Here is a 72089-nt window from a genome sequence, read left to right as displayed (position 1 = left end):
CTACCTTAGAGAGTTGAATGATTCCTCCATATTTAAAACTCTGTTCAACTTAGTGAGAAGAGATTATTAAGATATGTAATGAAGTCCTATTTTGTATGGAGATTTGATTCCAACATCAGTATTTAAGGCAAAAAATGTACGTAGTCCAATCATCCTTGACAAACCCTTATAATGCATATAAAGTATAGTCATATGTATGTATAAAAGTTTAATTTTATAGTAAAATACAATATGTAGTAAAGATTGCATATGCAATTAATAATTTGTAATATTTTTAAATGCGCAAAAGCCAAGTAGACTCTGTCTGATTTTACGCGGCTGAGCTGTTTTAAGTTAAATGTATGCATATACGGCCTCTTCTCGCAGACATGTGTCTGTGTGGGCCACACAGGCGCTGGGGCCAAGGCTAAATAATTCCTCTGTATTCACATGCCTTCACTCCCAGAGTTTGTTTATCTGTCATCCAGTTCTGTTTTTATGGTCCCATTTCTTTGCAGTATCCTGTAGTTTCTTGGCCTCTGATTTACTTTCCTTGAGATGATACATAACAGGATTGACATGTTAAAATTTAGATGAGTTGTCATCTATTTAATACACTCTTCTGGTATGAAGAACTAGTTTTATAATGAGTCAGAAATCAGCCTTGTAAAATAAAGGTGAACACACTGGGCCAAATCCAAATAGGCTAATACCAATTTCTAATTGTTTCCTTCTCAACATTTTGGTTGAAGATGGGGTGAGGTGTGTCTTCTCTTCCACACTTACTGGATTTAGATGTGATTAAAATCATAGTGCTAAAAGATAACTAGCAACTGTTACACTAATATTTCAGTTAAGAAGAATTACAGTAGAACTCCTTTATCCGAGGTTTTGCTTTCCAAGGCCTCAGTTACCTCTGGTCAACCAGTCTAAAAAAAATAAATGAAATATTCCATAAATAAACAATTCATAAGTTTTTAATTGTTTTCTAGGGGTGTAGTGACAAAAGGAATTCTGTGGGGGTTGTTCATCTCTCAGTACCCGTGATGGAAAACAGGCCCATTTCTCTATATCTGATTACTAGCCCCCTTCCTGGGCAAGGCATCAACCCCCATCTCAGGGCCACCCATGGCTGTCTCAGCAATCTCTTCCCCTTCCCAGCTCTAAGGATCACTATTGTGGGTGGAGGTGAGAAATGGAACTCCAGCGAGACTGATTCAGTTTGATTCTCACCACTTCTTCTGTCATACTCCAGGATAAGGGGCTTTTGGATTTAAAAACGCATAATGTGTCCCTTTGTTCACCCATCCCCTCAGAAATTGGCCTTCAGTGGAGGCCATATGTCTAACAGTCCTAATGGGAGATGCTCACAGAGTCATAAGGCTTAAAAAACTGCAAAAGAAAAAACCCCACATAACTAATATATCAAATTATTATCCCACCACACTAAGAAGTATGTAGAGATTTGATACATGACTATTAAATAGAAAACATATACGATCATATAACTGTAGCTCCCTTCTCTAAAAGCCAAAGACAAATGGTCCATCAAAAAGTCTATAAAGTTACAGCTGAAACAGTCTTGCAAATCATATGTGCCCAAGGAACCATTAAAACATGCATCATTTTAAAGAGAAGTAGAAACGGAACCCTCCAAAGTGAAATTCACATTTGGTGAAACCTCAATGTTGTAAGTTGAAAAGCGGATAACTCCATATGTTTAAACTTCAGTGGTAATCATTTTTGCAATAGCCTGGTTTAGAAATTGTTAGTATCTTGTTAACCATTACAGTGGACTTTTAATGTTGTTTTTCCCAACACTTAGAGGTGAAATTTATAATATATAGATCACTAAATAAAAATGCAGAATGTCATCTTTGAAGCATACTGATTGATGCAAAAATTGACTCAAATAAATGCAGTTTGTGGCTATTTTCCAGCAAGTGCTTTTGATGCTAAAGACTTCCATACAATAGATTTCCATTTTCAAAATCACATCAATTTTTACTTAGAGCATTTCTGAAAACAGGTGCCACCACTTCCAATCAGCTGCCTGGCTATAATTTAAGATTCTCTTTCCATTGAGTTTCCATTACGTTGTAGAAACTTGACCAATGTATGGCAAGATCTCATTGCTTTGGTGTCTTGATCTGGAAATCTGTTTCCAGTGCTGCCAAGGATTGTGCCATCAGTTGCTGTGGGATGAAGAAAAAAAAATCACCCAGAACTTTTCTTGGAGTTTGGAGTCACATCATTTGGAAGAGGGAGACGGGTTTTGGGCCAAGCTCTCTTCCATGACTACATGTTTGGAACAGGAAGCTTCTCTGTGACTGGAAAATTGATTGATTGCTTGATATTTATTGAGCACCCATGGTGGGTTTGGTTCTCAATATATACAAACACATCAATAGTTTTCTTTCCCAACCAGAGATATGACGCCTCAAGATGCTGCCTTAAGTACTTTCCAAAACAGTTCTACCTGGAGTCATTCCTATATCCTTTCAGAATGGTTATAAACAACAACAACAACAAAAAATAAGTAAATGTGGTTTGATCAGAAGTTTCTTGTCTTTTCCCAATGGTCCTCAACTACTTCTCAGTATTGAGCCCAATCTATAAGTAGAATTAGAATTAGGGATGTCTGTGGGAGCCAAGCCCTCTCTGACCTCCACGGCAACAATTGTTGTATTTCAGAGCAAAAGTCATCTGGAATTGGGAGGAGTCATGTAATTTCTATCACTAACAGGAATAAAAGCCCCAGGCTTGGCAAACCTAATGGACAGCCTGTGCTTCCAAAGTGACTGCCCAGGAGGATTGCTCTCCTCTGGGCTAGATGATTTCATTAATTGGTGTCTAACTCATAAGTCTGAGTTATTTATTGTAAAACCAAATAAGGACCATATGACTTTGAAGATCTGATCAGACCAGGCTGTGTGGGCCAGATACTGAACAGATCAAGCCTCCCAGCATTAATCTGTCACAGTCCATTTTTCACTAGCTACATCAGCTTTATGCAAATCTTCCCCTAGAGGGGCTCACCTACTCAAGAACCCCTCACCTCCACCTCCCACAGCTGTGGATGTTTTTGAGCTATAGGCACATAAACTTAAGTCTTTAGATGTGCACTTAGAATTTTAGAGCAGGAAGAGATATTAGCGGTCATCTTGTATAAGCCCTGATTTAACATAAGGCAAAAGTGAGATGAAATGACTTGTCCAAGATCACAGAGCCAAAATGATGACAAGAAGAGAAAATTGTTATCATATAAGTTGTGTATAAGCAGGTCTAGAAAGAGCCCACTGGCTTATTCAGCCATTGGAAAGCATTCCTCATTACTAGAAGCTTGCCATATTTCCCCTTCTACCTCACCTTATTTAATAGGTTATAAAAGCAAAACATAATGTAAACAAGCATATCAGCAAGCAAAAGCAATATATATTTTGGAAGCTCTCAACTATTCTACTCATAAATAACTGCTGTTAATTTTTGATGCATACACTTTCACTCTTTTTAACTTAGGCATAAAGGACATATGATTTCTGGTTGTTGTTGTGTGTGTGTGTGCGTTTGTTTTTTTTTTTTTTTTAGACAGAGTCTCATTCTGTTGCCCAGGCTGGAGTACAGTGGCTGCAGGCTCGACCTGCCTAGGATCAGATGATGCTTCCACCTCAGCCTTCTAAGTAGCTGGGACTATAGGCACGTGCCACCACGCCTGGCTAGTTTTCGCACTTTTTGTAGAGGCAGAGTTTTGCCTTATTGTCCAGGCTGGTCTCAAACTCCTGGGCCTAAGCAATCTGCCCACCTCAGCCTCCCAAAGTGCAAGGATTATAGGCATGAGCCACTGCGCACGACAAGCATATGACGTTTTATAAAACTTCCGATTGCATTAAAATCAGTAAGAGTAGAATTAGTTGCAAGGCTCTTTTACTTCATTCTACGAACAGACTAAAATGTTGTACTGGTTATAGGGAACTGCAGAGCTGTTTAAGACATAGCCTTTCTCTGATATATGTAAACATAGAGCTCTTATTTGGATTCTGATTTGTTTATGGGAAGCCCAGGTCTCTGGATTCAGGAATGATACCTTTCTGACACAAATTTTGTCCTGTAGATGTCTACTATCCTGCTGCAATGACTTCTGACACCAACAATCTAGAATTAGGCTTCACAGGTTGAGAGCACAGTCCTCCACAAGACTGCCCTCACGTTAGACACAAGCTGCAAGTTCAGGGTCACCAGACCACCTGCACTTATGACCAGCTGCCTACAAATCTGAGAGTTCCCATTACCTTCTCAGATTAGAAAATTTCCTAGAATGACTTGAAGAACACAGCAAAGTGCTATACTTAGGATTACAGTTTTATATAGCATAGGATACAAATCAGAACCAGCCAAAAGCCAAAAGAAGACCTGTGCAAGGAGAGGTTTGAGAGGGTCCCAAATGCAAAGTTTTGTGTCCTCAAGGATATGTCATTCTCCCAGCATATCAATGTGTGACAATAGGCAGGATAATGCCATCGGGGAAGCATGCCCAAGCTTTAATGTCCAGAGTTTTGTTCGTTTGTTAGTTTCATTGTGTAGGCATGATTGCTTGAGTCATTGTCCACACGGCTAGTGTTTGGATAACCAAGCTCCCAATTCCCAAGATTGCCTGGAATGTCTAAAGCTTTGGTGTTGATCTCATCTAAGATCTGTAGTTTTCTGTCCTTCACTGATGACCCTGATCATTTAATTTCCTAAATTGACCGCTAGGCAAACCCTTAGTCTGCACATATAGTGGGGAGAAAATTCCCTTAGCTTCATTTGTGAACTGCTGATATTTTTCTTACTCTTGTTCAGCTGAGTATCTCTCCTCCTTCCAAAATACTAAGAGGGAAAAAGTGTGTGTTTTCAGGGAAGTGGTGCAGAATGGGTCATGGTGTGGGGTGGAAGCATTGGAAGCACCAAGAAATACAAACATCTATCTTTGGAGTCAGACTTTCTATTTGTTTGTTTGTTTGTTTAGCACTCCCTCTAGTGACACCAGAATTCCCTCAGTTTACAATTGGAACGTAAAGTAGAACATGATAAGCATCTTTAAAGAAGTTTAAGGCACTACGTGGTTAGAAAGAGGAGGCATTGTTTCCATTTGGAAGTAGCAGATGACCTAAGACTTGGAAGATGATTGCAGCCTGGAAATGTGAAAATAGAAAGAGAAACAAACACACTAGCTAAGACCTGGAAGGAAAGAGAATCAGGCAAACAAAGAGTTGACCAATGTGTCTGAGATTTGAGCTCATAAGGAGGAATCATGGGGGATATGTAGGAAAAGGTTCTAAATTTCAGGGTACATGAAGGGCCAGGCCAGGCATGATGGAGCCAGCGATCTAGGTTCTATTGATTCCGAAACATTTTGCTTTTCTTTTACATCTGAGGCTCATGGGCCCAATCCTATTCCTTCCCCATCTACTGAGCAGGCACATATGCAAACTGTCACAGGCAGGTGGGGTGTTTACCCAGTGATCTCAAAGCTCCTTAGGGAAGAAAGTACCATCTGATCATGTGCTGCCTGTGAGTCCATGCTTTGGGTCTGTATCTGGGCCTTCTTCATTTGTGAGAAAAAGTTGTAAAAATAGGGCACTGATAACATTTGGCCATTCCCAAATACTGACTTAAATATGAAAAACAAGGTTTCACAGACTTCACTCGAAATGCTTCTCATGTCTCTGCAGAGAAAAAGTGGCCAACTTAATTCTGTTTTGATTTTCCCTGATGTGTGAGCTGATCTGTGGGCTAGATTTCCAGAGTCACAGTTGTGCCAAACCCCATTAGTGTTTAAGGCATACTCATGCCCAAATATGGATTGCTCATGTTTGGTGTTGACCATGTGCCTGAGTCCAACTGTCCAATCCAGGGCAGACTCCTCGCCAGGGCTCTAACAGACACAACATAGACTAGCATTATGTGATGTATAAACAATTTTGCCTAAAATGACAGCATGTGAATAACTCAGCTGGTAGATTTGTGAGCAGGAAATATGATGTAGCATGAATGGCTGCTCCTAAAATCACAATCTAATTGTTTCCTGCCAGCTCTAATCCCAGCCTCTAAAGCAAGGACAAGGAGGTGCTTAACTCTTCTTTGGAGCTTCTAAGTTCCACTGTCTTCTAGAGAGAGACCTATAAAGAATGATGAGATAGAGAAGAGAATAGAGACTAAAGAAGAATAAGGAAGGAAGGAAGGAAGAAAGGAAGGAAGGAAGGAAGAAAGGAAGGAAGGAAGGAAGGAAGGAAGGAAGGAAGGAAGGAAGGAAGGAAGGAAGAAAGGAAGGAAGGAAGGAGAGGGAGGGAGAAAGGGAGGAGGGAGGGAGGGGTGGAAAGAAGGAAGGCAGGAAGGAAAGAATGGACAGATGGAGGGATGGAAACAGTTAACAGGAGATAGAGACTCAGAAGGAAATAGAATGGTAGAAAGAGGCAGGAGGAAGAGACTGGAAGGTGAACGGGAAAGGACATAGGTGGGAGCAACAATGGGGAAAGCTCCTAAGCATAAGGGCCACCACTCAAGAAGGTCAAATGAGGCTCACCATCTGGTTTACATGGCATCCATGATCTAATGTCTGTTTCAGAGGAAACTTTGGGGAGCCTACATTTTCTGTGGCATTGAGAAAGTCTGGGTGGATTGTCTGCCTACTGTATCACCTAGTGTGGTTATGCTGAAATCATTCCAATCCCGTGAGCTATCTGCTAATGTTGATTTAAGAGGGTCAACACCTTTCACTGTGCTAAAGTCTGGGTGTTTGTATTGGGCTTAAATGCAGAGATTCTACAACTGTAATCTGCATATCTACTCCATGATTCTGCTGGCCTGGATATAGTTCAGCTCCACAACACTCAAGAAACTCGGTTAGGGAATGTCAATATCTATGTCTTGTTAGTGTGTGTGTGTGTGTGTGTGTGTGTGTGTGTGTGTGTGTGTGTGTGTGTGTATGTGCACATGCGCATGTGTTTTATTTGTGTTATTTCTCCTTGCCCTTTGTGTTCCTCCTTCTGCAAGAAGCCACAGTCCCCAAAACGTGTGTCCTATGTATTAGCTGCCTGATAAATCCTTGTTATATGAATGAAGTTTTATCTCATGTAGAGTTTTTTGTCTACTCACTGAGGTCTACATACATTTATTTATTCATTTTAACAAAGACTATCGAGCACTTTCTTTGTGCCAGACAGTGTTCATAGAGGGTGGAAAAGATCTGTCTTCATAGACTCACAGTCTAGTGAGTTTGGGCTCAAGGTGTCTCATTGGTTGCTTCTCTCTGCTTTCATTATTTATTTATATAGACTCATTTACTATATAGAGACACTCTCAAAATAATTCTGTTTCCATGTTTAAAATCTTTAAAAATTATCTCTCTCAGTGTCCTTGTAAGGATAGATGATTGTGAGGATTAAGTGTGGTAGAGTGAGTAAAGCACCTTACATACCATGTGTGCTCAGCAAATGCTAGTTCTCTTCCACTTTAAGAGGAAAAAATAGTACTATTGTATTAGGACAAAAATCCCTGTCCTCCAGCAGTTAGGGCTGAGGATGGGCTCCACTTACAAGTCGTGCGATCTTAACCTTTGTAGTTTCCTCATCTGTAAAGGTGGGATGAGGTAAGCACGTAAAGTTCTTACCACAGTCACAGGTGGTAGCAAGAATTCAGATACTACTCTTCATACTGGGATAATTCAGTCCCAGTGTGGGATAGTCCCAGACTTGGATTGTCATCTGGATGATCTAAGCAAAGATATTGACAGGCTAGAATGCTAGGCTGAAATTATTAAGAAGAAATTAAACAAGATTACTTGTAAAAATCTACACTCAGATTTAAAATAATTACTCATTCTAATGGGGAGTGGGGGCTTGGAAGTGGTGAGAAAGTCTAGGAGTTGTTGATTCATTAAAGTCAATAGTTGATTGATTAGAGATTTGGCCTCTAATATAATGAGATCTCCTGGACTGCATTCACAGACGATGATTCTAGAAAAGAGAAATAATTTAGGTCACAGATTCGCTAAATTACAACATAAGTTATTGTGTTCAGTTCTGAAAAAAAAAAAAATGTGGACAGACTAAGAACATCCAGAAGAGGGAGACCCAAGGGCTACAACATCTGGACGCCTGCTCTTCTGTGAAAGAGTATCACACGTTTTAAAAGCATGGCTTCAGAGCCAGATAGACTTGGGTTCTAGCATCGGATGCCCCTCTAACTAAGTCATCCTGAACAAATTATCTAACTTCTCTAATTCTTTCATATATTAAATGGATATTAAATAAGATAATGCATTGTATTTATTAAAGTAGAAGTAACTGCTGTAACAGATAAAACTTCTCACTGACCCAATACAATTAAAGTTTATTTCTTGCCCATATCACAGTCCAGTGTGGGTGTTCCTGTTAGATGGCCTTCCGTGAGGTCATTCAGGGGCCCAGGATCCTTCTATCTTATGAACTGCAGATGAGGAGAGTTCACATTCTTTTTAATCTCTTCAGCAAGAAAGTGACATAGCCCATTTCCACTTACATTCTATTGACAGGAATTCAGCCCTGTGGGAACACTGAAATGTGGGGATTCTGGAGACTATACTCTGTGTGCCTAGGAGGAAAGAAAACGAATTTTAGTGAGCACGTAGAAATCTGTACCACAGTCCAGCGTTCTGGTTACCAGCTACCCGTTTCCTTCTTCCTCCATACTCACTTCTTTCCCAAAGGAGATAATCCCAAGTTCCATTCAGTAACTGCATGTGGCTTGAAGTCCAGGATCTCTAGGTGAACCCGAATTCTTTCCATCAGGTATAGAAGATGGAAACAATGGCCTTGCTTGTGATGAGAAACTCTGCCTATGGTTCTCCATGGCTACTGGCACCACCCTCTGGGGAACTGTCCTGGTCTATTCGTTAGCCTCCATGAATACACCTGAAATGGGAGTTGAGTATGCCTCCTTTGCAAGTTGTTCAGCTTCTTAATGGTGTAAGTCCGGGGGCCTGAAAGTTGTTTTAAGGTTTAAATGGTCAAAGGGGTTTTGGGTTTTGTTTCTTGGTCCAGATTCAGAGTTTCTTTGACAATAGAATGTTATCTTAAACTTAGAAGGCTTCTGATTTGTTTGCTTCAGTCAGTTCCTTGTGCTCACAACCACACACAAGGCTTTTCTTAGATATTATCCTCGAGCCTTCATATTCCTTTGCCTGATTGTCTCCATACCTCCCTCTTAATTAAATGGCAGCTTTGTTGGGGTCACAGAATGTGGGGAGGTACACCTTTAATCTGGCTTTTACTCTAGAGCAGCATCGCTTTGTTTAACTGACAAGTCTTACTGGGCCATTATCACCAAAGCATTCTTTGGAATTTCATTCATTCATTACTCTTGGATTACAAAGCATCTCTTACTCTTTGGAGGCCCAGAAGCAATTGACCCTTTCAAGTTTGTAAGATTCTCTGTTTCTGCCCAACATTGCTTGAAAATTGGCCAATTCTTTTCTGAGCTCATCTCTTTCTTGTAATACTGTGCTAAAGCCAGCCAGTAGCTAATATGCAACATCACTCTGAGCCTTTCTACTAATTCCAGGGCTTCTGGGACTAGCTGCCAAGACATTGCCACACATTTCAGGTTTTTGTAATGGCAGCATCTGACTTCCACTACCAATTTCTGTATTAGTTAAGGCAACACCAGTTGGTGTAACAGAAACTTTAAATTGTCAGTGGTTTAACCTGGAAATTTTATTTCTTATTCATATGAGAGTCTAATTCAGATGTCTAAGTGGGGTGGCCTTCTATACAAGGGGGCCCAGGCTCCCCCTATCTTTTTTGTCTCCATCCACCTCTTGATCCTCAGCTGGCAGGTGGCAAAGCCACGCTACTACAGTGAGGAAGACAATTCTACTTCCTCACTGCTTCCGCTTGCTTTCTATTGGTGAGAACTCAGTCATGAGGTATAGTCTAATTGTGTGCCCAGGTAGGAAAGGAAATGGGTTTTGATGAACTCATAGCAGCCCCAGCCACATGTGTAATACACTTTGCTCACAACACTCAATAAATACACTTGGTGTTCTTGTTACTGTACGTCCATTGAAAATAATAGATGAAGGAAGTGATGTACAGTTCTAGGCTGCAATAAAGAGGACTTAGCAAAAACATGACAGAAACTTCTAAATGTAATGTAAAAGAGGAATTGGACTTATTCTGTGTAGCTCCAGAGCACAAGACTGGGAGCAGCCAGTGAATGAGGCAGTTTTCCATTGGAGGTGAGCACTTTTTTATAATTAGAAATGAATCCCACATACAGTGTTGCTTTAAAGATAGCAAGTGCTGGGTCACTGGGAGCACAAAGGCAGAGGCTGCCATCACATATCTTAGAAGGAAGATTCCTGCCTGAGAGAACACCATAGGATTCCTTAGGTCTCTTTGAATATTAATATTTAATTTTCCGTATGAAATGGTGGAGAGAAATGACCCTTTGACTGGTGATATCTCCAGCAATGTGTTGACCTCTGAGATTATCTCCCCTCAGGTAATAACTATAGTTTTTGCCTTTGGGAGTATTTACTAACTCTATGTTCATATGCTACCCCAGTAAAATCTCCAAGTGAGCTTCCTTAAACCCCACTGTGAAGTTAGTTACTGCAGGAAATGGACTCATCTGTTATACTACTTCCCACCCAATTGTTCAGTCTTGAAACCTGGGAGGTATCCTTGAATCCTCTGACTTATTCACTGTCACATCTGACCGATCACAAAGTACTTGCCCTTCTATTTTCTAAATATTCTCCAAATCCATCCACTTCTTTTCATTCTCACTTCTATCACCCTGGTAGAGGCCACTATGATTTTTCGTCGGCATCATCTCATGCCTCTCTCCCATCCATTTTTCACACGGGAGCCAGAATAAGCCTTTCAATCTGCATACATGATATGAATTATAGTCCACAATGTCCGCAGTGCAGGAAATATCCCAGCTCTTTATTTTTCATGTATCACTTTTCTCTCGATTTTGAAGCCCCATTTCTCCAGGCTGGTGGAAACTTGATCGTCAGATATTCTTAGGGTTTTCCTGGCTCCCTGGAATTGTGGCTTCCAAGGTCTCGTGTGGTCAGGCTTGGGGGTCAGCTGGGGAGGCCTCTGGGCATCCATTGCGCTATGTGCATTTCTATTTTAGGAGTGATGCAGAGTCTCGGGGTGCTCCCTTCTCAGGCTGCTGCTGAGAGGTATTTCCGTAGACCCCCATTCTAGGACCCGCAGACCACTCCCCCATCTTCTGTCACTCCAGAAGAACTTATTTTTCTAATCTGGAGGGTAGCCCCTGTCTCTGCCCTTCTTCCCACAATTCTTTCTAATTCCTTTGCAAATCTCCAAGTTCACTCTAAGTGCTTAGGCTTTTGAAAATAAAAACCAGAAACTCTTACATGGTATATCTTACTGCTCTCCCACATACCTCCCCTAAAGTAATGGAAAGTGCAGTCAAATATCTATTTGGAAGGGAAAAAGATAAAGAAAATGCAGGAAAGAAAAAAAAAAAAAACCACTTAAACTGTTTCAAAAGCCTCTCAGGCCCCAGGTGTAAATCTGCCATCACCACTTCCTTGCTTCCTATTGCCCTTGGCATCTCTCATGGTCTTTGGGCCACCTCATGATGTTATCCCTGCCCACCTCTGCAGCTCCTCTGCCCACCCCGCTCTGCTCCTTGCACACTGGACCGCATTGGGTTCTTCAACTACCTTGTTTCTGGGCTTGGATTGCTCTTCCCCACCCGCTCCTTGCCCAGTTGCTATCCAAGTTCCAGGAATGATTTCAATATGGCCCCAACAAGGTCTGATCTCCTGTTTAGTGACCTCACACAGCACCTGTACTTCTCCCTCCCTGGACTTCAGGCTCCAAACTACTTGCTGTGAGCTGTTCAGTGTCTGCAGGTTCTGTACGGTGGTGATGACGTCTGTCTTATTACTGCTCTATTCCAGCCATTAGTGTGGGGTCTAGGCTGCTGCAGGAGCACTGTCTCGGTGCATCTTACTACTGGGCAATTTGGTGCACAGAAGGGCTGGAGTGGGCACGTGTGTGTGTGTGTGTGTGTGTGTGTGTGCGTGTTTCTATTCTAGCTTATCTGTGCCCTTATTTTCCTCGTATGGAGCTTGGTTTAAATTTGCATTTAAACCAAGCTCATCTATGAAACATTCTATAGATACCATTATCGTCATCCTTACTACATATTTGCTTTTCATTCAGAATATTCTTATATTTATTCTTGGACTTCTTCCTGCAAATGTCTGCACATCCTAGTTTCTATGGGTGCCAAAGGGAAGAGGGACAGGGGTGAGAAACCACATTTTTGAGAAACCTGATTCACAGCAGAAATGGGCCCTGGCAGCGCAGGGCTCTGGGAGCAAGGACATAGCAGCTATACTACTTTTAGGGGATGTATATTTGTTTTTAGCACATTGGAAGATTGCTTTAGAACCCCACCTCCCCAACATATGAAAAAAAGAAATGAAAGAAAAGAAACAGGAAATGAAAAATCAGCAGAAAGAAGGTCAGACGAAGTTTCAAAGAGTCCAACATCAATATTTTCTTTAAAGGAGGAAAAAAAGCCAACTTTTTTTAAATGAAAAGAAAACCCTATTTTATTAACTGACGATAGCTTTATGACAGTTGTATGATCTGGTCTATAATTTCTAAGTCATTCTTGAACTTGTCCCGCTGGAATCTCCCTTACAGTTGCTCAGGAACTAAAGCTGAACATCATGATTTCCATGCTAAAAACTAACGTCCAGGGCTCCTGGCACAGTTATGTTCACATGGACAAGCAGATGTGAAATGTGTGCACAAGGACATTCCCATACCCTGGTGTCACACTCTTCCCGGGAAATATATAACATAATGGTGCAAAAACAAAATAAAATTGCTCTGGTCCCACCGCATAAATAATGCTTTAGTACTGCCAAGAGACGTTGTCTCTTTCTCTTTTTTTCCCCTTTAGATCTTTAATGAGTTCCTTTTCTACACTAAACACTGGGTCAAGCCCTAGATATTTTCAAAACTGAACATGGAAATGCTGAATTTGAAAAAGAACAGTGCAATCATATTATGATGTGATTTCCCTAAAAACAGGGACATTGGAAGAGGGAATCCTCTGAAAATTATAAAATCATACATTGCAGCCTTGAGATCATTTCTTCTCATATGGCAGATTCATGAGTGCTCACTATGGTGGGGACAAAAATTCTACTTAAATAAAATAACTACGGACTTTAAATAGTCTTGTAAATAAATATGAAAAATGCCCCAGCATTTTACTCTCACTTCTGAGAATTTATATAATAAAAATTAATCCTAAAGAAGGAAAAAGCTCCCTATAATCCCAGAATTGTGGAGGCCGAGGCGAGTGGATCACTTGAGGTCACGAGTTTGAGACTAGCCTGGCCAACATGGTGAATCCTCGTCTCTACTAAAAATACAAAAATTAGCCATGCATGGTGGTGCACCCCTGTAATTCCAGCTACTCCAGAGGCTGAGGCAGGAGAGTGTTTTGAACCTGGGAGGCGGAGGTTGCAGTAAGCCAAGATCGTGTCACTGCACTCCAGCTGGGGCAATAGAGTGAGACTCTGTCTCAGAAAAAATAAAAAAAGAAGGAAATAGCTTTATGCACAGAGTCCAATATAATTATATTTAAAAGACCAATCTGATGCCTTTAAGTAAATCATTTGCTTAATGCAATATTATGCAGCCATTTAAAATAAGGTTTACAAAGAATTAATAAAGGCTTGGAGAGTTGTCATGTTGTAATGCTAAATTAAAATGTAAAGTTTTAAATACAGTGTGATCAGAAACATTCATAAACCCATAACCATGAATACAGAAAAGAGCAGAGACAAATTGGCCAACATTGAAACTGTGTTGCTGTGGGGATGTTTGAATTATGCATAATTTTTGCCTCTACTTTCCTATACATTATAATGTATAGTAAATATTTCAAATGTATACGTTTTTAATGTTTACAGTGAAGGGGGAAATCTTTATTTTTTAACAGAGAATGATCCTTAACCTAATCTTTTCTTCACTCATCTATTGGAGATACTTGACTGTTAGATTAATGATTTTGACTACTCATCTGCCAAAAATTGTTATTTAAAAAGTTAAAGAGCAAGAAATTAACAATATAAAAATAATAAAATATTTATTTCTTCTATTCATGCTACCCTGGTTAAATAATAACCATTTGTTTTTCAAAAGAAAAGAAATCTAGTGGTAGCTTAAATCTGGGGTGCTGGACCTGAATTGTACATTTACTGATGGAGAACTTTCTTTTTGTTTTACTTTACTTTGATCTGTCTTACAGATAAAAGAAACAAGTTCAGCCAGCATAATTATAATAAAGACTTAAAGATCACAACAATAACATCAACAAAACCCCAAATTCTACTTGTTATTTGCCAGATAATTTTCAAATAATTTCTATACAACTGCTCACTTAATACCACCAAGTCTATAGGGTTGTTTCCATTTTATAGGTGGAAAGATGGCATCACAGTGTACAAGTTGTCAGGCTTCCAGAGGAACTCCGTTTATCATAACGCTATCCAATTTTTTCTAAATAGCCTGCAAACATGTGTTGTTACTACATTATAGAAGCAGAACATACTTGCTTTTAGTAAGTGACCACATTAAAAAAAAGTTGTGAGTTGGACTGATTAAGACGTAGAGACACATGGAAAGGCTGCAAGCTTCCAGCAAAGTCAGGAAGAATTTCAAGAATTTCCACACAAAGAAGGAGTCCTTTCCAAACTTGGCTGTACACGTTAGAGGTCTCATTTTATGTAGCTGAAATGTTTTCGTTAAAACTTGGCTGGTTTTGCATGTGAAGATGTGAAATCCTTTGGACTAAGGCATCATTTGACTTTGGCTTTAGAAAAAAAAAAAAAAAGAGCGGTAAGAATAGCTTACTTTTGATAGAAAGACTTATGTATGATTGTGTGCTGTCATTTGAGATCACCATGTACAAAGGAAGTTGTAGGATGAAACTACATTGGAATTGGGGCAAAGCAGAGGATTCTTGTCCCAAGAGGGTGACACTTAGTGAAGACCCCCCTTTTCCATGATAACTATGGCACTGTGGAGTGGAAGAACAGGCAGGTGCCTCTTGAATGTGTGGCCTCAAATCGACATGAAAAGTAAAGGGGTTGCGTGGGGTATAGGGAGGCTCAAGAGAGAGTAGCATCAAGTATCAGGCTAGACACCCCAATTTCTAAACTGCATCTTCTTGAGACACTCTGTAAGTAAGGCACAGCTATCCTAGCTTCATGGCTTGTGTGCTTTCCAGACTAAAGGCAAGGGCTGGACTAAAGGACTCACTGAGGTCCGCTTGACCTCTAAACATTACGAGTCTTCTTTTCCTGTCAATGCCACTGCCAAACACCTGGCAGACAAAACGTCCCTAGAGGTCTCTTTGTTAACTCCCAGGATGTGGAGAAAATGATCACATCTGTTTAACAGCGTATGAGAATGCCTTGTTTTCAGTCATCTGGCTGTGACCTAGAATGGCAGGGAGGGCTGGATTATTTTATATTTCTGAATGATCCCAAAAGTTGTTGTTCATCTGGCACAGCTGAAGTCTGGGCTACAGCCATTCCGTTACCTTTCATTCTGTGCTGCCGGGTGGAGCATTCTCCTGGATGAGACAGAGGGAGTGAGCAGTAGCAGCAGGGAAAGGAGTTGGCTCCTAGCCCCAAGTGGAATACGTCCCAATTCTGCTTCCAACCTATAGATCCAAGAATTTTGGAAATAGATGAAATAGGCCCCATGTGAGAGGAACTATTTGAAAGCCTGTTAGATAAATTCATCATTTCCCGCAACTCTTCCAGGACCCATGCAAAAGTTTGGAATGCTTGGCCGTGGTGTTTGCCCACTGAAGTCTCACCTAACTTCAAGAGCTAATTCAGATGCTCTCTTCTCCTTGCAGCCTTTTCTGATCCCCACAAGTCAGAATGAGCAGTTTTCTCTTTCATGTGCGCATTCACATGTTCTGCACTGTGTAGGACATGTGTTATGGAGGCTGTGTTATACCTACTGGCCTCTCCCATAATCCAGGGTAACTGAGCATTCCCCACTCCCACTGGGTCCCCCGTCAGCTTCTGGATAGAAGAAATAATGTGACATTCACCTCTGTAACCTGCACGTGGGGCTCAATGGATCTCATGGAAAGGAAATGCTAGGATTGTGGAGGTTCTGGTATAAGGGCTATTTTAGCACAGAGATTTTCAGTGAATTCTCCCAATAATGGACCTTTTAAGTGAACTGAGCTACAGCCTAGAGCCTGGGAAGGCAGACGGAGTGAACCGCAGGCTGAGAGAAAAGCCTAGCCCTCTGGTGTGAATGAACTCTTTCAGTGCCGTGCCTCACCAGGGTATCTTCAGGCTCTAAAAAATGTCGTGTTTGATATTGTAAGCTCCCAAAGGGTGCGGACTGCGACTGCTCTCCTTACTTAAATAGCCCAGTGCCACATGCATAGGGCTATTTAATAAATATTGTTTAATGATGATTGCTCTCCCAGCACGGGAGTGTGGGGCTCTCAGCGTGCCCCTGGGAGCCATGTGCGGGGCCTGGCCCGCCAGACGCAGCACACAGACTGCTCACAGTAAATAATATTTGCTGAACTCTCCTTTGAGCACTGTGATCCTGCATCAACTTTTGTGGGAAGTAATAAGAACATAGAACTCACGATTATTCACCCTCAAACCTGCTTACGGTCTAATATAAATCTTAGACCCAGAGTTTGCAGAAAATGAGGGCAGAGCTGAACAAACAGATCTAGGCGGAAATAACTTTAATAAAAATTATGAAAATCCACACAATCGTTCGCTGCCTTCAAAGTACTCATATTTTGCTGCTTCATTCTGATGCAGGAAAGGATTTGAAGAACTGACAATGGAAAGTGAGTGTGTGGTGAAGATTCTTTGTAGAAAGAAAAGCATCACTTTCTAATGTGTGTGTGATTAAGCTTCTCTGTAGGAAGAAAAGCATCTGGAAGGAAGCATCTTTTTCTGTGAATTCAATTCTTTCACCTAAAAAGCAATTATAAGACCTTCTATGTTTCTGCTAAAAGTATCTCCATAAAACTCTTCAAAGTCCTGTTTTAAAAAGAAAACTCACAAGAATAAAGGAAGGTTTACTTGTTTATTTCTTGTGCTCAGAAAAGCCACACGCAGTAAAGCTGATGATCTGGGAGCAGTGGAAGCGAGACTGATCGCTGTTGGCTCAGTCACAGGTGAGTCCACTCCAAAAACAAGTCACGCACAGTTTTTTTTTTTTTTTTACATCTTCCCTAACCTTCAACATTGTTCAAGGTCCTTCATGTTTCCCATGTGAATTAAGGAGTCAGAATCTCTGGCAACATTGGTTAGGTTGGCTGATAAGAACATGAGAAGAGCTTTTTAACATATCCACCCCAGTTCCTGGTCAGAACATGCTCTGTTGTTCATCCAAAACTGCTCTTCTGTCCTCTGTATTGAAAGAGTCTCCCCGCTGAGCCCTGAAACCCTACAATGTGTTATGTGCTTCACGTTCACCAGCTCATTTTATCCTCCCAGGAATCCTTGAGACAGACGTGGTGGGTATTCTCTGTGGCCAACCAGCATCTGAACTCCCTTTCTCTTAGAGAGCTAATCAGGCTGAGGTCTCAGTGGAGGTAGGGAGTCTCTGCAGGAGGAGGCTTATTCCCACAGAGAAGTGGGAAACTCACTTTCTCAGCCTCCCCTACAGCTAGGATTTGGACAAGTGACTTAGGCTCCGTCAGTCAGACCTGGACAAGAGAGCCAATGACACAAAAAGCAGAGACGGCCTGGAGCCTGCTCTGGCCCACAGAGACACAGCCAGTTTCCAATAGCGAAATGATTCTAGTGTTAGCAGCCAGTGAACACTGGAGTCAACATGGCATCTTCATGGGGCCAATCTGAGGCATGACTTTGGACCTAGTACCCAGCTGTGCAGTCTGGGGAACCCATGACTACTCAATATTCTTAACACAGCCTCTTTCTGCTGCTGAAGGAGAGCCAAAGTTGGTGTCTGTTGCTGCAACTAAGAATCTTGATCAAGACAGAGGAAATATTTTTTAAATTTTTTATTTTAAGTTCTGGTGTGCATGTGCAGCATGTTGCTACATAGGTAAACATGTGCCATGGTGGTTTGCTGCACCTGTCAACCCATCACCTGGGTATTAAGCTCCACATGCATTAGCTATTTTTACTGATGCTCTCCCCCCCCACCCCCCTCAACAGGCTCCAGTGTGTGTTGTTCCCCTCCCTGTGTCCTTGTGTTCTCATTGTTCAGCTCTCACTTAGAAGTGAGAACATGTTGTGTTTGGTTTTCTGTTCCTGCGTTAGTTTGCTGAGGATAATGGCTTCCAGATCTATCCATGTCCCTGAAAAGGACATGATCTTGTTCCTTTTTATGGCTGCATCGTATTCCATGGTGTATATGTGCCACATTTTCTTTATCCAGTCTATCGCTGATGAGCATTTGGGTTGATTCCATGTCTTTGCTATTGTTAATAGTGCTGCAATAAACATGTGTGCATGTGTCTTTGTAATAAAATGATTTATATTCCTTTGGGTATATACCCAGTAGTGGGCTTGCTGGGTCAAATGGTATTTCTGGTTCTAGTCTTTGAGGAATCGCCACACTGTCTTCCACAGTGGTTGAACTAACTTACATTCCCACCATCAGCACAGGAACTATTTTTAACTCTGCTTACAGATGTAAATACTGAGGCGAGAGATGTTAAGTAACTTGCCTAAGGTCTAAGAGCTGGCGAAAGATAGACCTTGGATTCAAAGCCAAGTCTGCCTAATTTCAGAGCCCTTGCCCTTCATGTCCACCTCAGAGCACCCCTGCGATATTCCATATCACTACAGAACCTCTCAGGCCTTACAGTGTTGCAAGAGGATGCAGGGCACTAGGACAAATGCCCCCAATACACTCTGGACCTTCCAGTTTAGGGAAAGTGAATTAATATTTTCTAAGCCCTTGATGCATTTAATCTATTTAAATTCCTATGAGTGCCTTGAAAGGTGGTCATCAGTATCACTGTTTTACAGCTGAGAAAATCAAGACTAAACAAATGAGGTTATTTCTTGCCCAAGGTCACACCCAATTCCAGATAATTCCAAGCCTAAGCACTTTTGTCTCCTGTTGCCTGTCCACAGATCTTAGGTCCCTATGAGGAGCTATAAGTTGTGGCCACATTTCCTACATTACTGTCTGCTGATGTCACACAATAATATGGGAAAGAATAATGTAATCATTGAAGGTTTGGGGCTAGAGCGAGTATCTTTTGTCTGGTCTAATATTCTTGACTCATGATTTAAGCAGGTTCATAGGACTGTTCCATTTTCCACGTAGAAAGATTTTCTACCATTCAACAAAAAATTCACTTTCTGGCTGGGCATGGTGGCTCACGCCTGTAATCTCAGCACTTTGGGAGGCTGAGGCAGGCAGATCGCTTGAGGCCAGCTCAAGGCCAGCCTGGCCAACATGGCAAAACCCCATCTCTACTAAAAATAGAAAAATTAGCCGGCATGGTGGCACGCACCTGTGATCCCAGCTACTTGGGAGGCTGAGGCAGGAGAATCGCTTGAACCCAGCAGGCAGAAGCTGCAGTAAGTTGAGACTGAGCCACTGCACTCCAGGCTGGGCAACAGACCAAGACTCTGTCTCGAAAAAAAAAAATCATTTTCTGTGTATGGTGTGAGACAAGATTCCAATCACATATGTTTTTCCCATGTGAAAAGCACCATTTAATGAATAACCCATTCTTTCCCTACTAACTTTAAATGCCGCCTCAGTCATATACCAAGTTCCCATATGAGTCATACACCTGTCTCTAGATATTTACATTTTGTCCCCCACATTTTGTCTTCTAGGTTTTTATTGTTGTTCAGTTATAAATATTTCATAATTTTCATTTGATTTCCTCTTTGTCCATGAATTATTTTGAAGGAAGTTTTTAAATTTTCCAAATGTCTAGATTCACAATTTGTTTAAATTTATTATTGAAATTTCCAAGCATCCTAATTCATTATTGTTTAAACTATCATTTGATTTCCAGGTATTAAACTGAGGTGGGAGAGTGTGATCTGTAAGACACAGTGCTGCTCTGTCCGTTATAATAGTCATTAGCAACATGTGGCTAGTGAGCACTTCGCATGGGGCTATCCAAACTGAGATGTGCTGTATCTCTAAGACTTAATATGAAAAAGCAATAATATCTGGATATATTGGTAAAACAAAGTAAAATATATTATTAATTAAAATAATGTCCAGTAATATAATCACCATATTATTAAAATAATCAATACAATAATTTATAATAATATTAATTTTACCTGCTTTCTAAAATATTTTTAATGTGGACACTAGAAACTCTAAAATTATCTATATGACTCATATTTATGTCCATTGGACAGCAATGATATCAATTATTTGGTATTTTTAACCCTTGCTTTTGGCTCACTGTGTAGTCAATGTTTGTAAATGTCCTTGTGTACTTGAAAAGAAATGCAGAGTGCATTGGTGGGTAAAGAGCTGTAGACATGTTCATTAGATTAAGCCCGTTAATTGGATTACTCATCTATCCTATGGCCTTACTAATTTTTTTGCCTCCTTTGTCTATCAGATTCTAAGAGAGGTATGTTAAAAAAAACTTCCTATTAGAAGTGTGATACATGCACACTTCCTACTAGAAGTGTACATTTATTAATTTCTTCTTGCAATTCTGTATATTTTTGCTTTCTATATTTTGAGGCTATGTTGTTAGGTGCATGTGCTATGTTTTGAGTCCGAGGGTTGCTGTGCTTTTTAAGTGCTATCTTTTCTTTTGGAGGTTATTCAGATGTTAACACTGATCTCTGCAGTTAATCAACCTTGCTCTCTTCCCTCTACGCCGCATAAGAACCGCAGGGTGCCGTGACTCCTATCACTACCGTGCCTCCTCCTCATCTTCCATATTATTGCCTTCCAGTATTTTTACACCAGTTTGTTTTAATATAATGCATATATTTATTTTATTTTATTTTTGCCCTCTTCCTTCTCAATCCTTCCTTCTGCATTCAATTTTCTTCTTACTGCAGAAAAGCCCTTAGTGATTCTTTCAGCAATGGTCTGTAACTGTCAAACTGTCTTTGTCCAAAATATTGGTTTACCTTCACTCTTTGAATGGTTTACTTTAGCTGGATACAGAGTTTTAGGATGACTGTTATTCAAAAGTGACAGTGAAACAACTACTCTAAAAGACAAAATAGTGCCCCTCCCACCCACCAAAAGATGTCTACATCCACATCCTAATCCCTGGAACCTGTGAATATCACATTATATGGCAAAGGATCTTTGCAGATCTATCAAATTAAGGATATTGAGAGGGGGAGGGTAGCCTGGATTATCCAGGTGTGCTGAATGTAATCACAAGGGTCCTTATAAGAGGAAGGCGGGGGAAGTCAGAGGCCGGGGAGTAGATGTGATGGGGGAAGGAGAGTTATGCGCATGTGAGGGAGAGAAAAGGGAGGAAGAGAAGTACAGATGGAGAGAGAAAGGGGGGCAGGGAGAGAGAGAGAGAGATTGAAAGATTCTACACTGCTGGCTTTGAAGATGGAGGAAGGCGCCCTGAGCCAAGGAATACAGGAAGCCTTTAAATGCTGGAAAAGGCAAGAAAACAGATTTACCTCTAGAGCCTCTGTAGGAGACAGCCTACAAAAGTGACTCCTTGATTTTAGCTGAGTGAGACTGGTTTTGGACTTCTGACCTCCAGAACGGTAAGGTAATAATTTGTGTTGTATTAAGCCACTATTGTGTGATAATTTGTTACAGCAGCACTAGAAACTTATTACAACCAGTAAGGATTGTTTATTAGTAAAAAGGAAACTAGGCAGATTGAGTTCAATGTAACAAGATCACAGACGCTACAATTAGTAAGTTAATTGTCACAAGGTTATTTCAATTTAAAGATACTATTCTCTCAACTTCTGACCTTTTCCTTTTTTTCCCTTGTTTTTCCTTCCTTCTTCCCTCCCTCCCTCTTTTCTTCCTTCTTCCCTCCATCCCTCTTTCCTTCCTTCTTTCTCTTTATTTTTCTTTCTTTCTTTTCTATTTTTCTTCCTTCCTTTCCTCCCTTTCTGTCCTTTCCCCGTTTCTCTTCCCTTCCCCTTTCCTGTTTACAGATTTACCCAAGCTACCTAGAATAGTGTCTGGCATAAAGTAGGGGTTTGAGAAATATTTGGGGACCATGTAGAATGCATGAATAAATGCATAATAAGTTTTATGCCACTCTAATTGTTGCTCCTTGGTAGGTAATTGGATTTTTCATCCTATTCATTTTGAAGGCTTTCTTTGTATCCTGGGTGTTTTACTATGTCCTATGGTACATCTATGTGTGCGTTAATTCTTGTTTCTGCTGCTGGACTTATTTGCTTCCTAAAATAAGGATTCATGTCTTTGCTCAATTGTAGAATATTCTCCAGCTTTTCACTCATGTCAGTTGTGGAAGAATAAGGTATTTTTTCCTGTAACTAAAAAATGTCTTTAAAATAACTGAATCTTTTTTTATTTTAGTTGGAAAATGTGTTGTTTTCTTAATAAGAGAATGGGAAATATCAAAATCACAAGCCGTAGTCACAATTTGAAGTAAACAAATACGATTCTCGGCAATAACAAACAATCTACCACATGCAATTCCCTAAAACAAATATTCATGGTTTCAAGTTCATAAGTCAGCAGTCCTTGGAAACACGAAAAGAAGAAACTGTTGTGTATTACAGAAAAGTTTTTCACTCTTGTTAGTAAACTGAATTGAAAGAAACTCAGTTTCCTAACTTCTCCTTGATCTGAAAGATGAATGGCTAAGGTAGTACTCTGTATTCTTGAAAGCTCTTCTGGAGCTGTCTTCTCATTCTTCTGATGATTTTCATTAACTGTTCATGAAACACATGTCCTCTACTTTTCAATGACAATTGTAACAAATGCCCATTAAAATTATTCAGGGCTTATGATAATTTAGTTCCACACCACCATTCTTCCTATTCTCTATTTCTAGAAATTGTCTGCATGCTGGACTTTTGCTTTCTATTCTGTGTGCTGCTTAAACTCTTGTGTGTTCCATCTTTATTTTCTGAATCTCTCTCTATTACCTAGATAATTTCCCCAAATCCATCTTGTTAGGGCCGGGCACGGTGGTTCATGCCTATAGTCTCAGCATTTTGAGAGGCTGAGGCAGGTGAATTGCTCGGGCTCAGGAGTTCGAGACAAACCTGGCCAACATGGCAAAACCCCATGTCTACTAAAAATACAAAAAATAAATTATCTGGGTGTGGTGGTGCACACCTGTAGTCTCAGCTACTTGGGAGGCTGAGGCAGGATAATAGCTTGAACCTGGGAGGCAAAGGTTGCAGTGAGCCAAGATCATGCCACTGCACTCCAGCCTGGGTGACAGAATGAGACCCCATCTCAAAAAATCTTGTCAGAAGATCCCAGAAAAGTTCTAATTTTCATTAGCAATTTTAAAAGTTTTCATGTAGAAATGAATACAACAGAATACTGTTCTTCTTTATTTTATTTGTAATTTTTGGCCTGGGCTATGGGTTTTAAATGGACGTTGTCTGTACCTGCTTTATTAAACAATATTTGTAAAAATTGTAAAAAAGAAAAATAATCCATTTATCTTGTGGCTGGGTTAAAGAGTTTTCTTGGTGTCCTGAGGGTATATGACCTATAGCCTGTGACTGTGGAGAAATCTCAGTGTATGCAAAGATTTAACATTAAACTGTAATCTTCACCTAAGACTCAGAAAAGAACCACTTCATTCAAAGTCCCAAAGTTAGGTTGCTCCCATTCTCTTTTGGGAACTTGAAGACTCTTTCAAATTCCCATACCATTTTTTCTAGCTTACACATTGAGCAACGTTGTGAGTGGGTTACATGAGCTAAGTCTTTTTTAAATTTTTCTTTTCTTCTTTCTATTTTTGGTTTCTTATTAAAGGATCGTGACTTTCTGGATTCACCATTTATAAGATCTTTTTTTGTTTCTTTTTTTGTATTTCTTCTCCCTTCCTTTCTACCCTTGTTTTTTCCTTCTTTTCTGTTCCACTGAAGTCTTGAATCTAATGTCTGGGAAACTGGGAAAGAAGAAATGATTGGAAGTTCCTCCCAACAGCCATTGGACACACCTTTCCCTTGTATATATAGATTTAGTGTTATATAATGAGGTTTTTCTTACTGACCATTGTTAGGTTACCATCTATGTCCACATTACCTAGTCTCAGCAAATGAAAGGAAATAAGATTACTCCACTGAGCAGTGTCTCTGGGACTCTTGTTATTTGTTTCAAAGATTAACAGTTTAATAAAACAGCAATGCAAGAAACTAAGTCCATTAACTTTCACTTTTCTTAGCTGCATGTAAGTTACTAATTATAACAGAAGGGTCATTCCTAAGGAATTACTAACCTTCAAATGATATGAGATAATTATTCTCAAGAGAATCAAACAAATTTGTAAGACAAATACACTTGAAATTTCAGACATCAATCTCTTTTTTTTTTTAACCACAGCCTGGGAACAAGGGAACTATGAAATATAATTTTACCCCAAGGTCCAACAAATGACTACATGAAAATAATTTCTCTCCTGCCAAAAAGAAAAGAAAAAAAGAAACCCTTTATTTTGGTACTTTGCCTAATACTTGTGCAGGCTGTTGTTTTGTTTAAATAATAAAAATTCCCTGAAGGAGAAAAATTATTCTCTATCAAATGTTGAGTTTTAAAAATACATTCGCTATAAATTTTAGGAACCATTTGCTTTGTGTTAGTCAACAGTTCAGACTTAGTGTTAAGTTAGTTGAGTGTGTAACTGATGGAATATGAGACCAGGTTTCTCATTTAGGTCAGCATTTGACCAGTTTAGTGTCTCCCGATTTCCCACTGAAACACACACAAAGACATTGAAAGAAACGGAAATGCACATCATCATCAGAAAGGGGAAATTAGTCGACCCACAGACCAAATCTGAGAGGAATTTCATTTAGATTTAAGATCAATTATCCTAGATTTTAAAACCATTAGTCCACCTCCTTGAACAGTGCTTATACAAAGAGGAAAAAGAAGTCATCTTCGGTACCAAAATCTTGGAGGCAACCCCTTTTGGCAGAGTTTCCCAAACCAGTATATCCAGGAGCTTGATTACTAAGAGTTGTTTCTTCTAGAAAAGCTCACATAGCCACAAGTTTGGGCCCTTTTGCAAAATATATCTCCTTTTAGAGAATCAGAAAAAAAATTACCTATATTAAAGTTTCTGGATGTTCTTACAGAGTAAAAAATGTATTTAGTTTTGTTTAACTTAGAATTTCTAAATGTGTTTAATCACACAACGCCTTATTTTTTTTCTGCAAAATACAACCTGTTAACATCCTACAGCACCAGTTCCAAGGGGCATACTTGGGAATGCTACCTGGTGCATAGCTGCATAGATGCTGCTTTCTAAATGCCAGAATATCGTTTCTCTTTTTCTTCCTCTTTTTTAATGTCAAGTTTGAGAGAAAATTTTTAAGACATAACAAGGTATCTGAGTTGGGAGCCACTATGGTAGAAAAAAGCCCGTATAATAGAGTAGACTAAGATAAAAATAAAGGCGTATATAATGAAAATGAAGAGCAGTGAGTTATAAAAGCATTGTAAAGGCTCATATATTCAGATATTCCACAAATGCAATTTAAATGCAAATATTAAAAGTATTTTAATTAAGCAAGTTATTCTAAAGTTCATGTGGAAAATGGACCACAAAAATAGCCAGAAAAATCCTGAAAAAGAAGAGTAATCAAGAGAATTAGCCGCACCAGTTTGGCCTCTTTGTATAAACAACATGTAAAACAAGGTAGTTTGGCTACATAAATAGATTGCTGTCAATGGAAGAAAACAGAACATCTGGAAGTAGACCAAAATACATAAGGGGATTCAGTATATGACAAAAGTAGCTTCTCAAATCATTGAGAAGAAATTGCACTAACTCTTATCGAGGCCTTCACTCTGTGCCATGCTGTGTCTAAGCACTTCACATACATTAAATCGTTTCATTCTCAACTGTCTGCAGAAGGCAATATTATTAACTTCCATTTATAGATGAGGAGCCCAAGGCTAGTAAATGAGCTAAGTTTGGATTCAAATCCAAGCTATAGATCCTGTACTTTAAACTTTTACACTCATCAAACCATTAAATAAAAATGTGTACCAAATCATCAAATAATTACTAAGTTAAAAAAAAAAGCAGGATATGACCCTGAAAGATATAGAGATGACTTCAAATTGTATGTATGTATTTACATAATTATATATTTATATCTGTATCTGTGTATTACAATACTTAGAAGGAAAAGCACCAAGAATGGTTAGTAGTTTGGGAATTAAATTATAGAAAAGCTTAATTTAATTTTTGTTTGTTTGTCTGAGCCAGGGTCTCACTCTGTCGCCCAGGCTGGAGTGCAATGGCATGATCTCAGCTCACTGCAACCTCCACCTCCCGGGTTCAAGTGATTCTTCTGCCTCAGCATCCCAAGTACCTGCGATTACAGGCACATGCCACAACACCCAGCTAATTTTTGTATTTTTGGTAGAGACGGGGTTTCACCATGTTGGCTAGGGTGGTCTTGAACTCTTGACCTCAGGTGATATGCCCACCTCAGCCTCCCAAAGTGCTGAGATGACAGGCGTGAGCCACCACGCCCAGCCAGAAAAGCTTAATTTTAAATTTGTAATTTGATATAGTTTTCTAATTTCCTACAATGACATAGCTTTTATGACTGAAAAAAAAGTACTAAGAAATAAAACTAGATTTGGAGAGAAAATAATCTTATATTGTTAAATAGTATAAGATGTAAAATAATAGGATATTTACATAAGTATGTGTAGCTTATGGCTTAGGCTACAAAATCCACAGTAATCTTGAAACTTGAAAAAATACTGTGCTTGTGGATGGCCCCAAGCTCCGCCCAGGCCCTGTAAGGATACCTGGCTCCTATTGGCTGTCATTAGTGACACTTCCAAGAAAGAAATTGAGAAACACTGCGGTAAGTCTTGAAATGGTGGAATGAGATACCAGGCGTGTTAAAAATAATCATTCCATGACTCTTTCTGGCTAATTATCAAGTTCTTAAGATACCTAATGAAAGAACGGCCATAGACTCCGTCTTATGAAACCTGTTTGAGAGAATCTAGATTTTTCCCTGCCAAACAAATTGTGGTTGAAGGTTTACAGTGAGTTGCTTGATTCTTTATATCCTTTAAGCCCAACCTTAATAGAGTTACGACATGAAGAAATTATTCGAGAGGACCTTAGCCATTGTTCCTGTTGTATATAGCAAGCCATCATAAGACATTTCAGACAGATATAAATTCACGTTTTTTTAAAAAGACATATAGAGAAAGAAAAGAGAAAGAAAGGATGGCTATATCGACCACAAGGTTGTTTTGGGCCACAGTGATGTTGAAATGCTACCTCCTGTGGGGACTTTTGTGGTCTCTCTGTCCCCTGCACGCTGAGTCTTCTTCCTGAAGTCTCGTCATCCATAACATTTAGGATACTGTGTTGTTAACATTGGTTTCTTGTGTGTGTCTCCTCCAGGATTGCAAACTCTTTGAGAACACATACCGCATGTTTTTCTCTATGCCCCACCTTTTGGCCCAGAGCAACTGCTTAGTATTTATTTGGAGAATAAATCAAGGAATTAATGCCTTTTAATTCCACATGAAAATGGTCAGTAGAAAATTCAGGAGTATATCTTAGGAGACTGGTCAGGACTAGAGACAAACTCGAAGTCATAAAATGATACCAAATCACTCTAAAATTATATAATTAAAATACTATTTTCATTTTCATATATATTATACCTATTAAGCCTATGAGGTAAACAAGTATTAATATAAGTATTTTCTTAGGTAAGAACCTTGAGGTTCAGAGAGGTAAAGTGATGTGTCCAATGGCATCCAGCAAGAAGTAATAATAATGTTACTGACACTTAACGGGGCACTACTTATGTGCTAAGCACTGCTGCAAGCAGGTTATTTGTATAAACGCCTTCAGTCCACTCAAAACTCAGTGAGGCTTAATCCACATTTAAACAGATGAGGAAAGGGAAGGTAAGAATGACTGAGTAACTTGCCAAAGACCAGAGAACTGGGAGGTGAAGATGGGCTTCAAGGGCAAGCAGGCTGCCTCTAGGTTTCCTTTAGGTTACCTGTACGCCATACTACCTGTGCACCTGCACTTTTAATCAGACTCTGAGCCCAGAGCTGTTTCAGTTAAAGGACATAATTTGTCTTATCTATCACTTCTATGCCATCCCACGTATATCTCACAGGTGTTGAGAGGAATAAGTTAGATAAATGTATGTAAAGCACTAAGCAGAATAACTTGCACATAGTAAACACTCAAAAAACGTTAGCTGTTGTTATTGGAATGTTAGTCATAGGAGTAGATGAACTGTGCAGGGAATTTGTCTGTTGAGAAGAAAGTGAAGAATCTCTTTAGTGCCCTTACTGTAAACTTAATAGTCATAATAAGCCCCCTTCTTCCCATGATGGGTTTCTGGATGGATAAAACAAGATAATGATTTGAAAAACGGAGTCCTATATGTAAATGTAAGATATTTTCCAATTATATTAAACCCAAAGTTTCATACTGTGACTTTAGCTCGTTTCCTCTTGCTCACTCTTCAGCAGTAAACACTGACTGATGAATTGCTCTGCCCATTGTTGGAGGTCCTGCCCACCATGCTTACATGGTTTGCGATGAGCTAGAAGGCTGGGCCAAATCAAGGTTGCTTCCCTCTAGCTAGTCTGTGTTTTGGCTATTTTCAAAGCACAGAAAAGAAATTTCAGCAGATCAAGTGATATAGAGGAACTAGACAAAGGGTTTTACCTGCTTTATTCTACATTAAATGCAATGTCCAATTAACGGTTATTACCCATATTGCTTTTAGTCCCCTGACAAAAAAAAATGATACACTTCCCTAGGGCCTGATTCCATGTTTGGATGAAGACAGGAGAAGGGAGCTGCCAGATGAATCTATGCCCTGAAGTTCTCATCACAGGTCCAGCTACTGATGGAGGGGAGAGGGCCCTGGCCACTTTTTAAAACCACTCTGGAGCATTAGAGGGCAGAAGTTGCAGTTTTATGATGAAATTGATTTACTACCCCCAAGGACTCAATCCCATTAGACAGTTGATCAGGTCTTCCCCCTAGGAGATATTATTTGACCTTAAACTAAAGGACATTTCTCTCCACATATAGATAAAGAAAGAAACGTTCTCTCATGCAAGCCAGAAGAGCTCTAAAAACAGCCTGCAATTTCATGTTACTGGTCTTCCTAAGTGTAGACCTGCAGACGCCGTACATGCAGAAGTGATGTGCTTATGCCACATCTCACTTAAGAACGACTGCTGCAACATGATATTCTCTATTTCAATAAGAAAAAATGGCATTACATGCCTGGCACCAGGGGAACCTCAGGTCTCCAGGGGGGATTTTCCCGAAATTCTCCTATATCAGCCTTCCTTTTAAAATAACACTTCTCTGTGGGAATTGTAGGTTCAGCCCCATGTCAGTAAATGGTCTCCTAATAGCCCTCTATGGCAAAGTTATGACTTATCCCTAAAGAAAAATGCTGCCTCTTGAGCATGTTTTATTGAGGCTAAGAGTCAAGCCATAAAACATCAGCTCTCATATCTGAGTGCCTGTTCGCTAAACACTATTTACTTGTACATAAATATTTGTCTTTTCTTTGCAGGGATGTATTTGCTTGCATATTCAAGTAGACCGTATGTGTAAATTTTAAAAGTCCAAAGTGTTATAATGGGAATGTAGATTAGGAGCTGATTATTTTGGCTTCTAGTTTTAAAGAATACATTAAACTGCTTCTTGCTTTATCTAAAGAATGCATACAAATACAATTTTCATATTAAAGATTTAAAAATCATGTAAAGCTATATGTACAATCATGTGCTACGTAGAGGTATTTCAGCCAACAGTGGACCACATGTATGACGGTGGTCCCATAAGATTGTAATAGAACGTATACAGAAACCTTATATGTCGCAGTTGATATTGGCATTGCAGAACAAGTAGGGGAAATAATTGATACTCAGCAATGGTCCTGAGACATTTGGTTTTCCATATTAAAAATGTATAAATAAAAATAACTATTCCATCTAGGTCTGTGTAAGCACACTCTATGACAAGTGGCATGACTGAGTCATGTGCTACGTAACAATGTTTCGGTCCATGATGAACCACATCTATGATGGTGATCCTATCAGATTATAATGGAACTGCTATTGCCCCTGAAGACTTTCCACTGGGACAAGATGTAGAGGTGGATGACAGTGATATTGATGATCCTGACCCTGTGTAGGCCTAGGCTAATGGGTGTGTTTTAGTTTTAAACAAAAATTTTAAGAAGTAACACAAAAAAAATTAGAAGAAAAAGTTTATAGAATAAGGACATTAAGAAAAAAACTTTTTTTTACAGCTGTACAATGTATTTGTATGTTTTAAATAACTTTATAGTAAGTATTACAAGAGTCAAAAAGTTTTTCTGTATTATTTATTATACTTTAAGTTCTGGAATACATGTGCACAATGTGCAGGTTGGTTACATATGTATACGTGTGTCATGTTGGTGTGCTGCACCCATCAACTCGTCATTTACATTAGGTGTTTCTCCCAATGCTATCTCTCCTCCAGCCCCCTACCCCAACAGGCCCCAGTGTGTGATGTTCCCCTCCTCGTGTCCATGTGTTCTCATTGTTCAGCTCCCACTTATGAGTGAGAATATGAAGTGTTTGGTTTTTCTCTTCTTGTGTTACTTTGCTGAGAATGATGGTTTCCAGATTCATCCATGTCCCTCCAAAGGACATTAACTCATCCTTTTTTATGGCTGCATAGTATTCCATGGTGTATATGTGCCACATTTTCTTTTTTTTTAATTTTTTTTTTGTGTTACACTTTAAGTTCTAGGGTACATGTGCACAATGTGCAGGTTTGTTACATATGTATACATGTGCCATGTTGGTGTGCTGCACCCATTAACTCATCATTTACATTAGGTATCTCTCCTAATGCTATCCCTCCCCTCTCCCCCCACCCCATGACAGGCCCCAGTGTGTGATGTTCCCCTTCCTGTGTCCAAGTGTTATCATTGTTCAATTCCCACCTGTGAGTGAGAACATGCAGTGTTTGGATTTTTGTCCTTGCAATAGTTTGCTGAGAATGATGGTTTCCAGCTTCATCCATGTCCCTACAAAGGATATGAACTCATCCTTTTTTATGGCATAGTATTCCATGGTGTATATGTGCCACATTTTCTTAATCCAGTCTATCATCGATGTACATTTGGGTTGGTTCCGAGTCTTTGCTATTGTGAATAGTGCCACAGTAAACATACATGTGCATGTGTCTTTATAGCAGCATGATTTATAATCCTTTGGGTATATACCCAGTAATGGGATGGCTGGGTCAAATGGTATTTCTAGTTCTAGATCCCTGAGGAATCGCCACACTGACTTCCACAGTGGTTGAACTAGTTGACAGTCCCACCAACAGTGTAAAAGTGTTCCTATTTCTCCACATCCTCTCCAGCACCTGTTGTTTCCTGACTTTTTAATGATGGCCATTCTAACTGGTGTGAGATGGTATCTCACTGTGGTTTTGATTTGCATTTCACTGATGGCCAGTGATGGTGAGCACTTTTTCATGTGTCTTTTGGCTGCATAAATGTCTTCTTTTGAGAAGTGTCTGTTCATATCCTTTGCCCACTTGTTGATGAGGTTGTTTGTTTTTTTTCTTGTAAATTTGTTTGAGTTCTTTGTAGATTCTGGATATTAGCCCTTTGTCAGATGAGTAGGTTGCAAAAATTTTCTCCCATTCTGTAGGTTGCCTGTTCACTCTGATGGTAGTTTCTTTTGCTGTGTAGAAGCTCTTTAGTTTAATTAGATCCCATTTGTCAATTTTGGCTTTTGTTGCCATTGCTTTTGGTATTTTAGACATGAAGTCTTTGCCCATGCCTATGTCCTGAATGGTATTGCCTAGGTTTTCTTCTAGGGTTTTTATGGTTTTAGGTCTTACTTTTAAGTCTTTAATCCATCTTGAATTAATTTTTGTATGTGGTGGAAGGAAAGGATCAAGTTTCAGCTTTCTGCATATGGGTAGGCAGTTTTCCCAGCACCATTTATTAAATAGGGAATCCTTTTCCCATTTCTTGTTTTTGTCAGGTTTGTCAAAGATCAGATGGTTGTAGATGTGTGGTATTATTTCTGAGGGCTCTGTTCTGTTCCATTGGTCATATATCTGTTTTGGTACCAGTACCATGCTGTTTTGGATACTGTAGCCTTGTAGTATAGTTTGAAGTCAGGTAGCATGATTCCTCCAGCTTTGTTCTTGTTGCTTAGGATTGTCTTGACTATGTGGGCTCATTTTGGTTCCATATGAAGTTTAAAGTAGCTTTTTTCCAATTCTGTGAAGAAAGTCATTGGTAGCTTGAAGGGGATGGCGTTGAATCTATAAATTACTTTGGGTAGTATGGCCATTTTCACAATATTGATTCTTCCTATCCATAAGCATGGAATGTTTTTCCGTTTGTTTGTGTCCTCTTTTATTTCTTTGAGCAGTGGTTTGTACTTCTCCTTGAAGAGGTCCTTCACATCCCTTGTAAGTTGGATTCCTAGGTATTTTATTCTCTTTGAAGCAATTGTGAATGGGAGTTCACTCATGATTTGGCTCTCTGTTTGTCTGCTATTGGTGTATAAGAATGCTTGTGAGTTTAGCACACTGATTTTGTATCCTGAGACTTTGCTGAAGTTACTTATCAGCTTAAGGAGGTTTTGGTCTGAGACGATGGGGTTTTCTAAATATACAATCAGGTCACCTGCAAAGAGGGGCAATTTGACTTCCTCTTTTCTTAATTGAGTACCTTTATTTCTTTATCTTGCCTGATTACCTTGGCCAGAACTTCCAACACTATGTTGAATAGGAGTGAGAGAGGGCATCCTTGTCTTGCACCAGTTTTCAAAGGGAATGCTTCCAGTTTTTGCCCATTCAGTATGATATTGGTTGTGGGTTTGCCATAAATAGCTCTTATTATTTTGAGATACATCCCATCAATACCTAGTTTATTGACAGTTTTTAGCATGAAGTGCTGTTGAATTTTGTTGAAGGTCTTTTCTGCATCTTTTGAGATAATCATGTGGTTTTTGTCATTGGTTCTGTTTATGTGATGGATCATGTTTATTGATTTGTGTATGTGGAAGCAGCCTTGCATCCCAGGGTTGAAGTCCACTTGATCATGGTAGATAAGCTTTTTGATGTGCTGCTGGATTCAGTTTGCCAATATTTTATTGAGGATTTTCGCATCGATGTTCATCAGGGATATTGGCCTGAAATTTTCTTTTTTTGTTGTGTCTCTGACAGGTTTTGGTATCAGGATGATGCCGGCCTCATAAAATGAGTTAGGGAGGATTTCCTCTTTTCCTATTGATTGGAATAGCTTCAGAAGGAATGGTATCAGCTCCTCTTTGTACCTCTGGTAGAATTTGGCTGTGAATCTGTCTGGTCCTGAGCTTTTTTTTGTTGGTAGGGTATTAATTACTGCCTCAATTTCAGAACCTGTTATTGGTCTATTCAGAGATTCAACTTCTTCCTGGTTTAGTCTTGGGAGGGTGTATGTGTCCAGGAATTTATCCATTTCTTCTAGATTTTCTAGTTTATTTGCATAGAAGTGTTTATAGTATTCTCTGATGGTAGTTTGTATTTCTGTGGGATTGGTGGTGATGTTCCCTTTATCATTTTTCATTGCATCTATTTTATTCTTCTCTTTTTTCTTCCTTATTAGTCTGACTAGCAGTCAATCTATTTTGTTGATCTTTTCAAAAAACCAGCTCCTGGATTCATTGATTTTTTGAAGGGTACTTTGTGTCTCTGTCTCCTTCAGTTCTGCTCTGATCTTAGTTATTTCTTGTCTTCTGCTAGATTTTGAATGTGTTTGCTCTTGCTTCTCTAGTTCTTTTAATTGTGATGTTAGAGTGTCGATTTTAGATCTTTCCTGCTTTCTCTTGTGGGCATTTAGTGCTATAAATTTCCCTCTCCCCACTGCTTTAAATGTGTCCCAGCGATTCTGGTACATTGTGTCTTTGTTCTCATTGGTTTCAGAGAAGATCTTTATTTCTGTCTTCATCTTGTTATTGACTCAGTAGTCATTCAGGAGAAGGTTGTTCAGTGTCCATGTAGTTGTGTAGTTTTGAGTGAGTTTCGTAATCCTAAGTTCTAATTTGATTGCACTGTGGTCTGAGAGACAGTTTGCTGTGATTTCTGTTCTTTTACATTTGCTGAGGAGTGTTTTACTTCCAACTATGTGGTCAATTTTGGAATAAGTGTGATGTGGTGCTTAGAAGAATGTATATTCTGTTGATTTGGGGTGGAGAGTTCTGTAGATGTCTGTTAGGTCCACTTGGTGCAGAGCTGAGTTCAATTCTTGGATATCCTTGTTAATTTTCTGCTTCGTTGATATGTCTAATGTTGACAGTGGGGTGGTAAATTCTCCCATTATTATTGTGTGGGAGTCTAAGCCTCTTTGTAGGTCTCTAAGGACTTGCTTTATGAATCTGAGTGCTCCTGTATTGGGTGCATATATTTTTAGGATAGTTAGCTCTTCTCATTGAATTGATCCCTTTACCATTATGTAATGGCTTTCTTTGTCTCTTTTGATCTTTGTTGGTTTAAAGTCTGTTTTATCAGAGACTAGAATTGCAACCCCTGCCTTTTTTTGTTTTCCATTTGCTTGGTAGATCTTCCTCCATCCCTTTATTTTGAGCCTATGTGTGTCTCTGTGAGATGGGTTTCCTGAATACAGCACACTGATGGGTCTTGACTCTTTATCCAATTTGCCAATCTGTGTCTTTTAATTGGAGCATTTAGCCCATTTACATTTAATGTTAATATTGTTATGTGTGAATTTGATCCTGTCATTATGATGTTAGCTGTTTATTTTGCTCGTTAGTTGATGCAGTTTCTTCCTAGCCTCGATGGTCTTTACAATTTGGCATGTTTTTGCAGTGGCTGGTCGTGGTTGTTCCTTTCCATGTTTAGTGCTTCCTTTAGGAGCTTTTGTAGGGCAGGCCTGGTGGTGACAAAATCTCTCAGCATTTGCTTGTCTGTAAAGGATTTTATTTCTCCTTCACTTATGAAGCTTAGTTTGGTGGGATATGAAATTCTGGGTTGAAAATTCTTTTCTTTAAGAAGGTTGAATATTGGCCCCCGCTCTCTTCTGGCTTGTAGAGTTTCTGCCGAGAGATCGGCTGTTAGTCTGATGGGCTTCCCTTTGTTGATAACCCGACCTTTCTCTCTGGCTGCCCTTAACATTTTTTCCTTCATTTCAACATTGGTGAATCTGACAATTATGTGTCTTGGAGTTGTTCTTCTTGAGGAGTATCTTTGTGGCGTTCTCTGTATTTCCTGAATCTGAATGTTGGCCTGCCTTGCAAGATTGGGGAAGTTCTCCTGGATAATATCCTGCAGAGTTTTTTCCAACTTGGTTCCATTCTCCCCATCACTTTCAGGTACACCAATCAGGCATAGATTTGGTCCTTTCACATAGTCCCATATTTCTTGGAGGCTTTGTTCATTTCTTTTTATTCTTTTTTCTCTAAACTTCTCTTCTCGCTTCATTTCATTCATTTGGTCTTCCATCACTGATACCTTTTCTTCCAGTTGATTGAATCGGCTACTGAGGCTTGTGCATTTGTCACATAGTTCTTGTGCCATGGTTTTCAGCTCCATCAGGTCTTTTAAAGACTCCTCTGCATTGGTTACTCTAGTTAGCCATTCATCTAATTTTTTTTCAAGGTTTTTAGCTTCTTTGCCATGGGTTTGAACTTCCTCCTTTAGCTTGGAGTAGTTTGATCATCTGAAGCCTTCTTCTCTCAACTCGTCAAAGTCATTCTCTGTCCAGCTTTGTTCCATTGCTGGTGAGGAGCTGTGTTCCTCTGGAGGAGGAGAGGCATTCTGATTTTTAGAGTTTCCAGTTTTTCTGCTCTGTTTTTCCCCCATCTTTGTTGTTTTATCTACCTTTGGTCTTTGATGATGGTGACATACAGATGGGTTTTTGGTGTGGATGTCCTTTTTGTTTGTTAGTTTTCCTTCTAACAGTCAGGACCCTCAGCTGCAGGTCTGTTGGAGTTTGCTGGAGGTCTACTCCAGACCCTGTTTGCCTGGGTGTCAGCAGCGTAGGCTGTAGAACAGGGGATATTGGTGAACAGCAAATGTTGCTGCCTGATTGTTCCTCTGGAAGTTTTGTCTCAGAGGAGTAACTGGCCATGTGAGGTGTCAGTCTGCCCCTACTAGGGGGTGCCTCCCAGTTAGGCTACTCAGGGGTCAGGGACCCACTTGAGGAGGCAGTCTGTCGATTCTCAGATCTCTAACTCCATGCTGGGAGAACCACTACTCTCTTCAAAGCTGTCAAACAGGGACATTTAAGTCTGCAGAGGTTTCTGCTGCCTTTTGTTTGGCTATGCCCTGCCCCCAGAGGAGGAGTCTAGAGAGAGCAGCCAGTCCTCTTTGAGCTGCAGTGGGCTCCACCCAGTTCCAGCTTCCTGGCCACTTTGTTTACCTACTGAAGCCTCGGCAATGGCGGGCGCCCCTCCGCCAGCCTCGCTGCCGCCTTGCAGTTTGATCTCAGACTGCTGTGCTAGCAGTGAGCAAGGCTCCTTGGGCATAGGATCCTCCAAGCCAGGCGCAGGATATAATCTTCTGGTGTGCCGTTTGCTAAGACCATTGGAAAAGCGCAGTATTAGCGTGGGAGTGACTCAATTTTCCAGGTGCCATCTGTCACCCCTGTCTTTGACTAGGAAGGAGAATTCCCTGACCCCTCGCGCTTCCCAGGTGAGGCAATGGGTTGCCCTGTTTCGATTCACACTCGATGTGCTGCACCCACTGTCCTGCACCCACTATCTGACACTCCCCAGTGAGATTTACCCGGTGCCTCAGTTGGAAATGCAGAAATCATCTGTCTTCTGTGTTGCTCATGCTGGGAGCTGTAGACTGGAGCTGTTCCTATTCGGCCATCTTGGCTCCTCTGGTCTTGACTCTTTATCCAATTTGCCAGTCTGTGTCTTTTAATTGGGGCATTTAGCCCATTTACATTTAAGATTCATATTGTTATGTGTGAATTTGATTCTGTCATTATAATGCTGGCTGGTTATTTTGCCCGTTAGTTGATGCGGTTTCTTCATAGCATGGATCGTCTTTACAATTTGGTGTGTTTTTGCACTGGCTGGTACTGGTTGTTCCTTTCCATATTTAGTGCTTCCTTCAGGAGCTCTCATAAGGCAGGCCTGGGGGTCACATAATCTCTTAGCATTTGCTTGTCTGTAAAGGACTTTATTACTCTTTCACTTATGAAGCTTAGTTTGGCTGGATATGAAATTCTGGGTTGAAAATTCTTCCTTTAAGAATGTTGAGTATTGGCCCCTACTCTCTTCTGGCTTATAGGGTTTCTGCAGAGAGATCTGCTGTTAGTCTGATGGGCTTCCCTTTGTAGGTAAGCTGACCTTTCTCTCTGGCTACCCTTAACATTTTTTCCTTAATTTCAGCTTCGGTGAATCTGACAATTAATGTGTCTTGGAGTTGCTCTTTTTGAGGAATATCTTTGTGGTGTTCTCTGTATTTTCGAAATTGGATGTTGGCCTGCCTTGCCAGATTGGGGAAGTTCTCCTGGATAATATCCTGAAGAGTGTTTTCCACCTTGGTTCCATTCTCCTTGTCACTTTCAGGTATATCAATCAAACGTAGATTTGGTCTTTTCACATAGTCCCATATTTCTTGGAGGCTTTGTTCATTTCTTTTCGCTCTTTTTTCTTTAATCTTGACTTCACACTTTATTTCATTGAGTTGCTCTTCAATCTTTGATATCCTTTCTTCTGCTTGATCGATTTGGCTATTGAAACTTGTGTATGCTTCTCAAAGTTCTCGTGCTATGTTTTTCAGCTCCATCGGGTCATTTATGTTCTTCTCTATGCTGGTTATTATAGTTAGTAATTCGTCTAATCTTTTTTGAAGGTTCTTAGCTTCCTTGAGTTGGGTTAGAACATGCTCCTTTAGCTCAGAGTTGTTTGTTATTACCCACCTTCTGAAGCGTACTTCTGTCAATTTGTCAAACTCATTCTTCATCCAGTTTTGTTCCCTTGCTGGAGAGGAGTTGTGATCCTTTGGAGAAGAAGAGGCATTCTGGTTTTTGGAATTTTCATCCTTTCTGCACTGGCTTCTCCCCATCTTTGTGGTTTTATCTACCTTTGGTCTTTGATATTGGTGACCTACAGATAGGGTTTTGGTTTGGACATCCTTTTTGTTGATGTTGATGCTCTTCCTTTCTGTTTGTTAGTTTTCCTTCTAACAGTCAGACCCCTCCACTGCAGTTCTGTTGGAGTTTGCTGGAGGTCCCCTCCAGACCCTGTTTGCCTAGGTATCACTAGCAGAGGCTGCAGAACAACAAATATTGCTGCCTGATCCTTCCTCTGGAAACTTTGTCCCAGAGGGGCACCCACCAGATGCCAGCCAAAGCTCTTCTGTATGAGGTGTCTGTTGGCCCCTACTGGGAAGTATCTCCCAGTCAGGCTACATGGGCGTAAGGGACCCACTTGAGGAGGCACTCTGTTCATTATCTGAGCTCTAACACTGTGCTGGGAGAACCACTGCTCTTTTCAGAGCTATCAGGCAGGGATATTTAAGTCTACTGAAATTGTGCCCACAGCCGCCCCTTTCCCCAAGGTGATCTGTCCCAGGGAGACGGTAGTTTTATTTGTAAGTCCCTGACTGGGGCTGATGACTTTTGTTCAGAGATGCCCTGCCCACGGAGGTGGAATCTAGAGAGGCAGTTAGCCTTGCTGAGCTACGGTGGGCTCCACCCAGTTCAAACTTCCCCAGAAGCTTTGTTTATACAATGAGCATAAAACCATCTACTGAAGCCTCAGCAATGGTGGACACCCCTCCCCCAACCAAGCTCGTGTGTCCCAGGTTGATCTCAGACTGCTGCGCCAGCAGCAAGAATTTCAAGCCAATGGATCTTAGCTTGCTGGGCTCCATGGGCATGGGGCCCACCGAGCCAGGCAGCGGAGGGAATCTCCTGGTTTGCCAGTTGCGAAGACCATGGGAAAAGCACAGTATCTGGGCAGAAGTGTACCGTTCCTCCTGGAACAGTCTCTCACGGCTTCCCTTGGCTAGGAAAGGGAAATCCCCCAACCCCTTGCACTTCCCAGGTGAGGCGTCTCCCTGCCCTGCTTCATCTCGCCCTCCATGGGCTGCACCTGCTGTCCAACCAGCCCCAGTGAGATGAACCAGGTACCTCAGTTGGAAATGCAGAAATCACCTGCCTTCTGCATGGATCTTGTGGGCAGTTGCAGACTGGAGCTGTTCCTATTCGGCCATCTTGCCTCACCACTCCAAAAAGTTTTAAAAAATTAAAAAGTTTATAAAGTAAAAAAAATTACAGTAAGATAAGGTTAATTTAATGAAGAAAGAAAGTTTTAAAAATAAATTTAGCGTAGGCTAAGTGTAGAGTGTTCATAAAGTCCACAGTAGTAGTATTATCCTAGGCCTTCACATTCACTCACCACTCATTCACTGACTCACCTAGAGCTACTTCCAGTCCTGTAAGCTCCATTAAGTGCCCTATACAGGTGTACCATTTTGTATCTTTTAACAATATGTTTGCTGAACAAAAACTTACCTTAGATATACAAATACCATTGTGATACAGTTGCTTACTGTATTCAGTGCAGTCACATGCTGTACTGGTTTGTAGCCTAGAAGCAATGTGCTATACATCTAGCCTAGGTGTGTAGTAGGTTGTATCATCTAGATTTGTGTAAATACACTCTGTGATGTTTGCACAGTGACAACACTAACGCATTTCTTAGAACGTATCTCTATCATTAAACAATGCATTACTATTAAATTAAAACATGACAGACCGCACAGCTCTTTACTGTGTTTTTTTTTGCATTTTATGCTATAAAATTAATTTTTGTGCATATGTGTTAGATTTGTTCCTTATAGAAAAAGATGAGTTTCTGTTCATTTGATATCATAAAAACATTATGGTAAATTAAAAATATCATGTGATATGTACATTAAGCACTTTAAAATAATGTGTGCTAAAATGATGAAAGTCCTTACAAGTCATTTGTCTGTCTGTTTGTATGCTACCTCTTATGATTTCTGAATTTCTGGACTGTTTGGGGCTTTTTTAATTCCTAAAGCATGATGTAAAACTGTCTTTTCTAAATTACTAAAGAAAATAATCATGCTTGCTTCCTGACTTTCATTGATAGAGCATGTGTATTTCCCAAACAGAAATGTGTCTTCTAATTGCTTCTGGCAAAAACTCGAAGTTACTTCTAAGGGAGCACAAAGGTGGAGTGATTGTTTCCACTTCTCATTTCTATTTTTTAACCTCCACAGCATTTGCAGAATGAAGCCAGTTTTCTCAGAAACCCCTAGAATGGTTTAGACACCTAGGTAGGTTATGAAAATGATATGCATAAAAAGCAGACAGAAACAGTCCGTACTGCACTTTCATAAGAGAAGATATAAGTGGTCTTGTCAAGAGGGGGTTGAATATATTCATTCCTGATGCTTTTTTTCTGTCAGGTGTTGATAACAATCTCATTACACTTAAGTTCCGTCTTAAACTTGGAACGTAGCATTTGAAAAGGAGGTGCTGCATGAATACATATGTAACAAACCTGCACATTGTGCACATGTACCCTAAAACCTAAAGTATAATAATTAAAAAAAAAAAGAAAAGGAGGTGCTGAAAGCAATCTTAAAACTTTTTTATGTCTCTTTTAAAAATAATTAAATGGAACAAAGGAATAAAAGAAATCCTGTCACCTCTGTGTCAGATCAGCTTACTATGGGCTCTGACACAAAATGGAAGCAGGAAAGGAAGTGCTGGTTAACCTTTGAGGGTGAAATAAATTTTGCTTTTAGTTCATTCTGCACCCTTCCCAGGGATGTTGACAGAAATTACATGTGAGAATCTAATGGCTAAATGTGAGCTGCAATTAGCTCTCTATGGGAGATCCATGTGAAATCCACTTACACAAAAGATAAGTGAATTAAATGCAAATATCAGAAGATATGGATTTGATATTTTGGGCCTGAATGATTAAGTGTGTGCTTTGTGATAAGAAGCCAAATGACTTTTACTCCCATCTTTGGGTTTGGAAAATTTAGAGTGATAGTGTGCTCACTGAATCCTCTCATAATTAGAATACAGGAAATTGAAGTCACCTGAAAATAAAAAGTAAAGGAATTGACTGTATATTTTTTTTAAATGCTGGGAAAAGCAAACTATATGAGTAGAGACAGTTCATTGGTTGCCAATAGTCAAGGTGAGAGAGGGAGTTGAGTATAAAAGGTGATGGAGCCATCTCGTAACTTGACTGTGGTGACTACAGACTGCATTCACCAAAATGTGTTGAAGTAAACATCAAAAAGAGTGAATTTTATTGCATGGAGATTAATTCAAAAAAGTGTTAAAAATCATATCCAGAAGTAGTTTTACGTTAAGGTGCAAAAGTTCATGAGTACTTGTTTCATCTCTTGACATGATTTCTGATTGAAGGCAAGTAGAGGCAAGAAAGACAAGTCAAAGGGAAACTGCTCTGTGCCTCCAGGTCTGTTTACCCTGAGTTCTCAGCAGAGCTTTCATTGCTATTATTTTGAAAAAAAAAAAAAAAATCACAATATTAAAAAGGAGGGAAGATGAATATAACAAACAGAAGACTAGTCACTGCCCAGGACTAACAAATGTTAATATTGTGTCATTTTGCATCACATTTTTATATGTAAATAATGTAGAATGTTGTAGATAAAGGGAAATCTCCTGTCTTCTTTTCTCTTGGTACATTCTACTGCCTCCAAAAATGGCTTTGAAAAAGAACAGAGTAGGCCAAGAATTCTGGGAAAATGATGACTGCTCTTTTCAGTGAATGGAGTGAGTCAGTCATGTTGATCATGTCATCACTGGGTATGGATGTCCACAGTAGGTGTCTGTGGGAAGGCTGGATTAACACACACATGTTAAGATCTAAAAGACACCTAAACACATGATGACTAGCTGGTTCCACAGAACTCAGTGCAACTCTGGGGATTTGCACATTTGGTTTAATGACTAAGGTGAATGAGGTTATTAAAACCTGAGTGCCCCTTACCAGCATCCAGTTTTTCCAAGTTTCTCAACCACTTCCACCAAGAACTCTTGGAATAGAGTCCTGTTTAGAGAGGAATAACAGGACACAACAGGTCTGTACTTAACAGAGTTAATAAAGTTTTGAGCTCTACAGGGTATCAAACCAAAAAAAAAAAAAAAGACCACAAGAGAAAGTTGATACTAATGCCAAATCTGCCACATTAAAAGAAAATAACTGCAGATGGCTTTTCAAGTTGCAAAAACTGCCTGAGCTGTCCAAATTTTCCCACTCCCTTTCTACTGCATGCCTGTCTCTGACAAGAAAATTGCTAGTCTTAATCCGAAATAAAACAATTACCAAACAGAGATTTGTCATATTTATAGTCTGCTCTCAGTTACAGGAATAACTTGTTTGCCACATTGAGAAAGTCACTCAAAATTCCTCGCTTAAATGTTTTGTGGAATTTTCAGAGCCCCAGAGTAGCATATTAGCCTAACTTGTTTTATACGACTCTGTTTGTGTAAGGACCTGGTGGTGTGACTACATGAGGCTGATGTCATCTTGCCATCAGTTAGTTTCCCCCAAGACTGTCAAGAACAAGAATTGTTCCTTCAAGTCCAAACTTCTTAAAGTGGCATTTGAGTCCCTTTACAACTGAACTCTAGACTTGCTCTCCTGGTTTTCACTACTCTCAAAAAGAACCTTTGAATGCAGCCAAATTTGCTTGCTTAAAATGCAGCATCAATGTTCCACTCCTTCATCTTTCTCCACACTCACTCTCTTGGTCACTTCAGCCAATCTAATGACTTTAAGTGTCATCTTGATATCTGTAACTCCCCAGATTGTATCTTCACCTTTCTGCTGAATTCCACATGCATATTTCCAGCTACCTTCCTGATACTCCCACTTGAATGCTGAATGCCTTGTTACTTAAAGTGTGATCCTCAGATCAGCATCGTATTGCCTGACAGCTTGTTTTAATAGAAATGCAGAACCTTGGGCTCTATCTTACACCGGCTGAATCAGAATCTGCATTATAACAAGATCCCCAGATTCATATGCACATTAAAGTTTGAGAAGCACTGGTCTATGTCACAATTGGGGATTTAACACATTCTATCCTTATGATGTTGTTTATTTTAGGCAACTATTCTATCAAATTATAAACCCTGCATGGTCACACATCATGGCTCATTTTGTTTTATACTTCTAGCACCTAGCAGAGGAAATGCTAACAGAGTAGCTATACTCAATGTATTCAATTACACTGAAATGCAAATAGGCAATTTTGCATGAAAGTCTATCGCATTGGGGGTCGGGGTGGAGGAAAGGTGACGAACTCATGTTGCCAACCATTCACTGGCAGAGGTATCATTGCATATCACTGTGGCTTTTTAACCATGCAAGTGGCATTTGGTGACTGATTCTAGGAGAAGCCATATTGTTTTAGGATGTCAGTTAAGTAATACTTTTGCAAGAAGTTACCGCTATATGATGCCACGATCTCACCCTTTCCCTGGCTTATTCAAAATTTGAATTTGTCCAAGGAGCCAATTAGAGTCACTGCCCCATTTGTCCTGCTCTAACCTGGACATCTGTACAATAATTGGAGCATATCTGAGGCTTTTCCTTAAAATATGTGTTTACCAACATCAGCCTGGGCTTATGCCAGATCACACTGGGCCTATGTTTTTCAGCAGAACAGATGAACATTCGCCTTTCACTCTGAACTATGGCATTTCCTATTCAATTTCTCAGTTTTGTTCCTGTATCTCATACTCATTTAAGAGGATTTCACAGGACCCACAGGATTTGTGAAAATCAATGGGCAGTAAATTTACCTCTCAGACAACCTCAGAATGGCCCTCATTTACATCAGAAATTGAAACAAGGAGATGGAAGTAGTCGAAATGGGATTGCTATGGTCCAGCACCCTGAGAAGGTGGGGCTTCAGGCCTCTGTGCACTGAGGCAGAGTCAAAATCACTTAGTGATATGCTACTATGGAGAGGAAGGCTGGCTCTAAAACAGAGCTTCTACTTGAATACTGGCATTAGCTTAATCTTTATGTGTGCTTTAGGTACTAATGCTTATTGTCCATACAAATATGGCTCCAGGTGAAGTATCATTCTTGATTTTCCAAAGTATCTTCTGTCAATAATATTTTACTTTAGAGCAGAGTTTGTCAAATATGCCTGATGATAAGAACTACTTGGGAGCTCGTTAAACACTTGCATTCCTGAGACCCACCCCAGACCTAATTAGGACTTCTAATTTCTGGAGGATACACATTTAAAATCCAGGTGATTCTTAACCACTACATGTTTATTTCTGCAAGTATTTTTATGAGGCAAATTAGAAAAGCTTCTCTGTTCTTGTTTATTCATCCAGTCAATAAGTTTTTGAGTAATTCCTGCATCCCATGCCCTGTGCTAAGTGGGGAGATTAGAATAAGACCTAGTCTCTGCCTTCAAGCAGATCAAATCCCAAGGGAGATGACAGAGTAAAATATGCAGAACACAATGTGATGAGGCCGTGAAGGAACGAGACACAAATCAAACTCTACGGTTTTATCTGTTTGAAATAAATAATAGTTCTACAAATCTAAAAATACATCCAAGACAAGGTTTCCATGGAATTAGCGTGTCTATATTGGACACTGGAATGCTACATGGAAATAACAGTCCATATTAAAATGATATTCTTTTTTGTTTTTCAGTTAGACCCAAAAGAAGTTTGAAGTTTGCACAGTACCTGGCAAAAAAAAAAAGGCACTGAATAAATATTTATCAAAAAGATTACTAATAGGAATGCCCACAAAATCATGTAATAAAAGCAGACCAAAGGGATTTTTCCAGTGCAGCCACCAGTGAACAGGACTGCTAGGGCCACAGAGTGCTTGTTCCAAGTGTCATGAGAGAGTTTCAGACTCCTCACTTTCTCTCCCCCAAGGTCCATCACTGTCTAATACGTTGGCTGCCATGGGATAAAATATGTCATCTCCATGAGCTAGTTTGTTGTGTTACCATTAGCATGCTGGCAAAATGTTGCCCTTACTTACTTCTGCTTTTTTGTTCATTTTATGCTATCCCTCTTGCCCCCACAAATGCAAACTATTTAATATGAATGTTATTTTTCCCAAGCAGGGCATAATGTCTAATACTGGGCTTTCTACCATGGGAATTCACCTTACTAAATAGAGCTTAGTGCCACATATTTTTTTAAGCCCAGATTTAATTTTCCTGGAAAGAGTTTCTAATCTGCTCTGGGTTGAAAGCCTTCCTGACACAAATACATACATAAATAATAAAATAAGCAAGCCAAATCTAGTTTCTCTGCTATCTACATTCCCTTAGAACCCCAATTGAACAAGAAATGAACACAAGAGTAATAATTGTGTCTTGTCACATTCTTCTTGTTTTTCTAAATAATTATATTCTCAGTGTCATAATTATAGATGGAAAGCAATTAAAAGGAACACATACAACTCCATTGTCAGCTTTCTAGAAGCCGAGGTATAGGTAGGACTGTTCTCTCCTTAAAGGCCTCTTCCTACCTCTGAAGGAATCTGGTTTCATGACTCATGAGCTCCATGAGCCAGTATTTCTTAAGCAGGAATATTTATGTAACAATTGTGACTTGGCTGTCTATGAACCCATGATAAAACTGCTATCAGCAGTGTCTCAGAGGCTGGTGATCACTATGTGGTAGCTGTATTGCAACCAAGCTACCTGGCCAACTTATGTCTGCTGTCTCAAGGTGTTCCTAAAGAAGTTTGACCTTTTAGCAAGAAGCCTAACAACCCATAATGAAAGTATTTTCCCAGGCTGTGCAGCCACCATACTTATCCCCATTATTTTTGAATAGTAAAGAAAACCATAATAAATCTTCAGAGGATACAATGATATTAATAATGATGATGATAGCAGCTGGCATTCATGCACAATGGCCTTACACTGTGCTAAGTGCTATCCATTTGTTATATCATGACATCTCATAGATATGACTGTGCAGAAGAAGCAAGACACAACAGAGTATGGTTCTACTTGTACAAAGTTCTGCAACAGGCAAAAGTAACCTAGGGAGATGAATGTCAGATCATTGGTTGTCTGGGTGGGGGATGAGGCAGAACTGCAACGGGGTTTGAGGGAACTTTCTAGGGAGGAAAATGTTCCATATCTTGGTTGGGGTGCGTGGTTACATGGGTGGTTACACTTGGAGACCTAACCATCTGGTGGCCATCTGGTGAACTTCCTGCACTAAGAAGACTGCAGGCTTAGGGGTCATGCCTCTTAGAAGAGTGGTGTTCAGCCTTTATTTTTGCATGCAACTCACCTGGAATGTTTACTTAAAATTCAGATTTCTGTGTTCTTCTCAACATGACTAAAGAAGATTCTCTGGGAATAGACTCTGAAATCTGCACTTTAAGCCATGATTTCTGTGCTTGCTTCAGCAGCGCATATACTAAGCCATCATTGTTGCATCATTTCTGAAGCAGAAATCCAAGGTCTGCACTACCTTGCTATCAGTTTGACTTCTTCCTGGTGGCGGGGTGTGTTGTGGACCAGGTGAGTCTATAGATGGTTCTGCAAAAACCCATCGCTGCTCCTAGAAACCTCATTCAGAGCACCTGAGAATAGTGACTGTTTTTTGTGTTTGAATGAAAGGGTTTTATGTAAACAAAACAAAAAGAAAAGTGACATACCCCAAGATGACCAGTGATCGCTAGGCCTTTTTCTCAGCCGTGCCTCCTGCCACTTCATTTCATTATTACTCCTCTTCTTAAGCCCCAAAGATGTGTTTTGTTCACCTGGGCAACTGGTTTTTAATTGATTTTTTAATAAAGTTACTTCTTGCTGTCTTTCACTCTGATTAAGAAGCATAGCATGATCTCATCAGGCCTGGACAAGTATTGATGGGCTGGGGTATCATGGGGCTAATAAAGAGTGTTATACAGTATTTTTTAGTGACACATAAAAACTCCCTCATGAAAGATACGGAGGCAGAGCGTAATATACATGTCATTCTAGGAACAGTGGTGTTAGGGTGTCTATTGCTAGACATTAGTGATTTCATTAATGCACTAAGACAGGCCTCTGTTAGGGATAAGTGGTGAGGAGTGGGCACTGGTGGGTCAGAAGGAATGCAAAGGGGAGGCCTTCACAGAACAAAGGGCCCTGTAGGTTTCTAGGTCTTTCTAGATATGCAGCAATCTAATAAAATACTTCAGATGACTAGGAAAAGAATAATTTAATTCAATACTTTATTTACCCATCTTCAACTTTTCTTTAACCCAAAACACTATTTAAAATATTTCAGAAGGGATGAGGTGTGGAAAGGCAGAAGTGCTTTTGAGTTTTTCTTCTTTTACTCATTATACCTTTAAGTTCAATCTGATCCACTCTACTCCTTGGATTACTGGGAGGAAGAAGAATAGAGGTTTCGTGAGAGAAATGATTTGGGACATTCCCAGATACTGCTTTGGGCTCCTATTTCAATTCACTATTAATTGTAATAAGTATTTAGTGCAGAAAAAAAGAAAACTGCTCAGTATGAGCACAAAGAGCCCAGCCTTGCCATGAAGGGACTATCTGGCTTTTGGAGAGTCCAGGTAACCTCACTAGGTCAAAGGGCAGGAGAGATTTTGAAGCATGAAGCTTTTTTTTTTTTTTTTTTGCCAGCTTTAAAATGTGGTTTTAGCAGCGGATGGCGGCGTCTGCCTGTGGTCCCTGCTACTAGGAAGGCCAAGGTAGGAGGACTGATTGAACCCAGGAGGGTGAGGCTGCAGTGAGCCATGATCACGCGACTGCACTCCAGCCTGAGTGACAGAGGAAGACCCTGTCTCAAGAAAAAAAAAAAAAAAAAAGTGATTATTCTGGGATATCATTTGCTCAGCATCGCCTTAGGGCCGTGGGAGATAGAATACATTTAAGACCATCCATCTTTTTCCAGGAAGAGACTGCCTGAAGTACACAAACTATAGGAAAGGAAATACATGCACATCCAAATTCATGCAACCTTCATATTTCAAAAAAACAAATATGTAATCGTCCTTCCAAAGAGTACATTTTGAAATACATTTTTAAAATTTGATATGTTAGAAAACAACTGAGAAAAGTCATTTTAAAGATAGCAGACTATAATTCTTTTTTTATTTAGTCTCTACTTTCTCATTATCCATTGACTTCATTGCTTTCAGGGGATTTGTGTTAAGCAGGTAGGGACAAATGCCAGTGGAATTTGAATTATTACCTTTAGTGTAACTCTGTGTGTACCTGCAGACCTGAAGAAACTCAAGGTGTGTGTGTGTCTGCAAGATTGGAGTCACACTATGATTCATATTAAGGAGCGTGGATATTACCCCATGTGCAATCAGTTTCCATGCCATGGAGATTTTGAGTGAAACTTGTTAATTCTTGCATTCATTTAACAATGAATGAATTATTGTTGAATGAATTATTCAATGAATAATTCATTTGAATGAATTATTCATTTAACAATGATAATTATTTTGTTTTTGAGACACGGTCTCACTCTGTCACCCAGGCTCGGCTCACTGCAACCTGCCTCTGGTTCAACGATCCTCCTGCCTCACCTCTGAACTGTGGCTACAGGACCTGCCACCATGCCAGATAATGATATCCTGACCTTGTGATCCGCCCGCCTCGGCCTCCCAAAGTGCTGGGATTACAGGTGTGAGCCACCGTGCCTGTCCATTTAATGAATAATTATTGTCATGTTCCCTCTCCACATGTTTCAGTTTCCCACTGACACTTGACTCCTTCAATTTTTGCATTGTTTTGTTTTACAACTAAAAGCCCAGAAGCAGTTGTAGGAATAACTTCCAAATGAAAAGTTACAAAATGAGAATGATTCAGGGTCCCACATCATGAGTAATCTATAAGTATAATAAAGCTATTGACAAAAATTTGATTTATTTTCTTCAATTCCTCTGATGTTAGCATTAAAAAAAATCCTTGTTTTCACAAAATGTTTGCTGAACAAATTTAGAAAGCACAAATAAGCAAATAAGAAATAAAAAAGAAAATATAGGCCACAGATTGCCCCATCATCTCCTCCCAGAGGTAATTGCTGATGACATTCTTTTTTGTGCCTCGTTACCTATATATATATAGTATTGGGTTTCATATTGAATTTTTCAAAAATGAGATCAGGCTGTATGAACAGTTTTGGACTGTGCTTATCTGTTTATGTCCTGAATACCATTTCTTTTGGTACCATTTGGATACAGATGACAGCTGAGGAATTATCTTTCTTCCGTGTAAGTGACCGTAAGCCTTGGCCTCGCTGTAGTCCCTCATCTTTTCTGGGCATGCTTTTCCCGTGTCAGAAGATAATACTAGTTATAGATAACATTCATCGAACACTTCTTATATGTTAACCACTTTAAGAGAGTTCTGCTGTAATCTTCAAAACAACCCTATGAAGCCCATTTTACAGAAGAGGAAATTGAGGCAGTAAGAGGTCAAAAGCATACAGCTAATATATGGTAAAGCCAACACTGGACTCTAGGCAGTCTGACTCCATGATCCTAAGCCCTATTCCCACTTCTTGAAAACGTGTTTAGATATATCGGATTTGGACAGCATTTAAAAGCTTCAATCCCAATCATAAAGCCAGTAGGCAGCTTGTACATCACCTGGTCCAATACTCTTGATTTCTTTTGAGGAACTTAAGTCCAGGCTCCCAAGTCACCTTCTGCTGTTCTTTCTGTACTCTACCACACTGCCCCCGTGACATCCCACTTTATTTTTCCCTTTCAAAATGCTGTGACTTGAGTGTTTGGGGACATGAAAGATTAATAACCTCGGTCTGGACAGGGCTGACCGTGGGCAGGCCTTGTGAGAACTTTTCCCACACTTCAGTGCCAACAGGTCTCAGGGCTGGACGGCACACCCCTGTTATTCTTTCTAGCTGTGGGCCTCCCAGAGCCAACCAGACCCACCGTACAAGCTGAGCTGAGGTTCTGAGGGAGAGACCCCTGGGACGCTGCTCCCCAACATGTCAAAGAGCCTGCTCTGGACGTCTTTACCTTCACTCTAAAACTAGCGTCAAACCCGAGACATGCTGGAACTTTACCAAGCTGACACTTTAATCTCTGTAACTAAATCCATCAGGAAAATACTAATGCTGCCTACGTTATTTTTTCTTTCCTAGTCAGTTATTAGCAGCCAGAAACAGTTTGTCTCAAAGAATTTACTTCCCCCAGGACCTTTTTCAAGTGCCACAGAGTTCTATGAGAAAAATGGGAGGGTCTGTCTCTGGATCCAGAAGCAGGATCTGCCAGTGAGCAGCTCAGTGACCTTGGACAGATGACTTCTCCTTTCTGGATCCATCATTTATCAATAAAGGAGTGGCTTGGCTTGAAGGGATTCCAGATCACTTCCAACTTTAAAAGTTTCTATGGTCATTGTCAGCCTTGGTCAAACACACTCTAAGCTTGCCCAGTTTTCATTAACTTAGGCATTTGTTCATTTATTTAAGAATGCTTTTAAAGAATCTGGGCTGTGCCCAGTCCTAGGGATAGAGTGGCTGGCAAACAGACATGTTATATCAAGTCATTTCTATTGTGAGAAGGGCCACGAAGGAAAAACAGAGGGAGATATGAGAGTACGTGATAGGGCCTGACCTCAACTGGGAGGCCAGGGATGGGCTTTGGGACAAAGTGGCATTTCAGCTGAGACCCAAGAGATGTGTTGGCACCAAATGGATGACAGAAGAAAAAATGGGGTTCCAGACAGAACACTATGTTTGGATGGCTGTGGGTCAGGAAAGATATTGAACCATTTAAAGAATGGAAAGAGCCCCAGTGGGACGGAGTATGATCAGTGAAGGAGATGTGGTTTTCCATTGTCCTTAGAATAAAATCCCAACTCTTCCCTGCTCATGGCTAGGAGACCCTGCCTAAATTCCCACTTCACTTTTCTCCGTCCACAATGGGCTTCTATCTTTTTCCCTATCCTGTCACCTATTTTAGCTTTCTGAATTTGCAGGTGCTGAAACACTTCCCTCTGTCCCCACAATGCCTGATACCTCCTCATTCTTCTGGTATGAACTTAACTGTTGCCTCTTCCCAAGGCCTTTTCTAATCACCTAATCTCAAAGAGGTCAGCTCTTCTCACCCTGATAGTCTCTAGCTCAGAGCCTGTTCGTAGCACTTGTCATGATCATAGTTTTTTTGTTTACTTATTTATTCTCCTAGGCCAGGTCCCATATTAGTCTGGGTTTCTTCATTAAATATTTGAGGTATGAGGAGGCTAGAGTAGAGGCAGATGATGGAATGCCTTACAGAGCCAGCTAAGGAGATTGGGTCTCATTCTGTGAGCAAAGGCATGCATTTGAAGGGGCTCAAGGAGGATGTGATCGTATCTCCATGTTACACATGTAGAACCACTGTGTGGAGACCAGATGAGAAAGAGGACTGAGAAAACACGGGAAGACCAAGTAGAGGCAATTACAATAGTCTCCTTGAGACATGACGGGGCTTGGACCAGGATAATGGAGTAAAGATGCGCAAAGTGGTTGGACTTATGAGCTATCTAGGAGTTCATAAGATTCAATGATGGTTAGATACAGAAGTGAGAGAGAAGGAAGTGTCAGGGAAGCCCAGCTTTCTGGCACAAACCGATCCATTTACCAAGATGGAAAGCACTAGAGAAGGAGAAGTAGGACGCAGAAAGAAGATGAAGGATCACATTTAAGATATTTTGTGCATATTTTTTAAATGCAATAGGCATTTCTTCCATTTAGGTGCCTGTGAGATCTCCCAGTAGCAGATCTGTTAAGGGGGCTGTAGGATATGTGGATCTGGAGCTCAGAAGAGAAGACTGGGTTGGAAGACAAATATATATGGGAGTTTTGGTGGTTTGGAAGTGGCAGCGTCAGGAGAGAAATAAGTAGGCCTGTCTCCAAGTTCTGATGAGTGGGACTTGAGAAAATAAGCAGCCTCCCTGTGAGAACCCTGATGAATAAGTCTGGCAAAGAAGCGAGAGAAGATTTTGAAGACAAAGAGTGTTGGAGGTCAAAATGGGACAGTTCTAGATGGCACATGGAAAGAGATTTGTGGGATACTGAGAAAGGTAGGAACTGATTTAAGGGCAAGAGAGAATTACAAGAATAGGACTATGGGAAATAAATGGGGCTATGGTTTATGGGGCTAACCTGAGAAATTGCTGAGGACACCATGGATTTGAGACAAGGAGAAGTTAGATAATTTTCAGAATTCTCAAGATAAAGCGATGGTTTCTTTGGATGTTCAATTGAGACCACTCAGTGAGTCTGGATGGCCTGGATGCAAGAATCCTCTGAGAACCTTTTCTTGATTTCAGGATGGTTCTGGATGCAGGGTTTGTTTTTTTGGTTACCTGTGGGCTTCCTCTCACTCTGATCTGCTCTTCACTGACCCATTGCTAGGTGCACATGTGAGTTTTTAAAATTAAAGTCAATCGAGAAAATTTGTGTGCTTTATTTTGTTTCAATTATTTTGAAATAGTGAAAGTCATGAAAACAGGTTGCCAAAAATTTAGGTAATAGAGAAAAAAACCTTCCCAATAATTCAATCACCAGATCATAAGCTATTATAATTCGGGAGTGTTCTATTCCTTTTAATTGTCATATGAATTTTTACTATTAATACATTGCAAATTCAGGATTGTCTCCTGTTTATCACTTAGCATTCTGAGTATTTCCCATGATCCTCTAAAAAATTTTTTTTAACTGTCACTTTGAGTTTTTGTATTATAAAAGTGCTACATACTTGCCTGAATCTATCAGGGTATAAAATTATAGAAAGGAAAAGGTTATCTCCATCTGACTCTCCTCCACCACATTTCATTTCCCAGACAGCCAATGCCTGCAGCCCAGCGTGCATCTTTTCACATACTGCTGAGCATTTGCAGGGATAGATGAACACATAAATATATATATATTTATATTTATATATATGTTTATGTTATAAATATATACTTACTACCCCACAGAATTTATGCCAGTAAACACAAAGCTATATCATTTCCATTAACAGCTGCATAGTATTCCACTATATAGACATGGCATAATTTTTCCAACCATACCGCAGTGATTGCTATTTACATAAAAATGCTGTGGTAATAATGCACACACACATATCATTATGCACCATAAAGAGATTTCTCTGGAATTACTAGCAGTGGAAACTCAAAGGGAATGTGCATTTAAAAACTGGTAGATATTGTCAAACTGTGCTTCATAAAGGGTCACACCCATTTAGGCTTCTACCAACGGTTCCTCTTTCTTCAAACCATTTCCTCCGTCATTAGAACTTTGCCACCAGGTGGGTGAGAGAGAATATCTCATTGTAATTGCAATAGGGATTTCTTCAATTTTTAGTTGAGTGCATTTGACATTGTTTCATATGGTTGGCTATTTATATTTCATTTTCTGTAAATTGCTCTTCCTGATTTCTTGCTTTGTTGAGTTACTGGCGTTTTACTGTTATTGTTGATTTGTAAGAGTTTGCTGTAAATTAAGAAAGTTAATTCTTTGTGTGTCGCGAAAATTTTGTACAGATTTGTCTGTATTGACTTTGTTTATCCTTTCCCTCTTTCCCAGAATTTAAAATATTTATTTAAATAAATATTTCATGGACTTTTCTTAATACGATTCTCCCTTAAGGGTCATAGAATTTTCTAACAATTAGATGTGCTATAGTTAAACTATTTTAACATTAAACATATATCTATTGCTTCCAATTTTCAGGTAATATAAGTACTACTGTGATGAACAACTGTGTACGTTTAATTTTTCTCCATATTTTGGGTAAGAATGTATTTTCGAAATGGGACTACTGGATTATGGTTCTTGAAACATTGTCAAAATAATTTCTCGAAAAGAAAATTCACCAGCAAATTGTGAGAATACCAAGAAAACTGCCTTTCTGTGTTTCTGAAAGACTGACACCTAGAGGTGTGACCTCATTCTCAGTATAAAATTTATCCAAAGAGTCCTTGGTTTACTTTGTAAGACGGGGAGGGGAAAAAACATTGGGAGGAAAAACGAGAGTGGGTGGTGTGGTTAAAGGAGTCTATTAAAGTTTACTTAAGAGAAACAGGTGCTAAACAGGTATAACCAATGTGCTTTAGCCAGTTGGCCCCATACCCCTACATACCCAGTCTCAGTGGGGACAGCTTAGCTGCTCTCCTCTTAGATGTAAGTGCTTTCCAAGGTTGGAGTGATCTTTTCACATCATGAAATACATAATCCTCCTACAGTGAGTTTTTAGGGTTTGAGGTCTGTGTACTTATCAAATAACTGAACCAAATAAATCAGCGTGTTTCAGTTGTGATCAGTGGCTTTTTTATTCCGTCTGGGAGGAGAGCAGGGAAGAAGAGATCATGAGATCTCTGATCACCTGACATTGTTGTGTGTATTAGCAAACAAGCTGCCCATGATAAACTGTCTGCTACACAAGTTAACACTGCTTTTACTTATAAAACTTGTTTGTTATGAAAAGTTCATTGGTACCTGTTACGGGCTCAATCGTAACCTCCCACAATTCACATGTTGAAGTCCTAACCCCTAGAACCTCAGAATGTGACTGTATTTGGAGATTTGATTTAAGGAGGTAATTAGGGTTAAATGAGGCCACTGGGGTAGGCCCTAATCCAATATGATTAGTATTAGCTATATTTAAAGGGGGAGATTAGGACACAGACATGCCCAGAGGAAACCCAATCTATGGGACTTTGTTATGAAATTTCTAGAAAACCAACACGGCACCCCCAAATCAAAAGAATTATATAATGAATCCCATTTACCTATCACTTAACTTCAGCAACTATCAAGAATTTGCTAATTATGTTTCATTTATTGCCTCCAATTTTCTTCTGGAATATTCTAAAACAAATCCCAGGTGTCATATCATTTCACTGATAAATATTTAAGTATGCATCTCTGTTTAAGGACTTTTTAAAAACATATTCATCAAGTCATTTTCTTGCCTAACAAAACTAAAAATAATTTCCTAATATCACCCAGGCCATATTCAAATTTCCCCAATTGTCTCACAGATGGTGTTATTCATTTACAGATAGTTTGAATCCAAACCCAATTTGTTTTTGGCTATTACTTCTTGTAAGCCTCTCTTATTCTAGAACAAAGCTCAGTTCCTGCTCCTTTTTTGTGGTTTGTATTTATAGAAAAATTGAATTGTTTGTCCCGTAGAACCCCTTATGTTCTGATGTGGCCGTTTGTTTCTTCATGATATAGGTTAATTTCTCTCTCTCTGTCTCATATTTTCTCTAATTTGGTTATTAGATTTAGAGGGCTTGTTTAGATTCAGATTCAATATTTTGGGCAAGAATATTTCACTGAAGTTTGAACTTTAAAATGCTGAAATAGCCAACAATTTATTTTCCCTTTAAAATGAACTAAACAACACAGGAAAATTGTCCTGGGTAATTAGTAGAGACAATCTGATTTTGCATATCAAATACTCAAATAGACTAAAGAAAACAGATGACAGAAATAAAGAATATGCAAAGGTCACCATTTTCACTAAAAATCTGTTCCAAAATGGTATGTCCTGACTTCAGGAATCACTGCCATACACCTTTGAGGTCAAAAGGGGTCAAATTATTGTATTGTATTGTTTTAAAATCATGTTAGTGTGGCAGCTACACAGCCTCGAAACAAAAGTGTGCCCAGGAAACCATACTTGACTCTTCGAGGGCTTTCTCTTGCCATGAGCTGTTAAAAGCAGCTGCTTCTCTGCTATATTAGTGCTTCCACCCCCATGCTACCAGAGGTCTGCCCTCGCTGTAAATCGAGGCTTTATTGAATCACTGTTTATAATAGCAGAAGACTGGAAATGATCTCTATGCCCATCAGAAGGGGACTCATTAAGTGTTATCGAATTCTAAAATCCTTTAAAAATATTTCTGTAAAGTTATGTGTGCTAATATACCATTGTCAAGATATATTGTGTAGAGACTGCATATAGAGTAGGCTGTGTATAATAAAATGTTTATTGTATGCATGGAATATTTTCAGAATGCTTAAGAAACTAGGAAAATTGGAGAACCGACGTCTGGTATAGAGAATAATTTGCATTTCCTTGTAGACCCTCTCGCACCATTGGAAATTTTAGCTATGTATATGTATTTTAGCTATGTAATGACTTTTTAAAAAAATTAACTAATTGAATTAACTAATGCCGTGGAAATTGGCATGGACTGAATGGTTGTCAGCAACACTGCAGTGCTGAGCCAGTAGTTTTCAGTTCTTGCCTGTGTTTATCAAGCAAGGGAGATGTCAGATAGCAGAGGGATTTTCATTTGAAACACTTTTCAGCTTGCATTTGACCACTTTGAAGAGGGAAACCAAACAGACTTTGGAACCATTTTCAAGAATCAAATATGTTCTGTGTTTCAAAGGATTTTAACTCTCAAATAGACCTTTCTCTGGAGTGACATTCCCCACTTTGAGAAACTAAAACAAGTAGCTTGTACCACAAAAAAAGTATAAATTGTGATTACTTCTGATCAAACATGTAATGTCAAGTCTGAAAGAAAGAAAAAGAAACTTCCAAAACAGAGGCTGGTACTGTTTCCATAAAACATGCCATGCGTTATACATTGCAAGGCACTAGCAAAGGAAGTCTATTAATAGAATGGAGAAAACATTAATAGAGGCCCACGAGGACCTGGTCATTTTTAAAGATATGAGAATGAACTCTTGGCTTTATAATTTTAGAGCTGTTAAAACACCTGGCAGCAGGACCTCTTATTGTGTGGGTTTTTTTTTTTTCCATTACACTATGTGTAAAAACCATCAAAGAAAACTCAAAGCCCTAATTATGACGCTTGATAAAGTGGTCAAGAAAAACTATGTTTACAAATCTGAAAATGTCACCGTGTGCTTTTATTAAGCCTCAAACTTCCATCCTGTGGGAAAGCTTAACAGCAGAGGTAATCTGTATAGAAAGGAGCTATCACTAAGCACAAATCATGTCAGGGAAAGGGGAAATTACCACAGGTGGATTTCAAAATAGGACAGATTTAATTTATCTGGGCCCGAACCTCTTCCATCAGGGTGACAAAGACATGTAGTCACTGAAGGGGATGCTTCCAGAATCACTCTGTGTTTAAGTACCACAGCCCCAGGTCACCCTAGAGGTCCTGAGCTCCTTGCATGGCCCTTTATTCTAATACCTCAGCCCATCCTATCCCCTGCCCAACTATGCGAACAACTTGACGGTGGGACTTGGAAAACTTCCTGCAATGTTTTGCCCTACTAGCTGATCAAATTCCTCATTCATTCCTTTGGGTTAAAGAATTAATACAGAATATTCCAAAGTGTTAAGACACTATAAGCATAGTGTCATGATATAAGGCTCCTGGTGGAGCCGAGTGGACTTGGGGGTGAATCTTAGCACTACAAGCTGGTAGCTATAAGGCCTACCTCAGAGACTGAAGTGAAGACTGAAAATTATAAAGTGAGTCACCTGACACCAGAGACTCCTCACTCTAGAATAGGCACCCCCTTCTGGGACCTCCAAATCCAGTTGGGAAGGCAGGCATGTGGACTAGTAATTACAGGTGCAATTATTAGTAATTACAGGAATGATCAGAAAGATCATTCTAAGAGAAATGTGACCTAAGTCCTCAGAAGCCCAACTGGGAAAGCAGGTGGTTCAGGGGGGCCCCCTGACTTGGGGAGGTCAGGGTAGGGCCCCAGAAAGAGGAAACATTCTGAGCAGCCTCGAAACTCACCTGTCAGGTGGGGAGTCCGGGAATACCATTGTGGGTAAAGATAAAACAGCAGGTGGGAAGCTATGGCGCACTCGTAGGCCCTGGCATGCAATGTGACAATGACTCATCTCTCATCTTGCACAAGTTTGGCTTTTGAGGGACTTGGATAACTCCATGAGGGCTGTGGCATATGCAATAGATGCCTCATAACCAGGGCTTGCCACACTGCAGTTGCAGCAGGACAGAGAGCCCTCTTCCTCTACTCTGCAACGCCTTGCGTGCCTTTCTTCTCTTCCCATCTCCCGGTTCATTTCTTCCCAGAAGGAGGAACTATTAATCTGGACAGATTGCAGGGTGTCAACTAGGTCATAGACACTAATGGGCGGGAGCAGCATGTATAAAATAATTATACCTTTTTCCTGATACTCAGATATCCCTGCCCGAAGCATCAAATACTTTCCACTAACCACGCGGAGTGTTTGGAAGGTCTCTTTTAGTGAAGTGCCCCTAAGTCCCAGCTTCTACAGCAGTCATAGTGGTGCATAAGAAAAACACAATAAATGGTAGCTGGATTGAATCATGCTCTGGCTAAGAGAAACTTTACCCTCTTGCTTAAAAATTGCTTATATTTGGCCCAAAGCTGGATACTGACACTAGTTTTAACATATTTGGGATTCAGCTAGGTAACGAATTTTCTTGGAAGCTATTACTAGCACCTGTTTTTACTCAGGCTAACTGAGATTCCAAATGGCCAAGAGGTTTCCCGGTTCAGGGTCTGGGGAAGATTACTGTCATGGAGAGGTGTATCCCAGCATTAGCAAGGCATGTGAAGCAGCACAGTCGTTTTGCTGGTGCAGATTTCTACAGACATGGATGGTTCTAGAGCCAGCAACTGTGGCGGAAGCCTCCTAGTTCCCATGGTTGCTTCCTCCTCCTAGCACAGGCTGTAGCGCTGTGGTGTTTCTTTGGGGCTCATTCCTGAAAGCTCATCCCAGATTCTGTCTCTTCAGCACTCCCAGTAATTCCAAGGAAACATGTAAAAGTGTCCACAGACATGCCAAAAGCCACAGAACAGCTCAAAAGCGGATCTGGCAAAAAGAAAGCAAAATCTTGTAACAGTGACTTCAGCCTCTCTTTGTTTTCTTCCAGATGTGCATATGGCTCCCTCCATCCTCTTAGTCAGGTCCCTGCCTAAATGTCAGAAAGACCTACTCTAACTTCCTATCTGCCGTAATTCCTCTTCCCAACAGGCATTCTCTCTCTCCTTCTTCTGCTTCAGTTTTCTTCATAGCACTTATCACTCCTGACATTTTACATATTATATATTATATATTTATGCATTTATTGTCTGTGAACTCCCTGTAGAACACAGTCTTCATGAGAGAAAAAACTTTTGCTCACAGCAATATCCCCAGTACCTAAAACAATAACTGGCACATAGTAGATAAATGAATCCTAGCTAATAATTATAAAGCCCTTCAATTATGCTCAGAATTTGATATAAATTTGTTCATCAAAATCTTATACCAATCTAATGAGATGGATTATCCACATTTTTCAAATGAGAAAGCTGAGGCCGAGAGAAGTTAAAGAACTTTCCCAAAGTGATTCAAGTTATTCAGTGGCGAGACCGAAATACAATCTAGGGCAATTGAACTCCAGGCCGTGCGTTGCTCACCACGCTCTGCTGCACGTTGAGATTCTATGACCTTCCTGGCCCTCCTCTTCTGAGTCTCTAGCAAACATAACTCCAGCACTGCCCTTGTTTTTGGAAAATATTTAAAGTTATTTTCCACTGATATTTTTCATGTGAAAAGTTTCCCCAAATAAAAGGATAGTACTTCAAAATGTTCAAAGAAACACAAATAATAAAACAATGAAAAGGTCCACAAGGTATATGCCTAGGGTAAATCTCCAAAGAGTTTGGTTCTTACTTTATTGTTAAAATCATTAGTTTTTATTATTATTTTTTTTACTTAAGTGACTTTTGAGAAATACTTTGAGACGGACACCTTAGCTGACATGTTGAAAAAACTCAAGCTATTTTCAATAAACATTAGCTCTTTGATAAATCAGTATTCTAGGTATTTTAGCCTGGAGATGTGATTTTGTATGGGGATTGGGGTGTCAAGGTTCTCTGTACTGTCCCCCTTCTCCCCACGCTAAAATTGCCTCCTGAGCCATCTTGCTGGCACCTGGAGTTACACCATTAACTATGTCCCTTTCAAATACATTTCCTGAAAGCAGCCCTTCAGTCTCTTCAGGCTTCTATGTGAACGTATCCAAGTGTTCATAAAAATATTTTTTTAAAATAGGGAGATGATTAGGGAGTCCATAAGGACCTGCATTCCTGAGTGAGGACAGGGATTATGAAGGAGGGAGAAGGCAAGTGAATCGCAGATGTCCTTCTTTTTTTATTATTATTATTATTTTACTTTAAGTTCTGGGGTACATGTGCAGAATGTGCAGTTTTGTTACATAGGTATACATGTCCCATAGTGGTTTGCTGTACCCAGCAACCCATCATCTACATTAGGTATTTCTCCTAATGCTATACCTCCCCTTGCCCCCAACCCCCCGACAGGCCCTGGTGTGTGATGTTCCCCTCCCTGTGTTCATGTGTTGTCACTGTTCAACTCCCACTTATGAGTGAGAACATACAGTGTTTGGTTCTCTGTTCTTGTGTTAGTTTGCTGAGAATGATGGTTTCTAGCTTCATCCATGTCCCTGCAAAGGACATGAAGTCATTCTTTTTTTATGGCTGCATAGTATTCCATGGTGTATATGTGCCACATTTTCTTTATCCAGTCTATCACTGATGGACGTTTGGGTTGGTTCCAACTCTTTGCTATTGTAAATAGCAGCAGGTATCCTTCTATTTGGCACATGTAAAGTAGAAGTTCGAATGGGTCCGATCACAAAAATATTTTTAAAAATTTTTGTAAGTTCTAGGAAGGCAAGGACTAAACCTGTTTGTATCCCCTGCAACTCATACATGAGCACAGTGCCTGGCATGTAGTAAAAGCTCAGTATTTCTTAGGTGGATGAATGCAGGCTCCTGAGCACGCCCCAGGTTCTTACCTCCCCCTTTTCTGGCATCCCCATTCCTCCCTCAAGCCTTCTACCTTCTCTCTCCCACCAGTTCTCTCCAATGGAAGTAAATTTCTCCTCTGAAATTCTCCAGCAATATAATTTCTACAGGGAATTTTATGAAGAATTAATCATATACAGACAGTGAAATCTCTTTGAAAGTTTTTTTGAAAAGCTAGTTATATTGTCTTTTGTCGTAAAATGTTCCATATGTTTATATCTTATCTCCCCATCTGGATTATAAATGTCAGAAAGGTAGAGGCTTGACAACTTTGCTTCTTCAATGCTTTTCATACAAATATAAATATTGACTGGATTTTATAAGACACTCTCACTTTTATGTTCAAGCAGACTAAATGGGAAAGGAAAAATCAAGACCCCAAGTACATTATCTTACTCTTTCAGTGTGTCTCAAAAACGGGATTTGAAAGTGCTGGATTAAATCGGTTTCATCATTCATGGCACACTAATCTCAACTGAATTACATAATTGATTTTTTTAAACCAGGATAGTCCTTATTTATCTGGACAAGCAACGCACAGTCACACACATATATGCTATGACTTTTCTTGGGGAAATTAAAAGAAAATCCATAGCTGTAAGTGCCAGCAGCCTAGCATTACAATAGCTTCACTTTTTCTGATTTAGAAGAGCTGTGTTTGATGGCAGTAAAACTGATGAAATATAGCACTTTTCCTTATGGTTATGTTGAAATTTTTATTAACACCCTTACAAACTGCAAAATTTTAAGTTTTTTTTTGGTAAGTTTGCATTATACATTCTTCATATCCATTTTCTTCCCCAGGATCAGTTCATATAACTGCAAATAAACTGTGTTCTATTTCTATGGTCCTTAGAAATTTTTTGTATCTCTTTGAAGCTGTGAGGACAGAAAGCATTACTATACATCAGCATCTACATAATAAAATTAACTCCCCGCTACCTACCACCTTCTCTATTTGGTTATTATAGAGTTGAAAGTTCATCATGGTTCCCCCTCCCTTCTTCCCAATCAAACAAATCAATGAGAAAGAATAGAAAATCTACCACCACATTAGCTGCCAGCAGGATATTACAAACAGATTGATCCAGATTTTAGGATATTGCTGTCGGCCAGACTTTGCACTTGTCAGTCTTGTTGCACTTGTTGGCAGCACTGTCTCTTAGAGAAGTCAGGATTTATGTGATCCTGTGTACCCAGTTATGAAAGCCCATAGAGCACTGAGAAAGCACATAATGGCCAGCTGATTCCGCGCTGTTCTCAATAAAAGAGAGAACAATGCATACTTTAAAAGACAGTGCAAACCTATGAAACAAGGATTGACTCTGGCTTTACATATCTTGGTTTTGAGGCAATGTAGGAACAGAATTATATTTGCGCTTTACCTCAAAAATAATTTGAGAATAATTTTGCTCACTCTTTCCAAAAAATCTAGTCTTTGAGTCACAGAGCAAGTAACTTTTTGTCAACCTCTACCCATCTCCACTTTCCAGTGAAATCACTGCCAAAGTTTCCCTCACGCTATATTTAAAACACATGGAAGATCTCTCCAAAAACCCAACACTTACTCACTAGATGCCAGGCACTATATTTAAGCGCTCCATATATGTTTAATCCTTACAACAATTATCTGAGGCTGGTGTTTTTATCATCATCCAATTTGAAAGATGAAGAGACTGAGAAAAAGAAAGGTGCGTGCCCAAGGTATTCAGCTGAGAAGTGGTAAAGTCAAGATTCAAACTGAGGCACCCTGAAGCCAGAGCCTAAATCCCTGCACAACGCGTCCTCTTACTTAATAAATACCTAACAAACAACCAAATCTCCATCCCACCTCTGACTCATACCGCTATTCTTCTTGTTTCTTTTTATTGGAAGCAAACTTAAGGATGATATCAACTTGGATTTTTTTCACTTCAACTCAGACAAAAAAGAAGTTGCCTCCTTCCACTCTCTTTAAAACTGTGTTAATTTTGTGTATCCCAATCCCTTAACTAAGAATTATTTTAAAATTATCAAAGGTTTATGTTAGTGTAGCATCACTCTCTTGGATGCTGTGGTTCTTTCTATTTAAGAGCTTATTATTTTCTCCATAAGCCAGTTTGGGAAGGAGGTAATATGTCTTTTTGGCTCTTGAATGCTGCTTGCCTCTGAATCTCATTATGGCAAGTCACTTTCTGAAACTGGGCTGTAGCTCTAGACAAATGATTGTATGAAGTTTTAAATAAACATACAACATTTACTTTAGGCTGTTTCTTGAAATGATTTATTGTCATTTTCTTCTTTCAGTCCTGCTCTTTGGACATAAAAGACACAAGCTTTTGCAGTTTATACAAACCAAATCCTCTGTTTGCTCTGATTAAGCATCCATGAGTCTTTAATATAGTACAGGCTGTAGATTTGGGATTATTTCCTATGGGAGTGGTGGAATTAAATACATTAGCCAACAGAGATAAGGGAGGGTACCAGAGTTTAATTGCCATTAAAATAGATATGTTGAGTAACAAAAATAGAAGGCAGGAAAACAGTCTGTATTCTCATTTTCCGCCGTGGTAGATGGAAGCTCTATAATCCTGTGACTTGCAGCCTCTTGAAAACTCTCTAAAGGTGATGGCCTAGAAGATGTAGGGAATAAGTTAAAATTGTGCCTGGGGAAAAGTCTATTCTTGAGTTCCTAAGAAGCCTTGTGCCTAGGAAGATTGTGAACAGTAGGAACCTCGGAGTTGCTCACCATGAAGAGCTTTCTGCTCTACTGGAACTGGGCACAGGTGTCAATCAGTGGAATATCATTACATCACCCAAAGCTCCCTGACCTCTCAGAGGCTTTTCAGAAATGTGAAGAGAGTTACCACCTTATTCCGTGGCCCCAGTCAGTGACTGGACACAGAAAAAAGTTCCATAGGTAATTCTGATAGACAGCTTTATTTTTATTTTTATTTTCTATCTTATTTTTTTTTTTTTTTTAGCTATTTTATAATTGGCTGGCTTGTCAGAGTTTTCTTGGTTATTCTATTTGTGGCTATTGTAAATGGATTTTGTCATATTCCCGCAGAAGCTGACACTTGCGTGTCATGAGGTTGGGAAACTTGTCCAGTTAATTCACATGAAACAGGTAAAATGAAAGCATTTTTTAATAAAGTTCTGTGTGAGTTGCATGTATTTTCCCTTCAATTTAGAAATCTTCCACTTTTCTGCTTCTTAAGTTTAAATTTAGATTGGGTAAGGGGAAATAAAATGAAGTCTTGCACTTTTGAGCAATGAGAATCAAGAGAAAACATCTCAGAAAATAGAAGTTTCTCAGAATGGGGGAGACCCTGAATTTAAAATATATTAGCTGACTCCATTTATTTGAAATTCTAGAAACAGCAAAACGTTCTGTATAGTGACAGAAAGCAGATCAGTGATTGTCTGGGGCCAGGAGTGCAGGGGATGAGAACGGTGGACAGAAAAGAAGCACAGGAACTTCTGGCTGTTGGAAATGTTCTACATCTTAATCGTACTTAGTTGCACAAACCAAACTCATCAACCCGTACACTTAAAATGACTGCATTTTATTGTATGTAAATCGTACTTCAGTAAAGTTGATTTTTAAAAATATACTGACATAAGTTACTGAGGGGCCATGGGAAACTTCTCTAAATCATCCTTTATTTTAACATAAAATAGTTGAGCTAATACTCCAGGAGTCATTAACAGTAGAATGGATTTTTTTTTTCCAAACAAAAATAATATATATCCATCAGCTTTAAGTGCTACAGCCGACAGGCTGAGCTGTTGTTGGCAACTGCTATCTGTGAAGACGTTTCAGGCAGGCTCTGCCGGCGGAGACGCACGCTCTCCCCGGAGCTGCACATAGTTGGCTTTGCTCTGTGTGCATTCTCGGTAATGGATCACGGGGCAACCAAATTAATTGCAAGATGTGCTTTAATCTCCCACATGAACATGGAAATAAGGATCTATTAACCTTGTGCCCAGCGTGACTTTTTTTTTTTGCTTCATTCCCCAAGTGGCACTTCTGAACTATTATCCATGTTTCCATTCCCCGAGGCCAGCTAGACCCGGAGCAGAAAGGTGCGCGTGGTCAGTTCCAGCTCCTAAAATGATGTGCAGTCTGCAAGCTGGAAAGGTCTCGGCGCGGGGTGTGGGCAGTTCTGTGGAGCTAGAACCTAGCCGCTGCAGCGAGATCCCAGGGCCTGAGGCGCAGTCTCCCCACTGCCCGGGACCCCAGCGCTGTCGGCCCTCTCCTGCCCTCCACCCACCGCTTCCCATTCCCCTTCCCCCCCTTATGCCCCTCCCCCCACTCCCTCTCCCTCTTCCCAAACGCCAGGGACGCACCGCCCTTGGTAGATGCCCGGAGTTTGGGTTTTGTGATTCAACAGTTGATAGTGAGCATTCCCACAAGAGGAAAAACAGCCAGAGCCAAGCCATTTCTCTCTCTCTGTGGTCCTGCAGGCTCTTGGAGTGTTTACACTAAACTCCAGGCCCGGGAAGGGAATTTACAGCCTTATCACTGGAATTGAAAGCGATGTCGGCTGGGGGATGTGTGTCTCGAAGACTCTTTTTTAAAGGGAGACTTTTGGCTTCGTGTAGGCGGGTGGTGATTTTATTCTGTCTCTCTCCCTCTGCCTGAAGTGCGTCTTTGAAGATTTTCTGTCGTGTTTATTGGGATAACGAGGATTCATTTTTTGCTTCTATTCCAATATTGTCAGGAAATGATATCTATAGAAAAGTATTCTCTTAAAAACCACAAATTAGATCTAATCAATGTAAAGATTGCTGCAGGTCAGTATTTCTCTTTTTAAAAACTTACCGATTATTAAGTTGATACAAAAGAATATTTAAAATATATGTGAGGTATAAATAATAATGATACAATGAATAGATAGCATAAGGAAAGAATATAACCACTTTGTTTTAATATCCTTGAATTCCTTCTTGATCCCCATCTCCTTTCCCATCCTGAATTTTCCAGTAGCCGTCCCTTACTACCTTAATACGTAATTTTATCATGCTTCTATCTGAAAAATTATATGACTTTAAATTTCTACATATTTTAGAACTTTATATACATAGAATCGTATTAGACATATTCTTTGTGGCTTATTTTTTTCCAAGTGACGTTATGTTCTTAAGGGTCATTCATTTTGCTACATGTGGCTATAGTTCATTCATGTTCACTTCTGCATCCATGTGTTCTATTGCTGATAGACATTTGGGTTACTTCCCATTTTCTTCTATTTAAATACTGCTGTTGTTAACATATTTATAAAGAATTCTCCAAATGTACACCCTAGAATTTCTCTAGGTCTTGCTGGAAGTGGAATTGCTGGGCCATGGGTACGGGCATCTTCACTGATAATGCCAAATTGTTTTCTTTACGGGATCTGCAGATTCACTCTCTCACTAGCAATATACATATAGAAATTGTGCATTCTCTCACCAATATTTAATATTGCCAGATTTTTTTTGCCTATTTAGTGGTAACAAAACAAATCATTATGGATTTTAGCTTATATTTCTCCAGTTAACTAAAGAGGTTGCACAACTCTCTGTGTGTGTATTGGCTATCTGGGTTTCCTCTTCTATGAAGGGTCTGTTTTCCATTGCCTATTTCCGTTTGTTAGTTATGTATATTGCAAATACTATCCCTTGATTTGTGGCTTTTCCTTTCACTATCTTTATGGTGAAGTTTGATGAACTGCGGTTCTTAGTTTTAAGGCAGTTTAATTTACTAATCTTTGTCTATATGGTTTGTAGGTTTTGTGTGTCTTAAAAAAAAAAAAAGAACTCTAATTCTAGGTTATAAAGATAGTCTACATTGTCTTCTAAGAGTTTTATAAATTTACCTTGCACATTTAACCACTAGAATGGATGTCATATGTGGCATAAGGTATAGACCCAATTTTTGGTTTTTATCCTGTGGTTATCCAATTATCCCAGCATCATTTATTGAAAAGTCCCTGCAACATAATAGCTACTGTCATGAACTAAGTATCCATATGCTATAGGCTGAATGGTGTCTTCCAAAAATTCATGTGTTGAGGCCTTAAGTCCCAGGATGGTGGTGTTTCAAGACATGACATTTAGGGGGCAATTAGAATTCTATGAGGTTATAAGGATAGGGCTTTATAAGAAGAGGAAGAGAGAGATTGCTGCCTCTCTTTCTGTTCCTTTGATCAATTTGACCATCCCTAAACTGATAAGATATTGAATCAATTATTATTTATTATAAATGGTGATATCTGTTAAACTAAATTCCTCTTGGTCCGTATAAATATTAGAATCAGCTTGTCCGTTTCACAGAAAAAAAAACTTTGGTATTTTTAATGAAATCATATTGAATCTAAATATAAATTTGGCGAATGCTGCCCTTAAAAATATTGAAATGTCCAATCCATGAACATGGTATATGGTGTGATTAAGCCTTCTCTGTTGTATTTCAATAAAGCCTTGCCATTTTATTGATAGAAGTTTTACACATATTTTTAAAAATTTATTCCTAGAATCTTTATGTTTTTAATGATATATTAATGGGATCTATTTAAAATTTTCTTAACTATTCAGTGTTTGGAGTATAGAAATGTAATTGATTTTTATAGATTGATTTTTATATCCAGCAACTTGTAAATCTTTTTCTGTAGATTTTCTTCTACAAATTATTTTATTTGGGAATAAGATAGTTTTTTATTATCCAATTCTGACACATTTTACTTATTATTTATTTTTGCCGTAACTGCATTGGAGAAGACCACTAATACAAGGTTGACTAGAATTAATAATAGGCAATCTTGTCTCACTTCTGACTTTAAAAGGAAAGCTCTCAACAATACCATTAATTGTGTTGTTTCCTGTGGATATACTTTATCAGGTTCAGTAAGTATACCTCTGTGCCTTCCTTGGTAAGATATTTTATTATAAATGTACATTCAATTTTGTCAACAGTTTTTCATTATTGAGATAATCATATGTATTTATTACTGTGATACTTTCTATAACTGATTTTCTAATGTAGTCTAGGAAACACTTGATTGTGATATATAATTTTATTTTATACTGTTGGATTTTGTCTGCTTCTCTTAGTACTATTCTATGTCATATTCCAAGTCTTTTTTTCTTTTTTTTTTTTTGAGATGGAGTCTCACTGTGTTGCCCAGAGCAGAGTGCAGTGGTGCGATCTTGGCTCACTGCAAGCTCTGCCTCCTGGGTTCACGCCATTCTCCTGCCTCAGCCTCTGAGTAGCCAAGACTACAGGTGCCCGCCACCACAGCCGGCTAATTTTTTGTATTTTTAGTAGAGACGGGGTTTCACCATGTTAGCCGGGATGGTCTTGATCCCCTGACCTCATTATCCGCCCACTCGGCCTCCCAAAGTGCTGGATTACAGGCATGAGCCACCGCGCCTGGCCCCAAGTCTTTATTTCTTAGAAGCAGAATAATTTCACTACTGTTTGCCTAGTCCTATTGATACTGAGCCTTATAAGAGTTATTAAAATTATATTCCACTTTGTGACCTTGAAACATACACTTCCAAATAAAAACCTCTTTCATGAGCATCATGGAAGTACCATGTAAGGTTGGTATTTCAGTTCCCAAGTATATTCTGTATCCTTTGAATTTTAAACCTTGAATTCATTGTTCGACCAACTTTTCAAGCAGCCTGAGAAACATCTAAATTTCTTAGACTGCATGAAGGTGGTTGTATCTATGTATAAGTTACACTCAATTTATTTTTGCGCTTTCAAGTAACTGTTCTTATTGGACTTCCATGCCTGCCTGGCTTTTCCTCACAGTTGAACTATATGCTTTTTTAGGATAGGCACTGCCATCTTTAGTCCTCATCTGTCCTTCCATAGTATTAATACACATGAACTAGACTGCCTCAGGCTTTCATGCTTCTGAACAATCACTTAAGAATTAAAACCTTTTTGTCCGTCTCTGTAGTCAGGCTTCCTATAAGGAAGAAAACAAAACTGAATTAAAGATGCATCCTCTAGAAAACAATGTTAAGTGGCAAGTAAGCAGCAGATAGCTCAGAGGAGCTCCTGTGGGCACATGGCTTGGGAGATGCATTCAATTTGAACTTTCCCCCAGTGTCTGTCTTTCTACAACTCCCAGCTGATTTTTGAAAGGAATTAAACATTTCAGTTTGTTAGTGATCCCTTTTTGTCTGGGATCCCTTTTATGGCAATAGGGCTGAGACTCTCCATTTTATTAGAAGCGTCAGTGGACATGAATGTTTGGAAATGAAAATGATTGAACAGGGCCATTATGTGGAAGAATTTTTGAAAAGTGAGGGCATGGCAAAAACAAACACTATTTTAAAACCTGGATCTACTGACCTTGGGAACCTAAAAATCATCATTTACCAAGTAATGCTTTGCAGCTTGCCATTGCTCATCTAAATACTGTGGTGAAACATACTACTCACTAGGAGCCCCTAATTGGCTTGGCTCATAATGGGACCTACTGCTCCCAGTGTAAAACCCAGTGCCACACTTTGTAGTTTCCTACTACTGGGTGAAAGAAAGGGAAGGTGAAAACTCCGAGGCTTGAAAGTGTCCCTTCAGGGCTTCATGAGAAGTCCTTGAAATAAACTCATAGAGGATGGGGGAAAAGCAATCTGTTATGATTTAAATATTCTAATCAGTGGCACCTTTATGATTGGAGACACATGTGGACACCCTAAACAATCTATAGCCTGTTGAATTTAATCAACCCTAAGTGATTATTAGAATATTTTGAGTCTGCTTAAAAATATTCCAGCAGAGGGGAAAAATATAGAGGTAGGGAATATGTGAAACTAGAATGGTAGAATGTGGATCTTTATTGAGGATGGGAGAGAAATAGATGAGTGTTCATTGTACTATTCTCTCTACTGTTGTGGAGGCTTGAAATTTTCCATACTGAAAAAAAACTCAGCAATTAAAATGGAATGAAAGATGTCAACCTTGTGTTGTTAACACAGGTAAACTTTGGTTCCTACTCATGGTGGGTGCACTACTCAGATCCCCATTCAGGAATGAAGCACGTTCTGCAGCTGCTGGGAGTGCTCCCTGCAGAAAGCCCTCGGCTATCCACCCCTTCAGTGGATTGTCTTGCTGGAGAGAGAGCCACCCCACCCCTCTTCCTGGGGCAGCCTCCTCCACTGATGGACGTGGGAGTAACAAAGGTCCAGCCTCCCTGCTCCCATATCCCAGCCTCCGCAATCCCATGCCTGAAGCCTCCACTGAGACTTCATTGCAGCTCATATTCTCCCTCTGGCCAATCTTGTACCTTCTCCAGCTTTTCCACAGATGCTGATCCCAAGAGCACTCCCTAATAAACCTCCTTCAAGCTTATGTCAGATTCAGTTGGCTTCTTTGGGAACCCTATCTGAGATGCTACTTTAAACATGGGGTCTGAGAATGTTAGAGATGAAAGGGAGGGCCTAAGTGCTTTCTCAATCCAAATCTCTCATTTTACAGGTAAGGAAACTGCACACCAGAGAGGTTATATGACTTATCTAATACCAATCACTTAACTAGTTGATGCCAGAGCTGAAATGATAGAAACCAGAATTCCTAACTCCCCTGGGCCAATCCATTGCCCTGTTCTAAATGTTTCACTGGTTCGCATAGGCCCATTTTGAAAATAAGTTGCTTAGTTGGTACTATTTGGTCTTGCAGTATGACAGCCAAGTGACCCTGATATATCATATAGTTTTGACTGCTTGTAGCAGAATAGTCAATTAAGGGTAGGTAGTAGCAAGCACATTTATTTTCTCATACACCAAAAAGGTGAGTGTAGCAGTTAGAGATGTCATCAGAAGCCCAGATTCTTTCCTCCTTTCTTTTATAGTATGTTCAGTATTTGGTTTTTAATGTTTGAGTCCCAAGAAGGCTGCTAGGGCTCTAGGCTTCACATTCTTCAGTACCAATGTCAAGGCAGAAAAAAAAATGTGTTTATTAATTATCATTTTGTAATTAGGGAGAAAAGCCTTTCCCAGAAGCCACTCAGCAGACTTCTACTCACACTCCCCTGAATCCTGTGCCCATGTTATAAGGCAGGCTGGAATCAAACTATTTGGCATTTGGGGCCTCTCTAGGGAGATAAGCTCTACTAACTAGGAAGACACAGGGCTGAAGGCCGTTGGGTAGGCAGCATGATGACTGCATGTGTGTGTGAGACAGGGTCTCACTCTGCTGCCCAGGCTGGAGTGCAATGGCCTGATCATAGTTCACTAACACAGAGACCCAATTACTTTAAAACAAAAGGGATGTATTTTATTTTTTCTACCTTTATTAAGGCATAGTTGACAAAATTGTATATATTTAAGATATACAATGTGATGTTATGATATATATGTACATTGTGGAATGATTGTCACAATAAGCTAATTAACATACCTATGGCCTCCCAGTTACCTTTTGTTTGTGTGTATGGTGGGAATATTTCTTCTAAGGTCTGTTCTCTTAGCAAATTTTAAGTATACAATCCGGTATTATTAACTATAGTCACCATGTCGTGACTCCAGAACTTATTCATCCTGAATAACTGAAAGGTACCCTTTATCCAATACTTTGCCATTTCCTCTAGCTCCTGGCCACCACCATTCTACTCCCTGCTCCTACAACTTTGACTTAAGATTTCACTTAAGCGAATGAAATCATGCAGTATTTTAAGATTCCGCTTAAGTGAAATGAAATCATGCATTATTTATCTTTCTGTGCCTGACTTATTTCACTTAACATAATGTTCTCCAGGTTCATCCATGTCACAAATGACAAGATATCCTTCTTTTTTTTTCATCATTTACCAAGTAATGCTTTGCAGCTTGCCATTGCTCATCTAAATACTGTGGTGAAACATACTACTGACTAGGAGCCCCTAATTGGCTTGGCTCATAATGGGACCTACTGCTCCCAGTGTAAAACTGGGAGCAGTTTTTTTTTTTTTTTTTTTTTAGACAGAGTCTCGCCCTATCGCCCAGGCTGGAGTGCAGTGGCGGGATCTAGGCTCACTGCAAG

This window comes from Hylobates moloch, unplaced genomic scaffold (genome assembly GCF_009828535.3).
Source record: "Hylobates moloch isolate HMO894 unplaced genomic scaffold, HMol_V3 SCAFFOLD_6, whole genome shotgun sequence".
In the NCBI taxonomy this organism is placed as follows: Eukaryota; Metazoa; Chordata; class Mammalia; order Primates; family Hylobatidae; genus Hylobates; species Hylobates moloch.
This window is presented reverse-complemented; position numbering follows the sequence as displayed.